This window comes from Littorina saxatilis, unplaced genomic scaffold (assembly GCF_037325665.1).
Source record: "Littorina saxatilis isolate snail1 unplaced genomic scaffold, US_GU_Lsax_2.0 scaffold_614, whole genome shotgun sequence".
NCBI classification, from domain to species: domain Eukaryota; kingdom Metazoa; phylum Mollusca; class Gastropoda; order Littorinimorpha; family Littorinidae; genus Littorina; species Littorina saxatilis.
Window position 1 is genome coordinate 4,368 of NW_027128196.1, and position 72,089 is coordinate 76,456.

General features: G+C 42.0%; 1 protein-coding gene and 1 long non-coding RNA gene across 3 annotated transcripts; one reads left to right on the forward strand and one right to left on the reverse strand.

Annotated features, from left to right (window-relative positions):
• Positions 1 to 24,037: 24,037 nt before the first annotated feature.
• Positions 24,038 to 26,589, reverse strand: LOC138956561 (uncharacterized). The gene is made up of 3 exons (XR_011452699.1): positions 25,557 to 26,589; positions 24,793 to 24,874; positions 24,038 to 24,450 (listed from the first exon to the last, which is right to left on the reverse strand). It is a non-coding gene; the product is annotated as an uncharacterized lncRNA (long non-coding RNA).
• Positions 26,590 to 30,093: 3,504 nt separating this feature from the next.
• Positions 30,094 to 54,495, forward strand: LOC138956560 (steroid 17-alpha-hydroxylase/17,20 lyase-like). Of its 2 annotated transcripts, XM_070327890.1 has the most exons (8): positions 30,094 to 30,797; positions 34,116 to 34,262; positions 34,560 to 34,769; positions 47,872 to 47,998; positions 51,723 to 51,985; positions 52,290 to 52,417; positions 52,810 to 53,028; positions 53,580 to 54,492. In XM_070327890.1, exons 1-8 carry the CDS (start codon positions 30,354 to 30,356, stop codon positions 53,587 to 53,589), a joined length of 1,548 nt encoding a protein of 515 aa, XP_070183991.1. In that variant the 5' UTR covers positions 30,094 to 30,353; the 3' UTR covers positions 53,590 to 54,492. The 2 variants fall into 2 exon arrangements, 1 of the variants encoding a protein (XP_070183991.1); XR_011452698.1 differs by lacking the exon at positions 52,290 to 52,417 and having other exon boundaries at positions 53,580 to 54,495.
• Positions 54,496 to 72,089: the final 17,594 nt, after the last annotated feature.

The window sequence follows — 72,089 nt, forward strand, 5'->3', positions numbered from 1 at the left end:
CACTGCGCTGAGCGTCTTCGGATATTCCCGGCGTTACTATTTTTAGAAGGTCAACGCAGTGTACAGAACGTAAATTGGACCCGTAAATTATCCTCACTGTAAAAGTGCAAAGGTCGAATCAATTTATAGCCACGCGAAAAATACACTGTCATCTATCTCTCTATAGATACGGCTTCTCTGTGTTTTTGTGTGTGTGTGTGCGAGTGTGTGTGTCTCTATGTAAGCAACACCTGTGCATTGTTCAGTTCTGTTTGTGATGTGGTCTGGCGGCTTTTGTGTAATTTTATGTTACCGCCCCATATCACTAACCCCCCACCTCAGCAAGATCTTTGAGCGTGTGGTGAACCAGAGGCTGGAGTTCCACCTCAATAAACACAATATCATTCCTACATGCCAGGCAGGTTTTAGGCAAGGTCGTTCGTGTGCGGACCACATTGTGCACGTCACTGAAAAAATCAAAAAGACCTTGGCACATAGTAATAATTCTCTTCTTGGAACCTTCTTTGATATTAAATCTGCGTACGACAGCGTCTGGCATGCTCGTCTACTCCTAAAACTCGGCAGAATCGGTGTCTCTGGCCACATGTACCAATTCATCAAAAACTTCATCAGCAATCGCAAGATGTCTGTCCGAGTGGGCTCTTCGGTGTCCGAAACCCATGCGCTGGACATGGGGGTTCCCCAGGGCAGTATCATCGCGCCAAACTTATTCAGCATCATGCTCTATGACATTACTTCTGTTAAGGTTGACGGTGCCAGTGTACTTCTGTATGCGGACGACCTCGCCTTAATAGACACTAATAGACCACGCCATAACAGAGTTACCAACACTGTTGACTTATCTTCTTACCAAACTAAAATCGACAACCTCTGTCAATATATGTACACCAACGGCTTCCAACTAGCCTCAAATAAAACAGTCTTTCTTGTTGTCTCCCGTAGACAACTGTACAGGAACTGCAGTATAAAGATAGGTTGTGATATTATCAAACCGAGCTCAGAAGTTAAGTTCCTCGGCGTTATCATCGATACCCGACTTAACTGGACCAGTCATATCGAACATCTGATCAATAAGGCCAACAAGGATCTTTATATCATACGCTACCTGGCGTCCCAATCCTGGGCCAGAGGACGTAAGTGTGTCACAGAGGTAGTGCGGGCATTAATTCGCTCCCGCCTCCTTTACGGGTGCGAAGCTTATTTCGCGACGCGCCCGGCGCTCATGAAAAAACTGGCTATTATAGAGTGCAGGGCGCTCAAAATAGCTCTGGGACTCTCCCAACAAGCGAGTAAGAGTCGAGTCTACAGCGAGTGTGGGTGGCTGCCCCTTGTGGATGAGATAAAACTCCGTTCAGCTCAGTATGCTGTCAGAGCCCACGCGGTAGAGAACTCTGCCTGCGAGGTCCTGACTGACTTTTTTCCTCAGCACCAAAATTATGAGGCCAACACCAAACATAGCACTCAACTCTTGGCCAAAACGCTACCCTTATCCGACACAGTAAACCGCATTCTAGCCGATAGCGGGGTGAAGGTCAGTGAGCTGGCCAGGGTCCCCCCGCCCTCCTACCCGCCTTGGCTTGAGGAAACCCCTACTATCATATACGACAGTGAAGATAATACTACCAAAAAAGATAACCCCGTCTACCTAGCTACTGTCACAAAAGAAACCCTAAACTACAAATTCTCGGAGCATTTAAAAGTCTTTACTGACGGATCCAAATTTGCAGACGGCAGCGTTGGCTGCGCCTTTGTAATCCCAGATCTCAAAATCTCAAGGAAATATACTCTTAATAAAGACATCTCCATATTCTCAGCCGAGCTATTTGCCTTGCTCATGGCATGCACTTTTATAAATGACCTCCCAGTCACACCGCGTGCGGTAGTTTTCTGCTCTGACTCGCGCTCTTCATTACAAGCTCTGCATCGAAACACATCAAATCGGGCAGAGCTACAAAGAGAAATCCTCTTTATATGTCACCAGTTAATCTCATCCGGCACATCCGTATCATTTCTCTGGGTCCCCTCTCACGTAGGGGTCCGGGGAAATGAACTGGCGGATGTCGCTGCCAAAGAAGCGGCAGAATCTAGCCCAGCTAACACTAACATCGGCTACTCAGTAACCGAGTTCTACAGTAAAATCCGTAAACTCATTCGAAGTCAGTACGTAACATCTCTGTCCTATCAACCCATTGATATGAACGATCTACACCCCGATCTCCCAACAAACCTCCTCACTATCTTCAGACGCCTCCGTGCCGGCGGCTGCCGCTTCCATATCTTTAACAAGTCCTGCCATTGTGGAGAACCCTATTCATTTCAACACATTTTCGCTCCATGCGCTACAAATAGAATTACCTTTAAAACCTTATATGACCATATGCAGCTCCATGGTCTGAGTCCCCAGGATTATCTGCGCAGTAGCAGTTCTCTAGGCTGGTCACACAGCTTGCTGCTGTGCCGACTGGTCAGGGACTCGGACATGGGGCTGTGGGTATAACTAAGCCCAGATTATCACATCAGCGTGTTTCAGTTTGAGGTCGAGTGGCTCCCGCCATCCCTCCTGATTCCAGCGACTACCTTCTAGACAACATATCCTCACCCAAGGCCCACTAGTCGCCAAACTGTACATATTGTTTTTATTACCACGGCCTTCGTGGCTTACATCTTAATCCTTTTATTTGTAAAAAGTTTTGAGATTTATTGTTCGTGTTCCTCTTACTTGCTCATCTATTTGGTTTTATTGGTGATCCTGAAAGGTTCCACTTTTTAACTCGATTTGAAATAAAATAAAAATAATATTACAAGCCCGTTATTCAAGATATAGAATACAGACTTATAATTCTTACCAAGAAACATCTTAACTACTTTTCATTTTAACAAATTCCACAGAGCATTATCAACTCAACCCCACCCCCTGCCCTCCTCTCCTTATTTTTTGTTTCTTTCTTTCCTCTTTTTGAAAGCGGACAAACACTCAAGTCCTTAATGGCTCAAAACCGTAGGACTTTTAATATTAATTTTAACGTAATTTTATGTACTGGCCTTCCTTTGAAAAGCCATAACTTGCTCAGTCCTGTTTGAGTGGAGTTCGCCTCCAAAGGTGATTAACACGGTTACATTCGTCGACAAGGATGGGACTCGATATGGTCAGGAATGGCATTATGGCCACTGAATCATTTTCGTGCTGTTCCCATTCCACGAGTCTGGGAGGGACCTAAGCTTGGCGGGTCCATTGTTCGGACCCGGCGAAGCCGGCGTACGGCTCTAAGTACTTCTTCCCGGTCCATTCCACGAGTCTGGGAGGGACCTAAGCTTGGCGGGTCCATTGTTCGGACCCGGCGAAGCCGGCGTACGGCTCTAAGTACTTCTTCCCGGCGAAGCCGGCTACCCGGCGAAGCGGGTATTCATTCTAGTATATATATATGGCCAAGAATCTGTCATGGCGTCGAAAGAAGGAAAGAGCCCGCTTGAATTATTTGGCAGGCTCCTGCTTCTAATAAACTTTTTTTGCAAAGAACATTTTTGTGTTGGATGAAAGAGGATGAATGGACGAACGTTTTGGTATAACATGGTATCAAATTTATGCCGTAAGCAATGAATAACGGACTTGTGATTCCAACCTTACCTAGTCATTCTGGAGAAAAAAGCGTTACGCGATTTTGGGTGCTTTCAGTTTTGTAAGAACTGTACTCCGAATACGTGCGCGACCGGTAAATCCTTCATACAAACCAGACAGGAAATGAATGCAGTGTTTAATGAGACCAAAAATGAGCTCGACGGAGCTGCCAACTTCGTTCATTTCGCTTGGAAAAGTGATGCGAGATGTACGTTATTATCCTTGTGTAAATTCGGTATCGGTCAGTCAAACGGTCGTGCAGTCAGCGGTAAATGTAAGATGGCCGCCAAAGATCGATTTTGAGGTTCACACAGTCTACTAAGTCTAAAATAATATTTAAAAAATTGCTTGCAATGCATGCTTTGTCTGTGATTCGTGAAAATCGACACGATTTGTTGATTTTGTGTAAAGAAAAATTACTTATAACCAAAATAAAACGTTCTCGTTTTGCCGAGATGTTGTGACAAGCGTGACCTAACTAGTCTCCCTTGGTCATTTGCATATGATCTATCAATGACACAGGACTTTCACACATACGTGCGAGATGGACGAGCCCAGCCCCACGGGTAAAGTGTGCATGGTCGTCATCCAAATAGTAACGTACATCACTTTTGAGAATGAAACTGCTATAAATCGAGTGATTTCTTACGAAACATGATAAAAACAATGTTTGAAAGGAAAAAGTATTCGTACCTGAATGATTCAGTCGAAAATCGAATGTTGTTGATTTTTGTTTTGTTGGGGGGTGGTGGTTTTGTGTAGGTGTTAGTGGTGCTTGGTTACCCATAGGTCTGTGACATTCTTAGTTTATATGATCAAAGCTCATTGGCAATTGCAAATATTCTTAGGGAGGTAGGTTAGTCATGCTATCTAATTTTTACATTTAGTCAAGTTTTGACTAAATGTTTTAACATAGAGGGGGAATCGAAAAGAGGGTCGTGGTGTATGTGTGTGTGTGTGTGTGTGTGTGTGTGTGTGTGTGTGTGTGTGTGTGTGTGCGTGCGTGCGTGTAGAGCGATTCAGACCAAACTACTGGACCGATCTTTATGACATTTTACATGAGAGTTCCTTGGATTGATATCCCCGATTTTTTTTCTCCGTTTTTTCGATAAATGTCTTTGATGACGTCATATCCGGCTTTTCGTGAAAGTTGAGGAGGCACTGTCACGCTCTCATTTTTCAACCAAATTGGTTGACATTTTGGTCAAGTAGTCTTCGACAAAGCCCAGACTTCGGTATTGCATTTGAGCATGGTGGCTTAAAAATTAATTGATGACTTTGGTCATTAAAAATCTGAAAATTGTAAAAAAAAAAATAAAAATTATAAAACGATCCAAATTTACGTTTATCTTATTTTCCATCATTTTCTGATTCCAAAAACATATAAATATGTTATATTTGGATTAAAAACAAGCTCTGAAAATTAAAAATATAAAAATTATTATCAAAATTAAAATTTCGAAATCAATTTAAAAACACTTTCATCTTATTCCTTGTCGGTTCCTGATTCCAAAAACATATAGATATGATATGTTTCGATTAAAACACGCTCAGAAAGTTAAAACGAAGAGAGGTATAGAAAAGCGTGCTATCTTTCTCAGCGCAACTACTAAACCGCTCTTCTTGTCAAATTCACTGCCTTTGCCACGAGCATGAGCGGTGGACTGACGATGCTACGAGTATACGGTCTTGCTGAAAAATTGCATTGCGTTCAGTTTCATTCTGTAAGTTCGACAGCTACTTGACTAAATGTTGTATTTTCGCCTTACGCGACTTGTTATTATTATTATTATTATCATGAGAGCTTATATAGCGCGAACCACAATTAACCGTTGCTCTCCGCGCTTTACATATTAATTTCTGCCGTTTGAAATTGAATTTTTTTACAGACAAACAGACATTTTTTACACACAATATATAACGCATTCACATCGGCCAGTAAACCTCAAGCCATTACGGCGAATATTTACTTTTCGCGGCCTATTATTCCAAGTCAAACGGGTATTTGGTGGACATTTTTTATCTATGCCTATACAATTTTGCCAGGAAAGACCCTTTTGTCAATCATGGGATCTTTAACGTGCACACCTCAATGTAGTGTACACGAAGGTACCTCGGTTTTTCGTCTCATCCGAAAGACTAGCACTTGAACCCACCACCTAGGTTAGGAAAGGGGGGGAGAAAATTGCTAACGCCCTGACCCAGGTTCGAACTCGCAACCTCTCGCTTCCGAGCGCAAGTGCGTTACCACTCGACCACCCAGTCCATTTCAGGCTGTTTTGTTTTCCTCAGGCAAAATATAATTAAAACTAATGAAAAAAATGTGTTTCAATTTGCATCCGGCAGTTAGGGTTAATTATCTTGCGTTTGGGGATGTGACTTTTTTTTTTAGATGGGATATTATATTTGGTTTGGGGTTGTGGCTCCATTTTATCTGTGGGCAGGTATTTAAGTGTATAAAAGACATTACAATTCCAGGCAAGTGTTTCGTTACAATGGAACTTGGAAGAAAAGTGTTGTTCGGCAGTTCAGTAAAACCTGTCTCTAAAGGACACCCTTGGGGTATGGTAATGGTGTCCCTATTAGACAGGTGTCCTTTCTTCACAGGTGGAGGGGCTGGGGCAATATTTTACAAAGAACACGTAAAATGTACAAGACACTTTTTGTCAATTCTGGAGTATGTATTTATTTTTCAACACAAAACACAAGGTAAAAACTTAAATAAAATTAATTAAATAAAATAAACTTAAATAAAATTACCAGATCATTGTACAAGGCACAGATTGAGGGCGGTGACAGGAAGAGAGAGAGAGAGAGAGAGAGAGAGAGAGAGAGAGAGAGAGAGAGAGAGAGAGAGAGAGACTGACTGACTATTAGGGTTTAACGTCCTCTTAGACCAACTGGTCTATATTGGGACAGGTATTGGTAATACGCTGAAGATATGGTGTGATACTTTGATTCGAACAAGCCCGCTGTGGCTGTCTCCTTCGACACACCAGCATTGGGTTTGTCTCGTTGAAATGTTGATGCTTGCATATGGTTTTTTTAGCGTGTGTGTGTGCGTGCGTGTGTGTGTGTGTGTGTGTGTGTGTGTGTGTGTGTGTGTGTGTGTGTGTGTGTGTGTGTGTGTGTGTGTGTGTGTGTGTGTGTGTGTAACTTAGAAAAGGGACAGGAATGACTGATGCACAGACACTTTGTTGGGATTTCCTGGTTTTGTCATTAACATCCTCGTCCTAAGCGCGTAAGCCACGATGCTAGCTCAAAAAGCCTAACGTCATGCTATTATCACTCACTGCTCTTACAAACGAACACACACAAACCTATGAATAAAGTAGATCTTACGGGATTTAACGTTTTTTTAACTGCCAAAATTTTACTTTTTATTCTTGTTGAAATTCACAACATTTCATAAAGATCGGTGAAAAATTAGAAAATAACGGTTTATAACTGACAAAAGCTTGTTTTTCTTCTGAAAAGTACGTATTGAAACTCAGTTATGGACAACGGACCTACTCACAAAATTTCATAAAGATTGGTGAAAAAACGGGATTTAACGGTTTTTTAACTGCCAAAAATCAACTTTTTATTCTTGTTGAAATTCAGTTAGGGACAACCAACCTAACCACAACATTTCATAAAGATCGGTGAAAAATTAGAAAATAACGGTTTATAACGGGTTTTTAACTGCCCCAGGTGGCCCATACCAATAAAAACAGTTTTATTCTGCTAAAAACCACATCTCCTTTCTTACCCACAACAACATTAATAAGATAAAGTAAGTCTAAAAAATGGTGTTTGTGTAACACTTTTTGGACACACTGACAGATTCCTGGCCATATATATATACGGCTTGTGTCTGTCTGTGTGTGTGTGTGTTCGCGATGCACGGCCAAAGTTGTCGATGGATCTGCTTCAAATTTGGTAGGCATATTCAGGTAGACCCCGGATACAACCTGGTCGATGAGAATTTTCAACACGTGCTCTCAGTGCGCAGCGCTGAACCGATTTTGGTTTTTCTGTTCATCTTCCCAGATCCATTCCCAGTAACTCTTCCTTATCTTCTCCAGTGTTTTGCGTTTATCTCCCTTCCTTCGTGTGGCGTCAATCCATATTCCCATTAGTAGTTTTAGAAGGTCACTGTTCACAACGCTCAATCCATATTCCGGTTACTATTTTTAGAAGTTTTCCTTCCTTCCTTCCATTCCCAGTAAATCTTCCTTATCTTCTCCAGTGTTTTGCGCGTTTATCTCCCTTCCTTCGTGTGGCTTTCTTTATTTGGTGTTTAACGTCGTTTTCAACCACGAAGGTTATATCGCGACGATCCTTCGTGTGGCGTCAATCCATATTCCCGTTACTATTTTTAGAAGGTCACTATCCGCAACGTTTTCATCCCGGCGAAGCCGGATATTCCCGTTACTATTTTTAGAGGGTCACTGTCCACAACGCTTTCATCCCGGCCGGGTATTCTTCTACTTCGCCGGGTACGGTGCGCCACTCGGGTACCCGGCGAAGCCGGCGTACGGTGCGCCACTCACCCGTTGAAGTCGGTATTCGGCTCTACTTCTTCCCGGCGAAGCCGGCTACCCGGCGAAGCGGGTATTCATCTAGTAGATATAGGTGCGAGCTTCATCGAGCTTTTTCATGACCGCGAACTGAGACCATTATTTTTGATAATCACGGAGACGTGGTATGTAACCTCTTTATTCCTCCTTTCTTCAGTTATTCAAAGAAAAGAGGAGTTTTTTGTGCGAAAGTTTGATCGAATCATATTCACTCAACCAGTCTACCTGCGCAGGCGATTGAATAATGCGCGGTTGTATGGTTCAGGGAAAATCATTCAATTCTGTCAACACTTCTTGTCAGTTTCCCTGTTTTGGACTAAAATCAAGTACACAGTTATGTTGTTATTCTGCTGTGGCGGTAAAGGCAGATTGTGTGTGTTCTGTTCATGTTTTGGTATCGCTTTCTTTATTTGCTGTTTAAAGGCACAGAAAGCCTCCCGTAAACCATCACAGAGCTCCCCGAGCGTCTACATACAGTACAAGCATACTTCCATTTAAACGCTCACCGAACGGGAACATCCTGGCTGCTTTCTGTCGAGCGTGAGAAATTTTCAAAGAATTTATTTTCGTGGACAATGGCGCCTCGTTTTGGTGCGGACGGCTGTTATGAAATCACGCCCGGACAGTAAGCCTCCCGTAAACCATCACAGATACTGTCAGGCTTTTACACACAGTACAAACACCCTTCCATTTGAACGCTCACCAAACGGGAACATCCTAGGTGCCCTTCGTAAAGAGCGAGCAATTTTTAAAGAATTAATTTTGCAGATTGTCTCGAACACTTTTTGGACCCATCCTGAACTCAAAAATGAGTTACTTCCCTTAAACTGGCGATAGCCGTGGATCGATGATTATCAGAATGTTTTTGGACCGTGGTGCGTTTTTTCGCGAGACCTAACTTTTAAAATCTAAATGATAAATTGACAGCTTGTTACACAAACATTCTTTAATCATAAAAGAATTCTTTTTTCATCAAGACAAGATCAGTGCAAATCGAAGTTGTGAAAGTTTGAAAAAAGAAAAGCCCGGAAGCAGGGTCACGCAAGGGTCGTAGCAGACGACGGTTTATGCGGCATATCGCCGTTCCTCTCAACAGTCAAAAGCCATCGCTCGAGTTCTTGTGAACCACAGCCGTTTGTTTCGTGCAAAAAAACGTGCTATTGTAGATAAGCTCACATCGAGTCGCATTCAAATGACTTATAACTGACGACTACATTGTGAAAAAGGGAAACTGGATCACACGGGTTCACGATGGCTCAGGGGTAAGATAAACCACGCAAAAATAAATTCTTTGAAAATTGTTCGCTCTTTACGGAGGGCACCTAGTATGTTCTCAATCGGTGAGTGTTTAAATGAAAGGGTGTTTGTACTGTGTGTAAAAGCCTGACCGTATCTGTGATGGTTTACGGGACTGTGCCTTTAACGTCGTTTTCAACCACGAAGGTTATATCGCGACGGGGAAAGGGGGGGGGGGGGGGGGGGCAGATGGGATAGAGCCACTTGTTAATTGTTTCTTGTTCACAAAAGCACTAATCAAACAAGAAGGGCAAAGCCCATACGACTCACATGCTTGACCTTGACCTTTACATGACCTTCAGGGTCAAGGTCAAATAACTAAACCTAGCAATGACATCATACACTAAGAACTGCTTTACACATTTTTCCTACCAAAATACATGTGACCTTGACCCAAGGTCAAGGTCATCCAAGGTCATGCAACACAAAGCTGTTAATTCAAGACATAGGAAGTACAATGGTGCTTATTGGCTCTTTCTACCATGAGATATGGTCACTTTTAGTGGTTCACTACCTTATTTTGGTCACATTTCATAAGGGTCAAAGTGACCTTGACCTTGATCATATGTGACCAAATGTGTCTCATGATGAAAGCATAACATGTGCCCCACATAATGTTTAAGTTTGAAACAGTTATCTTCCATAGTTCAGGGTCAAGGTCACTTCAAAATATGTATACAATCCAACTTTAAAGGACCCTTGCGACCTTGACCTTGAAGCAAGGTCAACCAAACTGGTGTCCAAAGATAGGGCTTACATTGCCCTGTATAGCATACATAGCTAAGGTTGCCATTCTCGATAACTTTAGAAAAAAATGCGAAAATGTGAAAAATGGTCGTTTTTAAGACAACAATTACGGCCCCTGTGACCTTGAACTTGAAGTGAGGTCAAGTTGCCGCACATGTTTTTTGAGATCTTGTAACCATACACCATCAGGCCACATCAGGTGTTGATAGACTTAATAGTGTCCAAGAAATATCCAACGTTAAAGTTTTCCGGACGGATGGACGCCGGGACGGACAAGATACAAGATTCAAGATACAAGAAGATACAAGAAATTTTATTGTCCTTATCAATACAAGGAAATTTGGCATGTGTGTGGCAAGACATAATACATTGATACATAGACATTTACAAAGCAACAACTGAAGTTCAATATCAGCACACCCTTACGCACACATACCCACTATACTTCAGACACACAGGCTACATGTGCCCCTCGGACGTATGCAACCCACAATTCACCCAGCCATACAACTCCACATGCACTTACTCATTCATGCAGTACTCTAGCGCCCGGCCATGCACAACTCACACACTGGAACCCTCGTCGTACGGCTACATATGACACCCGCACAAACATTACAGCCTCAAACATCGTACTAGATCTACAACTAACAAGCATACATCCACTATCAAACACCGAATACATCATCACACATTACATCATAACACATTGCATTATAACACACACACAAACATTACAACATCAAACATCGTACTATAATCTACAACTAACAAACAATCATACACTATCAAACACCAAATATATCATCGTACATTAAATTACATCATACCCCCCCCCCCCCCCACCATACATTCACAATCGACACAGAATACATCATCATACATATACATTACATCATAACCCCCATACATACGCAATCAACACATAGTACATCATCATACATTACATTACATCATAACCCCCCCCCCCCCCCATCATACAAAGTAAACAGACGTCAACATTTCACTCTTACTCCCCCCCCCCCCCCCAATCACACGTCCTCTACTCTACCATCGCTCACACCTACCACACATCACCCATAGTCCTCCAAGTCACAGTTCACAGCCCTCATTGTCCTTCCGCAGTCACAGTTCACATCACCCATAGTCCTCACATCACAGTTCACATCACCCATAGTCCGGACGGACGGACGGACGACTCGGGTGAGTACATAGACTCACTTTTGCTTCGCATGTGAGTCAAAAATTGCTCCAGGGGCTTGCAACGTAGTACAATATATTACCTTACTGGGAGAATGCAAGTTTCCAGTACAAAGGACTTGTTCTTTCTTCGAATGGGACTAGCAGACGAACGTTTGCACCCGTGCACTGTATGAAGTTCAGTTTTCTGGGGCAAAATAATGTATGAAACTGCTGTATGTTCTTTAAATTGATGAGATGTGTGCACTTGGTTGCGTGTGCTCTGTTTATAAAATGAAATATTATCGAAAAGTAACCGGAGTCGGATTGCAGTCTTTTGTCCAAGCAACTCAGTTCAGAAAATTTGGAAGGGGAACTACTCTTATCGTACGAGAGTTACTTGCCTTGGAAGTTTGCTTGCACTCATAAGAGATCTAAAGCGAGTTTCTCTGCACTGATGGTTAGATTTGGATTTAGAAAACAACCAAACTCATGGATTTTATATGATGATTAATATGTTCAAGTCCCGCAGTGGGGCACTGCGGTTATGAAATTAAAGGCCCCTCCTGTTTTTGGAACCGCAGGAGCTTTCTAGTTTGCTGTTAGGTAGATTTTTGGTTCCTCTTTCCTGTCATGCTCTCTTTTTCTTCATGAATTCTTTTCTTTTTTCTGCCTTCTTGCTCATTCACCTGTATTTTTTCCAAAAATCTCTTCTCTTGCCGCTTGTCTCGCGATTCATGTATAGTTTAATCTGTTAGTGTTCTGATGTAAGTCCAGCAGTAGATAGGTTAAGCCTATTTTAACATACTGGAAACTGGTAATCTTCCAGTGGGTATTAATTTAGTTTTACTAAAGCCTGCTGGGACACAAGTAATGGGTTAGTGCATTTGTAAACAGGAATCGCTTGACAAGTGGCCCCCTTCATCCCCCCCCTTCCTCGTCCTGATATGGCTCTGCGTAGTCGGCTGGACGTTAAGCAACAAATAAACAAACAAACAAACAATATGTTCAAGCCTGTAGTTGCTAGTTTAAATGCAGTATGTTTGTATTGTTTGGTCTAGAGATGTATATTTCGTACATTAGAGCGTTCGTAACTTTTCAATCGCTAAAGTAGTTCCCTCAAAGTCTAGCTCTGTGAGCTCATCCTGACCTCGGCTCATTCTCTCCCCGACAGGATGCCTTGAGTTTCTTTGTCTGGCAAGGAAACCGATTTTTTTTTTTAAATGTTTAGAGCTTATGTAATGTGTTATGGATATAAGCAGATTCGCGATCGTCGATAATGATTTTTCATGGTGTTGTGTAATTCTTAAATTACAAAGGAATTGATTTGTAAGACAGTTTCAAGGGACCCAGGGTCCCCACTGGTTTTTAGAAACAAAATTCCATGACTTTTCCATGACTTTCCATGAGCCTCAATAACATTTTCCATGACTAGATCCAAAGGTCGCCATTTCCGAACACGCAAACTTTTTACGTCTTGTCACTGCCAGTTTTGACACTGGCATGCTTTGCACTGAATTTGAGTCAGTTTCTACGCAGCTTGACTTCGACAAGCAAGTCAAGCATTTGCTACGCAGTCAGATTATCGGTAATGTTTGCTGGTCCTGTCATTTCACTAAACAGGACCAGCCACTGTTTGTATCCATCTGCACTTTCATAAATTCCGTTTCGTAACCGTCACTGTGACTTGACGAACTGTCATTTTTTTCACCGCGATACACAGTTCATTGCGAAGATCTTCCTCGGTAATTCGTTCCAATTCCCCATACTTTTTGTTGTCAAGAAACAACTTGAAAGAACGTTTCAAACTCATCATCCTCCATCTTGCTTGTCGAAGCGCTAAAGTACTTTATCGATGCAAAAACAAAAGTAGAAAACTTCAGTCGACGAAACCGACTCAAATGCAGCGCAGACGACACGACGAGATAACGGAAGGAAGTGAGCCTCGCTTTGGCTCAAGTGCCGTTAAAAATACCGTTATTCTCGTATGCAAATACGAACGAGAAGTTGGTCATACGAACAAGCCTTGTGCTGGCGACGCAAATCGGGGAATGGCTGGGCAACGAAAATCGCCGCTGGCGTGCTAAAGGTTAATTTTTTTTCTTTCTTATTTTTGTGAAATTCCATGACTTTCCATGACTTGAATTGAAATTCCATGACTTTCCAGGCCTGGAAAATTAAAAATCAAATTCCATGACTTTCCAGGTTTTCCATGACCTGTACGAACCCTGAAGGGAGCTATTTTTTTGCGGCTGTATTTACTGTGCAAACAACTCTAAATATGGCAAAAGTGTCACGTGATAATAAACCGTTTGGAATTTGGGTCGCTTGATTTCTTTATGCACTGACCACTAACCCTAAACCCTAACCCTAACCCTAAAGAAAGAGAGAGAGACTAAGAAAGAGAGAGAGAGAGACTAAGAAAGAGAGAGAGAGAGACTAAGAAAGAGAGAGAGACTAAGAAAGAGAGAGAGAGACTAAGAAAGAGAGAGAGAGAGACTAAGAAAGAGAGAGAGACTAAGAAAGAGAGAGAGAGAGACTAAGAAAGAGAGAGAGACTAAGAAAGAGAGAGAGAGAGAGAGAGACTAAGAAAGAGAGAGAGAGACTAAGAAAGAGAGAGAGAGAGACTAAAAAAGAGAGAGAGAGAGATACTAAGAAAGAGAGAGAGAGAGACTAAGAAAGAGAGAGAGAGAATAAGAAAGAGAGAGAGAGACTAAGAAAGAGAGAGAGAGAGAGACTAAGAAAGAGAGAGAGAGAGACTAAGAAAGAGAGAGAGAGACTAAGAAAGAGAGAGAGAGACTAAGAAAGAGAGAGAGACTAAGAAAGAGAGAGAGAGACTAAGAAAGAGAGAGAGACTAAGAAAGAGAAAGAGAGAGAGAGACTAAGAAAGAGAGAGAGAGAGAATAAGAAAGAGAGAGAGACTAAGAAAGAGAGAGAGAGAGAGACTAACAAAGAGAGAGAGAGAGACTAAGAAAGAGAGAGAGAGAGACTAAGAAAGAGAGAGAGAGAGAGACTAAGAAAGAGAGAGAGACTAAGAAAGAGAGAGAGACTAAGAAAGAGAGAGAGAGAGACTAAGAAAGAGAGAGAGAGAGACTAAGAAAGAGAGACAGAGAGAGAGACTAAGAGAGAGAGACAGAGAGAGAGACTAAGAGAGAGAGACAGAGAGAGAGAGAGAGAGACAGAGAGAGGGAGACAGAGAGAGAGAGACAGAGAGAGAGAGACAGAGAGAGGGAGACAGAGAGAGAGAGACAGAGAGAGAGAGACAGACAGTCAGATATACAGACAGTCAGATAGACGGATAGACAGATAGACGGATAGACAGATAGACAGACAGACCGACAGACAGAGCAACTGACAACAGACATACAGACAGAGAGATACAGACAGACAGACAGAGAGACAGACAGTCTCTTGGAGACAAACAGGCAGACAGACACTGTTCCGCCGCTTTGGTAATTATGGGTGTAGCAGAACCCGCGCCGTCGGCAGAGGGATAGTTACAATCACTACTACTCTTTAAAAGTATGGGTTTGTGTGAACCCGCGCAATCGGTAGTGTTTATGTCAATTAACATAATCAATTAATTTTAATGTTTTGTCATGTACACACTAAAAATTTGCAGACAGAGAGCAAATTAGGTGTGTGAGAGATACTTAAAATTTCAAAACGATACCTTTAATGGTTCCAGAGTTACAATGATTTTAGTGTGTCTCTGGGTACAGGTGAACCCAGGAAGCACGCACTAAGTCAATGCATCAGCTCTGGGAAAGGCAAAAGTCGTTTACGACCACGAACTCCGGCAGTTCGGCAGTACCCCCGTGACCTAGTTGTCCCGGTTGTTGACATCAAGCTTGCAGGCATTCGATCATTTCATTGTACACTTTATCGTACCCTTGCTGGGGAATTTGGGTCGCTTGATTTCTTTATGCACTGACCAAGTTTACTTTATTCAGTGGAACCCCTTTCATGTAAGGCCCCCCAATTTAAGACTTCCCGAGTTCTTTTTAAGACCCTCCTTTCTCAGATGTTCTGTTCATAGCCTCTGTAAATGTACCTCCATTTTGAAAATGCTGCTCCGCTCAAAAAACACCGATGAAGAACTGATTTGTCTTTTTGTCGCAGATAAGAATATAAACAGTCAAAACATTTGCACAACTATCCAACAGATGACTACACATAGGCCTACCTTTAATGTTGCCAGCCAAACCGTAACGAAACTTTATGCGGTCACAGTTTGTCAGTTCGCATCTCCCGCTAAAATGAAATCAACATTATGTTCCCGTGATCACGTTCTGGGGCTAAAGGCTGTGTGCGGTATGCCAACATTGACTCAAATGATATGTTTTACAATTTCCATGCGTAATCAAACTCAATGTCATGACGTAAACTACCCAAGATAAAAAGAATTCTCTCTGTCTGTCTCGTCGAGACTAATATACTTTCATATAGGCTTTTGGTGTAATTAGTTCACTTACGGGGTCTGATCGAGGCTTACGCTGCCCAGACAATGATGAAATAGAATAGATAATTATCCTACATACGTGAGAGAGACACCCGTGAGATAATAATCGTTCAAATCACACGTGTGTATATCATGTAAATGAGGTCATGTCAAGCAAGTCTAGCAGGGACCTGTTTATCCACTGCTTATGATGCCAAAGTCACCGAGACAAACGTCATTATAGAAACAAAAATTGCGCTCGCTAATTACCCTCGATGAATCTTTAGAACTAACACGTCACACCACACTTTCAGAGTGACGTTTCTTTGCTTTGACGTAATAGATTGCACGAGGCTTTAGAAGAGATCGAGGTTCCAAAACAAGCGTCTTCAATTTAGCTGCCTCGACTGCAAGACATTTTCAGTAAAATACACGTAAGTACAGTATGTAGGATAAACAGAATACTACATGGCTTGCTGTGTCGTACCAGATTTACACTCGTTGCTTTTTCAAATAGTGAACAGCTCGCTTTCGCTCGCAGTTCAATATTTTAAAAAAACAACTCGTGTAAATCTGGTACGACACAGCAAGCCATGTAGTTTTCTCTATCTACACAATGGGTTAGCTCTCCAGAGGGCAGGCTCAGAAAATTACAGCGTGGTTTCCCCGGGGTTTTAAAAGCTTTATAAAACCTTTAACCATATATGGAAAATTAAAATTGTTTTATAATTATGGGGAACATAAATTACAGTCAAAGAGTGTACTTAAATTAATTCGTAAAAACAAATCGCAGTTTTCGACTCGTTGCAAGAAGGTCAATGAAACTTTGTATAATTTCAAATGGATACATGCCCGAGGCATGACTAAAAGCCTTACAGGGCTCCGTGCACCTTGAAGTGTCAAGCACAGTAACTTAAAGACTCGCTCCCTATTAAGAGCTGATTTTCTGATTTGTTTTAAGGTCGTAAAAGGGGGGTTCCACTGTACGGATTTATGGTTAACCATAGACCATATATCCTGGACCGCCAACTGGCTCTCTACATAGACCATTTATAGCTTCAGATAGGTCCCATGTCCTTGCCCACCTCTATGAACTCCTTCCCTCTGGCCGTAGACTTCTCGCGCACAAAGCTAGGACACTCAGGCTGCAAAACAGCTTCATCCCCAAATCCATCACCCTTGGCAACATGTAAACACATCCACATACCCGACTGACTCAGCCCCTCTTCTGCCAGTGCAAGCAGTAGTAATGTACATGTATGTATTGGTTTTATGTACGTCCGTATTTTTTCTGTGATATATTGTATGCTATGATTGTTTGCAATTATGTTTAGCCATAGTCCGTTATACGCGTAGGTGTGCGAGAATATGTAAGCGCAGTGCTTTAAAGATGTCCATGTGGGAATGTGTAAGTGGGCGTAGTCGAATGTCCATGTGGGAATGTGTAAGTGGAGCATATAAGAATGCCCATGTGTGAATGTGTAAGTTCCTTTAAACAGTATTTTATTCGTAAACAGACACATGATAATATAACAACATCATTAAGAAGGAGCACAACAAGTTTAAAACTTATGGTAAGTGCTCACATAAACATTCCTGAAATTTCATGGCGGATTATGATCAATGCGACACATTTTTTTGAAAAAAGAGATGAGACAACAACAAAAAAATTATAAAAAAATAAAAATAAAAAAAATAAAAATAAAATAAAGGAGAAAAACAGCAAGGAAAACTTAGTTTGAATTATCGAACACAATCTGTGTCAATACCGAAAACGAAAACAAATACAAAACGAGAACGAAAGACACAACAAAATATCAAAAAAAAGATGGGCCCCAAGTAATATATTTAGAAAAACCCACACCAACATCGAACTAAGGTGTCCCAAAGCGGTTTGATTTCTCAATATAGCTTTGGACAACAACAAAAATAGCACTATTTTCAAATATGGAAATGTTTGAATCACCTGTCAGGAGTGTGTCAATATTAACAAATTCTGGAGCTAATGTACCGATTGTTGCGGTTCTTGCATCATTAAACAGTGGACATGATAGCAAATAGTGATGAACAGTTTCAGCAAAATAACCACAAGAAAATTCCGGGTTGTTTACTAGGTGGCGATTAAACATATCATATTGTAAATCACTCATTCCAAGTCTTAACCTGCAATGCAAAACTTCAGTTTTGCGATTTGGGGAATAGTAATATGGTGGAATTGAAATATCAAAAGCTGTGAAATGTCGCTTGAACAGACCAACAGAATCACATTGTTGTATATTTTCAGGCAACTTATTCCAGAGACTAGTTGCAGAAGGAATAAAAGATGACTTGTACAAATCTGATTTACACTGGGGAGTCTTACGCTCTAGTGGGTGTCTGTGGTGGTAGGGATTTAGGTCAGAAACAAGAGGTGGCAATAAAACGTTGAGGTAATTTGGTACATTGCCGTGGACCATTTTATAATATAACATTAATTTGTGACGGCGTCTTCGCTCTGTAAGTGGTATAAAGCCAGATTCTGTGAAAAAGTTTTCGTGTGAAGTGCCTTTAAAAACTTTTTCACGACATAGCACCTGTATACTGGCGGTAGGAAGAAAAATGTATTAAAAAAAATTCACAGACACCAGAGACAGGTAAAGGGAGGCAATCGTTTCCACTGCCAGTTTGCTAAATAGGCCAGAAAGGATGAGTTGTTTCCCATGAACCGTTTTCTACCTGGAAGTGTGTTTCCAACCCCACCCAAAAGTGTGTTGGTGTCTCAAAGAGCAAAACTTTTTCCGAAAACCAATAATATACCAATTTCTTTGAAAATATTTGGATTATGTGTTAAATTTACCCTCGTACATGTTATGTTAATTAGAAACATTTAAGAATCAAATATTTCACAAAAGCAAACCAATTTAATGTAAGTGCATCAGATATTTAATGATATTTTTTGGAAATGTGTCAACAATAATTCGAATGGATTCGAGTTGCAGCTTCTCCAGCTCATCTGAAAGCTTATTTGTACAATTATCCCACACAACATCACAATCATCAAAATGAGGTAAAATAAAAGATTTATACATTGCTTCTAGGGATCTTCGACTGAGCCTATATTTATAAGATTTTAAACAAGCCACAAGTACTCGACAAGTTGCCACAATAGACTGTATGTGTAAGGCCCATTTACAATTATCTTGAAAAATAACACCTAAATGTTTATGACTTTCTTTTTCTATGAGGGCTACATCGCCAAAAACAAGGGGAAATTTCTGTATACATCGTTGACCGGAAAAGGATATTAACTCTGTTTTCGACTGGTTAAATTTCACTTTCCATTTAATGGCCCAGTTTGCAATCTTACCTAAATCAGAATTGAGTATTTCAGTTCTACGGAAAGGGTCATCGAGGCTTAAATACATGCTGGTATCATCTGCAAATAGTTTAATCACTGATTCAATATTATCAACAATGTCGTTTATATAAACCAAAAAGAGGAGAGGTCCTAATACTGACCCTTGGGGAACACCCGCAGAAACCGGCAAAAACTGTGACTTACAACCTTTTACCACAACACATTGTTTTCTTTCCCTCAAATAATTATCAAACCAAAAATACAACTGTCCCCTTATGCCAATAGCGTATAACTTTTTCATCAAACCCTTGTGCCAAACTCTGTCGAAAGCTTTTGACACGTCAAAGAACATCGCCTGTGATGTTATCTTATCATCAAAAGCTTTGCATATATCATTATACAAACAAATGAGTTGGTATACAGTTGAATCACATGGAATAAAACCGGACTGAACTGGTGTTAACAGGTTATACTCCTTCAAATAAGCAAACACGTGACATTGTACACACCTTTCCATAGCTTTACCTACACAGCTAAGAAGTGATATTGGTCGGTAATTTGAACATAATTCCTTTTCACCTTTTTTATATATCGGAATTACATTAGCTATCTTCCATATTGCAGGAACTGTGGCTTCTTCGAGAGATCTGTTGAATAATGCAGTGAGTGGCATCGCAATAATATCTGCACATGCAGCCAGAACTCTATTTGAAACAGAATCAGGACCAGAGGCTTTGCGTACATCAAGATTCTTCAACATAGTAAGCACGTGTGCAGCATCAATAATCAAAGAATCAATGGTGGTATTCTGATCTCTAACTTCAGGAACTTCTTCATCATCATCATCCAATACTGATTGTTTTACAAAACATTCATTGAATACTGTTGCTTTTTCTACATTGGAATAATAAACACGGCCATTGTTTTCGATGGGAGGAAATTCATTTGAAGACATACCTTTGCGTGACATAAACGACTTTACTAATTTCCACCAATCTTTATTGCCAAAACAGTCTTGTGAACTAACACGATTATCCAATTCTTTTAAATATTCTGCTTTCCTCAATCGAATAACATCAGTTAATTTATTGCGAATTCTTCGGAAAAAATCCCAGATCCAAACAGAATTCAATAGTTTTGCTAATGTGTGTATCTTTTTCTTTTTATCAATCAGTCGTTTAATACTGTCAGTCATCCAGGGTGTATCCGCTTCTCTCACAGTTATTTCTTTAACTGGCATACACTGTGTAACCATATCCATTAGGGTATCCGAAAATGCCTCTGCTGCTTCGTCAATCGAACTGAGTGAGACCATACTCGTCCAATCCACGTGCACATTACATACTTTTTCCTTTAAACTGACAACGTCCAATTTGGAATAATTATAAATCAACCGTTTATAACTTGCTTTGCCTATACTATTTCCTTTAACAATTGCAAGCGGGACCGAATGGTCACTGCAGATTGGCGGTAAAACCTGAATTTCTTCAACAATATCAGGGCTTGGTGTCAAAATCAAATCTATGCACGTTGACGTTGTTTCTGTAATTCGTGTAGGTTGTTTGACTAACTGGAACAAACCATTTTTTATCATAATATCTTGCAAATTGAAACACGTACTATTAAGAACATCGGAATTAAAATCACCACAAACAATATACTTCATACCAGTCATACCGGCTGCATTAACTGATTGATCTATCAGGTCCCAATAACCAACATTTGCAGAAGGCGGTCTATAAAAAGTTCCAACTAATAAACTTTCCTGTTGTATCTTAGTTTCAATAAAAAAGGGCCTCTAGATCGGGATTGGAGAGATCATTTCTCGTTTTACAATACAAATTATCTTTTACATATTCTGCAACGCCTCCATGGGGGTTATTTGGTCTATCTTGCCTTATCGGTAAATTAAACCCTGACAAATACAAATCATCATTATTTACTATATTAGACAGCCATGTTTCCGATAATGTCACAATATCAAAATCTTGAACCTGAACTTCTAAAATGTCTAATTTATTTCTAAGGCTTCGTACGTTTAAGTGAATAATAGATAATTTCTTAAACTTTTCGTTGGCCGGCCCGGGGTTCACATGAACATCGCCTGCTAAGATCAACATAATTTCTATTATACACATTATTCCAAAACACATGAAAAATGAACAATCTCCAGAACGTTCTGATATACAAACGCGTTTACCTTTAAGATCTGCATTCACTTCTTTTAACAATACTCCACACCTTCGCATATTTGGAGAATAATCGTTTTTACATTTCATACACACATAAAGGAATAAGGCCAACTTTAAGTATTTATATCCACAAACAAACAACACAAAAAACGGAACAACTAAATCAGCAGCGAGGAAAAATAATTTTCTATTAGACAGTTGAACCGCCTTGGGCTGGAACATACCCACGCTGGCTCTATACTGTGTTACACTACTACCACTCATTCAGGTTACAGATCTCTGTAAAACTTCAAAAAGAAAAGAGACCAGCGCCGGCAGTTCCATGTTCGCATATATTACAGTTGGGGTGTCCCAGAACATTGTCACAAAAAATGAAGGAAAATGTTGATTCATTAAAAGTAATTTAACAAATAGAAGAAACTGACGAGAGGGAATAAAGAAAAAGCCAAAATATTATGGCTTGAATTCAAGGAAAACACTTGAAAATGTGTAGTGCTGTGCATATGTGAATAGACAACATGTTTTTCAAAAATTCATGACGTGACTCTTTATCTGATTAGAATATGTTGTGCTGGAGAACAAGGGGGAAAAAACCAAAGAAAAAGACACTACAAAACGCACTGAGACAGGGCCCAGGCTAGTTTGCTAGTACAACAGATAAGACTGCCTATTGTTGGTAACTTTACAATGAGTCAGCATAAACAAGCAGAACGAGAATCAGCGTATAAACGGCGATTGCTGAATCTCAATACAAACCGCACAAAACACAAGGAACTTAGTCGATAAATATCGACAGGGGGCGGACAAATGGTTTACATGTGAAATGTGTGTATATGGGTGTGGTTCTGAAACAAACAAACAAACAAACCATGTGAACCCCTCCACCCACCGCTCGCGGGCTGAACGACTGACGTCACATGTCGCTTCGGTCTTTTCCAGAAGAACACCGCGTGTACATAATACACAATTCGATCGCGTAGCACTGCCAATGCACATTTTCGCAACGAAAACCGTGCTACTGTTTCTTGTGTGTTAAATCTGAAAGCAATATAAGTGAACGAACAATTGAAAACTGATATCACGTTACTAAACTCCCAAAAGTAATAAATTACTTCTGACTGCGGTACACAATACATTTTCAAAGCAATTTTTTTATTATTTTCAAGACATAAAAAATACAACGGAAGAAAAATGCAAGCAATAACAATTTTTTTTAAAGTACAGACTAAATACTGAAGCTCTCTATTTCTCTTTAGTATGTTGGATTCAGGTGTACTTACTCACAGTTGCAGACAGATACAGATTCAAACACGTGTCGAGCGTAAAACAAAAAGTGAAACTAGAGAATAACATGAACCTGAAAACTTTTAAAATATTTGTACCCAGCACCAAGAGAGATTATTGTAAAAAAAAAATGTAATACAAAGTGTGTGAGTTCTACATAAGACAGGAGAATTTACATAGCAACAGAAAACATGCTTGTAAATCACTGAGCACCAACAGTTAAAAATCACTATCGCTCACCTCATGCAGACTGAAATGCAAACCTGCACACATACATACACACAAACAAGGGGGGAGCACCCGTGGACTGGCACTAATGATATGATCAACTGCATATGTAGCTAACTTTGCCCGTCTCACACCTTGTTAATGTTAGTGTCACTGGTACGCAACCCGCTGTTCTTCATGCTCTTTCCACCCGCGCTGCACTTTGTCCATCATTGACATTGTCCTCAGCTTGTGGTGGACTCGGATTTAAAAAAAAAAGCAGGACAGCATTTTCGAAAACATCTTCTTGCACTTTCAAAGAAATGTCAAATGCATAAACTGTGTCATAAAAAAGCACAGGCACTGTATCATTGATTTGGCACTGTTGCAGAAAGTCCTTGTCATCAGCTTTCATTTTGGCAGAGCAAGCGACACCCACAGTCCGACGAAAAATGTCCTGCATGTCAAGGAACATTTGCACAATGTTGTCTTTGACAAATGTCAGTCCTCCTCGGTTAAGCACCGTTGTCATGTCAGTTGAAGAATCACAATCACTTTCTGACAGCTCACTGAACCTCAGTGCTTCTAAACAGCGCAGTTTCTCGTATCTGTATGCACCTTTCTTGAGGCCCCAAACTTTCTTTTTTAGTTTCTTCACCACACTCCCAGCAACATACCTGATCACATCCTTCCTCACACACTGGCACCGGTCGGTCATTCGCGTTGTCTTCCTGTTTGCACCCATAGGTTGCTTCGACCAGCCTTTCAAACATCCTGAGGCAAATGGAAGCTGATGCATGAGTCGACTTGGTGACCTCTGTAATGCTTGCATGGCTTGCGTCGTACAATGAGTGAGCCTTTTCCTTGGCCGCGTTCCCTCGTAGACCAAGGCATGACTCAAACACCTGAAGTTTGTCCCGAAGAACAGCACCTGTCAAACAGACCACAAAGTCTTACACTTGAACACATACAATAGAACCACCTTTGTATTACCTCAAACAATCTGAGAAAGCGGGTCTTTAAAAGGAGGCAGTCTTAAAATGAAGGAAAATTTACAGAAGTTATGCACAGACAAACTGACAAAATAAGGTCTTAAAAGGGAGGGATTATCAAATTGGGGGGGGGGGTGGTCCACTGTATATATATATATACAATAATAGATTTGTATTCGTCTATATGTTGGGATAATTTCCTGCCTCGTATAACTTTAAAAGAAAGGCAAACACACACACCATTGTATCCAAAAAGAACACTTGCACATTGACAAGTCTGGAATGTGTACGCGAATGATCAACAATAATTACACGTATGCCATACAGGGAGCACTGCTTACTTGTCATGTATATATATGACAGCTTATTCTCAGCGTAACTGAATAACTTGAAATCTAAACTTGAAATTGTTTTACATTATAAGCAAAAGCGAAAACACTACTCCCAACAAAATTGTATTCATTCATACAGTGTTTCCCTAAACACTTAAACTCATAACTTAAAGTCCAAGGTTTTAACATGGCTTCACAGATCAGCTGACAGGCATTCATTTTCTGCAATCTCACTGCACACCTCTTCCAAAAGTGGAACTGTCACCTGTTGACATTTAAAAACACATGTAAATGTACACACAGTGACACAATAAAAAATCATGCGTAATGAGAATTATCCAAAAATATTATATGATGCACTGGTGTCAAATGTGTTATGGTATTTTATGTTATCACAGAATCTAAGTCTTGAAAAATACACATGTTCACACAAAAATATGGCAAATACCACATGAGACTGAAATATACACAAATCTGCAGTAACTTGACTGAGAAATCACAAGCGGGTGTAGTTGTAGGCATCACAATCACAAGACAAACAAATTCTGCCTTTATGTTTAATATTTTTCAACAATAAATGTTGCAAATGTAACGAATAACTTCTCACCTTTTGTGAAATAATACTTTGAGCTTGACACACTTCTGACTGTACAGGGGTTTTCATCAACAACAAAAGTGGTGCTTGCTTCCTGAAACAAAATTATTCAATGATGAAAAGAACTGAATGTGGCAGTGTTCAAAGTGATATTCAAACTTGTATACAACTATCAGTACATATACTGTAAAACGAGAAGGCTATTGGCATGCTCGTCAATCAGTATGTGTCATTCAGTGTTTTGTGCTGTAACAATGAAATGCAATCAATGCAAGTTCTTGTAGTCTAGAAATAAATACAACAATAATTTCAATTGAAACCACAAACTAGTCAAATAAATTGTGTAAATAGTTGGACAAAGAGATGCTTATTAACCCAGGGAAATAACAGGATTTCTTAGCAAAACTTTCCCAACCCAATTACCTGATTCAGTCCGGCTTTTCTGCTTTTAACACTTACTTTCAGTTTCACTAGAATATATCACAACTACAAGAATAACAATGGAACAGGAATGAGATTTTGTTTTGTTTTTGTAAACTACATCAGGATTTAACTAGTTTGGAAGCTCTGCTTACATACAAAATACAGACAGTGACGTTCAATCGTGGTGGCTGATCAGTGCACTGACTGAGACGGACGATTCGATTTGATCGCTTCACCACGCCTTTCCAACTATGTGCTCCCATACAGTTTTGGTAGATACATGCTTGTGCAAGTATGTTATTAGTATTACCAATATGAATCTTATTTTCCTTTCGATGGTCAGTTTTACTCACCTCTGTAACGGCAGTCACCTCTGCGAATGCTGTCGAAGAATCTAACCGAAAGTAAACATTCTGGGAATCTACGCGCATCGGCCTTGACGCAAGTTCAATACTGAGCCAATGAGCGCGGCGCGGCGAAGTTGGCGATCCAGTCTATCTCTGTTGAGGCCTTGCAAGGTTTTGACGGCAACAATAATTATTGTAGTTCTCTAAGACTTTATTTCTGTTTGATTTGTAATATGTTGGGAAGACATATTTATCAATTGATCAACAAAATAAAACATAATAAAAAACGACACAACGTACGTACATTGTTAAAATTATTATTGGCCAACGTTGAACATTTAACGAAGGCCTCAATCTTCCCGCACCGTAGACCAGATTAGTAGGTGCTTGATTTTGGTATTTTGATTTTACATAACATTAAACCTTTCTTGGGGTTCATGGTCATGGCAACAGCCATAATAATATTATATCATGTATAATATTACATTTCAGCATATTTGAATTACATGTCATCATACCAAACTGTCATACATTTTTATTCCCACATCATTCTGATTGATCACAACCAAACCTACTATCAGTGGACACATCCAAATGTAAGCGCCTGTTCTTGACAACTTTTAATCGATCTAAAAATAGCAACTTGCTGGGTCCTTTGCCGCCAACAGACACTGTTTGGCCTGTAGGTAAAATGTACAATGTATTTTCTGATTTGTGCACAAAAGCTTTTTTTCTTTTTTCTTTTTTTTAACATAACAATGTTTAATGTCACTGTATGTTTAAAAGACCATGGTCATATTTGTAAAAAAAAATGTTAAATTAGAAAATAAATAACATTTTGGTTCATGATTTTTCCTACACCTGTGCTGAAAATAAGAAATAAAAATGTCGGTATATAAGTCACTCAAATACAGCTAGGTATGAATGGCTCGGTTTGAGTTTGTTGCAGTTAACCCTGCACAATGCGACGTATCATGTTTTTGTTGAACAATTTTGACGTCACCCCTCCCCTAGGGTGACGTATTTCACAACTTCCTGTGTTACACAAACTCTGTGATGACCAATTTTGCCTTCACGGACGGATAGGGTGACGGATTTCACAACTTTCTACAGATGAACAATGTTGCCTTCACCCCTCCCATAGGGTGACGGATGTCACAACTTCCTGTGTACACAAACTGATGACGTATTTCACAACAAAATGGCGCTGCCCATGGTCAACCTCTAAACTATCCGTATAGAATGGGGGCGTCCTCGCCCCCATAACAAGCATAAACATGCAGTCCACACGCACGCATCGTCCTCACTCACAGTTCACCGAGCTTGTTTTGGCAGAGTACATGTTTTGATGCAGCCCGGTACAGCTGTACCCTTGTCCACTGACACAGCTGCAGACCAGCACACACCACTTTAGCTTGACAACGCATGCTTCGTAGCCAGAGTTCATATGCACGCAGTCCTATATTATATCAAGGCCACTTCACGTGCTATCCTAACCTCAAGGATGTGTACTGGCAATAACAGTTCGCATGTACCCGTAGCAAATATTGACACAGGGGTTAGAGGCAGTTGACATGTTTATAACAATGCATGTTTGCAAATTTTACGCGACGTGTAAGTGGAGCGTATAAGAATGTTAAGTGGAGCGTGGTCGAATGTCCATGTGTGAATGGGTAAGTTGAGCGTGTAAGAATGTCCATGTGTGCGATGTGTAAGTGAGACATGGATGTGTTCATGACTGAATGCGTAAGCACAATGCAAGGAATGGCCAGAGAGGTATGTGGGAGGTGTGTTTATAACCTGCCCTGTTATATAGTGATATATGTCTTATGTAAAAACAATGTCCTGTTTGTATTATTGTTATGTACCACGCCTGAATTTCTCTATGAGATAATAAAGTATTCTTATTCTTATTCTTATTCTTCTTATCCTGGACCGCCAACTAGCTCTCTCTCCGCTCTTTCTCTCTATTACGAGGTAGCGGCCTCTCGCATTTAGGAACCTACGCTTACATTGCCTTTCAGAAATCAGGGGGATGTCATATCCGGTGTCGATTGTAAACATGGACGAAATCCAGTTCATTGTCACCTCCCCTTGTCACAAATAACTGGAGCGTGCTTTCTTTTCACCGTCTTCGAATCGCTGGCCTTTCAAACCGGACGCTAAGCGCCCCTGAGAGTCGAGCGTCGTAACCTCGAAGGGTCACGTGACGAGTTGGCGGTCCAGGCTATTTGGAGCGAGTTTTCGCGAGGAACAGGGTTGAGCTACGGTAGGGTCACTGCGCATGTCTGGTTTTTTTCTTCGCGGAAACGCTGTTGGGTTGTGTCCAGTCGCGTCCCTTGCAACAAGATGGCGACAAGCGCGTTACGGATTTACTGTTGTGGAGAGTTGATGGACGACGATGATGAACAAGCAGTACTGTTTTATTGTTGATGTGAATGTAATGCCAAAACATCGAACTATCGATTCGAACGTCAATGAAGAAGTGAGCGTGAAAATCGAGCGCAAAACAGCCGGGTAAAAGTTCAGGGCGCTAAAGTACATTTGAGCCGAAATCGCACCCAAACTCCTGTTGACCTCATTTCTTCCCAAAATAAACATCACTGCTAAAATAAAATGCATTAAAACCAAGACAGTATCCAACCCAGTATCCTTAATTTTTGAAAGGCTAAGTGATTTACAACAAATGTCTTCTCACAATCCGTAACTTTGTCAAAAAATATTTGCAGAAGTTTCTCACCTCGCCTTGGCAGCCATCTTGGAACTGGAGAGACCCTACGCAAGAAGCAAGGTTGAAAGTTGGTTAACCGGTGACGTCACTCCAGTCGTACCGGACCGAGTTTTTGCGACCTCCGGTTCGACTCGAGTCACCTTAGTTGACGCTAAAACTCGCTCTTGGTCTATGGGTTAACCCGACATGCGACGCGTAAAGTGCGAGGTCACTGAGAGTGTGCCTGATACTATCCTTGGCGGATGATGACTTTATTCAGTTATTCTGCAGAAAAACAGAAATGCTGGAGAAAAACCGTTCTTTTCTGCAAAATTTCTGCATAATGTCATCTTTCGCGAGAGCAACGTTTTTTTCTGCAGTAAAACAGTTTTACTGCAGTAAAATTGAAATCAAGAATGCTGCAGTAAAACGGAGATGTTGTTTTACTGGAGAAAAACTGTTTACACTTTTTCTTCATCATTTTGGCATTATTCAGTTATTCTGCAGAAAAACGGAAATGTTGGAGAAAAACTGTCTTTTCTGCAGCATTTCTGCATAATGTCATCTTTCGCCGAAGCAACGGGTTTTTCTGGAGCAAAACATTTTACTGCAGTAAAATTGAAATCAAGAATGCTGCAGTAAAACGGTGCTGTTGTTTTACTGCAGAAAACCTGTTTACACTTTTTCTGCAGCATTTTGTACTGGCTCTTGGCGGATTATGACATTATTCAGTTATTCTGGAGAAAAACCGAAATGCTGGAGAAAAACTTTCTTTTCTGCAGCATTTCTGCATAATGTCATCTTTCGCGAGAGCAACGGTTTTTTTTCTGCAGTAAAACAGTTTTACTGCAGTAAAATTGAAATCAAGAATGCTGCAGTAAAACGGTGATGTTGTTTTACTGCAGAATAGTCTGTCACAGTTTTTCTGGAGAAAAACGAACGCCCTTGTAAAGTAGCGTTTGTATTCGTCGCCCCCTGGGATAGTATAATACATTCGTGTCAGTCACGCACAACTATTGGTAATTCTGGATGAGTCCATCTCTCGACAAAGGGGGGGCTCGCGTGCTCCAACATTATAATGAGCCAGTATAAAATTCTGCAGAAAAAGTGTAAACAGGTTTTCTGCAGTAAAACAACAGCACCGTTTTACTGCAGCATTCTTGATTTCAATTTTACTGCAGTAAAATGTTTTGCTCCAGAAAAACCCGTTGCTTCGGCGAAAGATGCCATTATGCAGAAATGCTGCAGAAAAGACAGTTTTTCTCCAGGATTTCTGTTTTTCTGCAGAATAACTGAATAATGCCAAAATGCTGAAGAAAAAGTGTAAACAGTTTTTCTCCAGTAAAACAACATCACCGTTTTACTGCAGCATTCTTGATTTCAATTTTACTGCAGTAAAACTGTTTTACTGCAGAAAATAAACGTTGCTCTCGCGAAAGATGACATTATGCAGAAATGCTGCAGAAAAGACAGTTTTTCTCCAGCATTTCGGTTTTTCTCCAGAATAACTGAATAATGTCATAATCCGCCAAAAGCCAGTACAAAATGCTGCAGAAAAAATAAAAAAAACAGGTTTTCTGCAGTAAAACAACAGCACCGTTTTACTGCAGCATTCTTGATTTCAATTTTACTGCAGTAAAATGTTTTGCTGCAGAAAAAAACCGCTGCTTCGGCGAAAGATGACATTATGCAGAAATGCTGCAGAAAATACAGTTTTTCTCCAGCATTTTGGTTTTTCTGCAGAATAACTGAATAATGTCATAATCCGCCAAGGATATGATACAGGACTAACACTCGCTTCTTTCCTCATCGTGCACACAAGAGAAAGTCGGCAGTGTTTTCACGCCCCTTGTGTGAGTGTGAAGTTTTCACTTCGACAGACAGACTGTGTCTCGCCCATTCATCAGTGGTCTTTGGCGTGTGATCGTTGATTGTCCGGCAGCAAACTTCGGACACACCTGCACGCCTTTACTTGGATTGGCACGAGGTCTTATACACGAGAAATTGACGAAAGAAGCTAAGACAAGGAATAGACAAAACAGAGTTCGAAACAAGAACGTTAGGACAGCCAAACCCACACTCTATCTTCCAAGATGGAGACGGTTTCTGACCCAGGTTACAGTGCGCATGTGGCCGTGTTGCTCGGAGTTATCGCTGTTACCCTGGCGTACCTCAGGTTCACTAAATCCACCAGCTCCAAAAAGCTGGCGCCGGGGCCGCGCGGTCTGGACGCGCTGCGTGGCATGGTGAGCGCACTGCGGGAAGGCAGTCTCAACAGACAGGCCGAGCAGTGGAGCCGCCAGTACGGACCGCTCGTGCTGTGTCGTAGCGCTGTCGGGGACCTGTGTGTGCTCAACTCGCCGCGCCTCGTCAGGGAGATGTACGCGGGCAAGGACTTGGAGCACCTCACCAACAACAGGCCCATGACCTTTACAGGGTGGTTTGCTTTGTTTGACTTCAAGGACGTCATTACCAGCAGTCCGCAGTACAGGCCGGAGTGGTCCAAGATGAGGAAGATGTTCCATCAGGCCATCAAGGTAGGTCACCAAGATGAGGAAGATGTTCCATCAGGCCATCAAGGTAGGTCACCAAGATGAGGAAGATGTTCCATCAGGCCATCAAGGTAGGTCACCAAGATGAGGACGATGTTCCATCAGGCCATCAAGGTAGGTCACCAAGATGAGAAAGATGTTCCATCAGGCCATCAAGGTAGGTCACCAAGATGAGAAAGATGTTCCATCAGGCCATCAAGGTAGGTCACCAAGATGAGAAAGATGTTCCATCAGGCCATCAAGGTAGGTCACCAAGATGGGCGGGGATATAGCTCAGTTGGTAGCGCGCTGGATTTGTATTCAGTTGGCCGCTGTCAGCGTGAGTTCGATCCCAGGTTCGGCGGAAATTTATTTCAGAGTCAACTTTGTGTGCAGACTCTCTTCGGTGTCCGAACCCTCCCCCCGTGTACACTACATTGGGTGTGCACGTTAAAGATCCCACGATTGACAAAAGGGTCTTTCCTGGCAAAATTGCTTAGGCACAGTTAATAATTGTCTACCTATACCCGTGTGACTTGGAATAATAGGCCGTGAAAGGTAAATATGCGTCGAAATGGCTGCAATCTACTGGCCGTATAAAATTTCATCTCACACGGCATCACTGCAGAGCGCCTAGAACTGTACCCACGGAATATGCGCGATATAAGCGTCATTGATTGATTGATTGATTGATGAGAAAGATGTTCCATCAGGCCATCAAGGTAGGTCACCAAGATGAGAAAGATGTTCCATCAGGCCATCAAGGTAGGTCACCAAGATGAGAAAGATTTTCCATCAGGCCATCAAGGTAGGTCACCAAGATGAGAAAGATTTTCCATCAGGCCATCAAGGTAGGTCACCAAGATGAGAAAGATTTTCCATCAGGCCATCAAGGTAGGTCACCAAGATGAGAAAGATGTTCCATCAGGCCATCAAGGTAGGTCACCAAGATGAGAAAAATGTTCCATCAGGCCATCAAGGTAGGTCACCAAGATGAGAAAGATGTTCCATCAGGCCATCAAGGTAGGTCACCAAGATGAGAAAGATTTTCCATCAGGCCATCAAGGTAGGTCACCAAGAGGAGAAAGATGTTCCATCAGGCCATCAAGGTAGGTCACCAAGATGAGAAAGATTTTCCATCAGGCCATCAAGGTAGGTCACCAAGATGAGAAAGATTTTCCATCAGGCCATCAAGGTAGGTCACCAAGATGAGGAAGATGTTCCATCAGGCCATCAAGGTAGGTCACCAAGATGAGGAAGATGTTCCATCAGGCCATCAAGGTAGGTCACCAAGATGAGGAAGATGTTCCATCAGGCCATCAAGGTAGGTCATCAGCCTTTGAAGGTCAGTTAGCAGACGAGCTTAACCCTGTCCAACCCCATTTAACCATGACTGACCCTATAACTGTCTTGCGTCTACTTGCACCAGGAACGCGTGCACTCTGACCAGTAGTGTTCCACTTTTGAACACATTTCTGCAATAAGTTTTGAACACCCTGTAATATAAACTTAGCAAATAAATTATTGCGACAAATCTCGCACCTCAATTAAAGCATTTATTACCGTGTCATTTCACTCAGACTTTCTATGCCGTTTAAGGCCGTCCACTTTACTATCTGGATCACCTTTTGGATACAAGATTTCTTTAACAGGGATTACGTGACCACCGCTCAAATAAGGGGACCCCTAAAATCGACGTGACGAAAACGTAAGGGACCAATTCAAAATCAACAAAAATCATAATAGGCCCAACTTGGCAATCAGAAATTTATACCAAGAGCATGTTGTTTTGTTTAGCTAGCTTGCGTATTTCGTGTGCTATGCGATTCCTAGTGATGCTGATGTCGTTTGCATGAGGGGTCAACAACGAGAGATTTTGCGTCAATTTTGAGGACCACCATTACAAAAAGCACTGTCATTTAGCAATAACGTTGTGGATTTCCTATACATACTATTACTAGACGTATATTAAAGATATTTTATCCTACATACGTTAGAGAGACACTCGTGAGATAATAATCGTTCAAATCACACGTGTGTATATCATGTAAATGAGGTCATGTCAAGCAAGTCTTGCAGGGGACCTGTTTTTCGACTGCTTATGATGCCAAAGTCACCGAGACAAACGTCATTATAGAAACAAAATTTGCGCTCGCTAATTACCCTCGATGAATTGTTAGAACTAACACGTCACGTCACACTTTCAGAGTGACGTTTCTTTGCTTTGGCGTAGTAGATTGCTCGAGGCTTTAGATGGGATCGAGGTTCCAAAACAAGCATCTTCAATTTAGCTGCCTCGACTGCAAGACATTTTCAGTAAAATACACGTAAGTACAGTATGTCGGAAAAACAGAATACTACATGGCTTACTGTATCGTACCAGATTTACGCTCGTTGCTTTTTCAAATCGCGAACAGCTCGCTTTCGCTCGCAGTTCAATATTTTAAAAAACAACTCGTGTAAATCTGGTACGACACAGCAAGCCATGTAGTATTCTCTATTGTTCAGATGTTATGCAATGTGCCCGAACTAGTTTTAAAACCCGTCATATGATTGTTCACCTATGGCCAAAAAGTGCATGACTTCGTATGTCTACAGACACATGATTGACGCAAGTACTTCCCGGCGCAGGAGAACAAGAGTATGACTGTGCACTGGATTTTTACTCCAAACCAAAGAAACTGCAGTGAATTTTTACCAGAATTGAATGATTTTCACGGAACTATATATATACAACCACGCATTATAATCACTTACCTGCGCAGGTAGACTGACAAAATGATTATGATTCGATAAAACTGTGGCACAAAAATACCTCTTTGTTTGAAAAACTAAAGAAAAGGAGGAAGAAATACGTTTGCGGTCATGAATAAGCTCTCTGAACATCGCATTTTTCTTGATCCGCCCAATATTTTTAATATCCACTGAGACTCGGTATGTAATCTCTACGGGTAAATATACCCCCCCCCCCCCCCCAAAAAAAAAAAAAGAAGAGAGAAAGAAAAGAAATCTGTTTCCGTTTGTTGTGTACAATGTTGCTGGACAGAAAGTGCACGTGTCACCGTCGACTACCCACGGCATTTTAATACGTCATTGTGTGTGACGTATCGTTCTACGGGGATAGGATGTAGAGCTGAGATCATGACGTCACATTAATACGTCATTGTGTGTGACGTACAGTTCTACGGGGATAGGATGTAGAGCTGAGATCATATCGTCACATTAATACGTCATTGTGTGTGACGTAAAGTTCTACGGGTATAGGATGTAAAGCCGGCTGAGATCATGACGTCACATTAATACGTCATTGTGTGTGACGTGCAGTTCTACGGGGACGGGGTGGAGAGGATGGAGAGCAGAGTGCAGGAAGAGTTACACCGCCTGGTGACAGAGCTAGAGGCAGACTGCGGGAAGGATGTAGACATCAATCACGTGATCTCCGCTTCCATCATGCGCATCGTCCTCACACTGGTAAGTTTCAGCTCACTCTCACCCCAACCCCCAACTATGTGTGTGTGTGTGCTCGCGCGTTTGCGTGTGTGCATGCGCGTGTGTGTTTGTGTGTGGGCGCGTTCGTGCGTGCGTGGGTGTGTTTATACATGTGAAAAAGCACATGTTTTGTACTTTGAAAAGACCCTGCTCAGTCCAAAAAGCTTAAAGTGTTAATATCATAAATGTTCATTCTCCGACAACGACAGCTTTCTTTGTGTTATTAATTCTATTTATGATTTCCCGAACGCTCTCACCAATTGTAATGCTTGACCTCAGATGACAGGCGAACATCCAGTCCCCAGCCTGGTGGCGGCGGCCAAACAGTTCGATGACACGATCAATGAAATCTTCAGCCCCATTACGGACACCCTGCTGACCGCCTGCCCCTGGCTGCGTCACCTCCCCCTCCTACCCTACCACAAGCTCTGTCGTGACGTCATCCAGGCCCGGGACGCATTGATGGAGAGGCTGTTCACCCAGTCCAAGGTGAGTCGTCTTGATGGTGTGAGTCGTCTTGATGGTGTGAGTCGTCTTGATGGTGTGAGTCGTCTTGATGGTGTGAGTCGTCTTGATGGTGATGGTGTGAGTCATCTTGATGGTGTGAGTCGTCTTGATGGTGTGAGTCGTCTTGATGGTGTGAGTCGTCTTGATGGTGTGAGTCGTCTTGATGGTGTGTGTCGTCTTGATGGTGTGAGTCGTCTTGATGGTGTGAGTCGTCTTGATGGTGTGAGTCGTCTTGATGGTGTGAGTCGTCTTGATGGTGTGAGTCGTCTTGATGGTGTGAGTCGTCTTGATGGTGTGAGTCGTCTTGATGGTGTGAGTCGTCTTGATGGTGTGAGTCGTCTTGATGGTGGGAGTCGTCTTGATGGTGGGAATCGTCTTGATGGTGGGAGTCGTCTTGATGGTGTGAGTCGTCTTGATGGTGTGAGTCGTCTTGATGGTGTGAGTCGTCTTGATGGTGTGTGTCGTCTTGATGGTGTGTGTCGTCTTGATGGTGTGAGTCGTCTTGATGGTGTGAGTCAGTTGTATGGGATGGGTATCAGTGTTGGTGTCAGTCAGTTGTATCAGATGGGTATCAGTATTGGTGTAAGTCAGTTGTATCGGATGGGTTTCAGTATTGGTGTAAGTCAGTTGTATCGGATGGGTATCAGTATTGGTGTGAGTCAGTTGTATGGGATGGGTATCAGTATTGGTGTCAGTCAGTTGTATCGGATGGGTATCAGCATTGGTGTAAGTCAGTTGTATCGGATGGGTATCAGTATTCATTGGTGTAAGTCAGTTGTATCGGATGGGTATCAGTATTGGTGTCAGTCAGTTGTATGGGATGGGTATCAGTATTGGTGTAAGTCAGTTGTGTCAGATGGGTATCAGTATTGGTGTGAGTCAGTTGTATGGGATGGGTATCAGTATTGGTGTAAGTCAGTTGTATCGGATGGGTATCAGTATTGGTGTGAGTCAGTTGTATGGGATGGGTATCAGTATTGGTGTAAGTCAGTTGTGTCAGATGGGTATCAGTATTGGTGTAAGTCAGTTGTATGGGATGGGTATCAGTATTGGTGTCAGTCAGTTGAATGGGATGGGTATCAGTATTGGTGTAAGTCAGTTGTGTCAGATGGGTATCAGTATTGGTGTAAGTCAGTTGTATGGGATGGGTATCAGTATTGGTGTAAGTCAGTTGTATGGGATGGGTATCAGTATTGGTGTCAGTCAGTTAAATGGGATGGGTATCAGTATTGGTGTAAGTCAGTTGTGTCAGATGGGTATCAGTATTGGTGTAAGTCAGTTGTATGGGATGGGTATCAGTATTGGTGTAAGTCAGCGGGAAGACATCGGGACGATGTCGGCCCGCAGGTCCAACAAGCCATCGGGCCGATTAACATCGGACCGGATGCGTGCCGCCATAGTACAGGTGTTCGGCCGCCTGTCGGCCGCTTCTTTGCCTCTTTGCAAAAGTTAGTCGGGCCAACACCCGCGTCGTATCTTTTGACATCACCGGCCCGACTTTTTGAAGGGTGTTCGGCCGATTATCGGCCGCTAATGTCTTGCTGGCTGGGTGCAGCTACAGCAGTATGTACCCCCCCCCCCCCCCGCCCCCCAAGTGTAACAGTGCAAAATTCACTTAAAGCTACAGCTACAGCAGTACAACCCCCCTCCCCCCAGTGTTACAGTGGAAAACAAACCTGCAGATACAGATACAGCAGTATGTAAAACCCCCTCCCCCCCCCCCCCAGTGTAACAGTGCAAAACACAACACCAGCTGCAGATACAGCAGTATGTAGACCCCCCCCCCCCGCCCTCACTGTAACAGTACAAAACACACCTACAGCTACAGATACAGCCGTATGTACAACCCCCCCCCCCCCTCAGTATTACAGTATAAAACACACCTACAGCAACAGATTCAGCAGTATGTACAACCCCCCCAAGTGTAATAGTGCAAAAATTACTTACAGCTACAGCCGTATGTACACCCCCCTCCCCCTTAGTAACAGTACAAAACACACCTACAGCTACAGATACAGCAGTATGTATACCCCCCCTCCCAATGTAACAGTGAAAAACACACTTACAGCTACAGATTCAGCAGTATGTACAACCCCCCCCCCCTCCCCCAACCCAAGTGTAACAGTGCAAAAAACACCTACAGCTACAGCAGTATGTACCCCCCCCCCCCCAACTGTAACAGCACACATCGCACCTACTGCTACAGATACAGCAGTGTGTACAACCCCCCCCCCCCCCCCCCCCAGTGTAACAGTGCAAAACACACCTACAGCCACAGCATTAATATGTACAACCCCCAACCCCCCCCCCCCCCCCCCGCCCCCACTGTAACAGTACAAAACTCATTTACAGCTACAGATTCAGAATTATGTACATCCCCCCTCCCCCCGCTGCCACCACTGTAACAGTACAAAACATACAACACTCCACCCCCTTCCTTCGTGTAGAGTGCAAAACACACCTAGAGCTACAGATACAGCAGTATATACAACCCCAACTCCCCCCCCCCCCCCCCCCCCTGAGTGCAAAACACACCTACAACTACAAAAACAGCAGTATGTTCAACCCCCCCCCCCCCTACTGTAACAGTACATAACACACCTACAGCTACAGCTACAGTTACATCTATGCTTGGCGCTGGTGGACAATATTCACTTTTTTGGCAAAAACCGCCAGTTTTGGCCAAAAAAGACAAAGATTTGGCCAAAAAACCCACACATTTGGCCAAATAAAATAGATTTGGCTATAACTTTTTTTGGCCAAAACTTTCTATGTAAAAGTTTTGGCCAAAACTGTTTATGTTAGCTAAAACGGGAGATTTGGCCAAACTTCTGCCACAAAAAGATTTGGCCAAAAAAAGATTTGGCCAAACAAAAAAGATTTGGACAAACAAAAAAGATTTGGCCAAATCTTTTTTGTTTGGCCAAATCTTTTTTTGGCCAAATCTTTTGTATTTGCTGGCGCTGGTGGACAATATTCACTTTTTTGGCCAAATCTCTTTTTGGCCAAAACTTTGCTTTTTTGGCCAAAACTTTGCTTTTTTGGCCAAAACTGGCGGTTTTGGCCAAAACTGGCGTTTTTGGCCAAAACTATACTTTTTTGGCCAAAACTTTGCTTTTTTGGCCGAAAAAGTGTGTTTTGGGCCAAAAAAAGTGAATATTGTCCACCAGCGCCAAGCAGCTTGGCGCTGGTGGACAATTTTCACTTTTTGGCCAAAACTATAATTTTTTGGCCAAAACTGGCGGTTTTGGCCAAAACTAGGGTTTTTGGCCAAAACTATACTTTTTTGGCCAAAACTTTGCTTTTTTGGCCAAAACTGGCGTTTTTGGCCCAAAAAAATGAATATTGTCCATCAGCGCCAAGGGGTACTCAAAGATTTGGCCAAAAAATGAAGTTTTGGCCAAAACTATTTTTTTGGCCAAAACTTTCAATGCAAAAGTTTTGGCCAAAAAAATATTTGGCCAAATCTAAAACATTTGGCCAAAAAAGTGAAGATTTGGCCAAATGTTTTAGATTTGGCCAAATATTTTTTTGGCCAAAACTTTGCACTTAAAAGTTTTGGCCAAAACATGTTTTTGGCCAAAAACACACTTTTTGGCCAATAATGTACGTTTTTGGCCAAAAAAGTGTGTTTTTGGCCAAAAAAGTGAATATCGTCCACCAGCGCCAAGAATATACATCAGTATGCACACCCCCCCTCCCCCAAGTGTTACAGTGGAAAACAAACCTACAGATACAGATACAGCAGTATGTAAAACCCCCTCCCCCCCCCCCCCCCCCCCAGTGTAACAGTGCAAAACACAACACCAGCTACAGATACAGCAGTATGTAGACCCCCCCCCCCCCCGCCCTCACTGTAACAGTACAAAACACACCTACAGCTACAGATACAGCCGTATGTACAACCCCCCCCCCCCCCCTCAGTATTACAGTATAAAACACACCTACAGCAACAGATTCAGCAGTATGTACAACCCCCCCAAGTGTAATAGTGCAAAAATTACTTACAGCTACAGCCGTATGTACACCCCCCTCCCCCTTAGTAACAGTACAAAACACACCTACAGCTACAGATACAGCAGTATGTATACCCCCCCCCCCCCCCAATGTAACAGTGAAAAACACACTTACAGCTACAGATTCAGCAGTATGTACAACCCCCCCCCCCCCCCTCCCCCAACCCAAGTGTAACAGTGCAAAAAACACCTACAGCTACAGCAGTATGTACACCCCCCCCCCCCCAACTGTAACAGCACACATCGCACCTACTGCTACAGATACAGCAGTGTGTACAACCCCCCCCCCCCCCCCCCAGTGTAACAGTGCAAAACACACCTACAGCCACAGCATTAATATGTACAACCCCCAACCCCCCCCCCCCCCCCCCGCCCCCACTGTAACAGTACAAAACTCATTTACAGCTACAGATTCAGAATTATGTACATCCCCCCTCCCCCCGCTGCCACCACTGTAACAGTACAAAACATACAACACTCCAGCCCCTTCCCTCGTGTAGAGTGCAAAACACACCTAGAGCTACAGATACAGCAGTATATACAACCCCAACCCCCCCCCCCCCCCCCCCCTGAGTGCAAAACACACCTACAACTACAAAAACAGCAGTATGTTCAACCCCCCCCCCTACTGTAGCAGTACATAACACACCTACAGCTACAGCTACAGTTACATCTATGCTTGGCGCTGGTGGACAATATTCACTTTTTTGGCAAAAACCGCCAGTTTTGGCCAAAAAAGACAAAGATTTGGCCAAAAAACCCACACATTTGGCCAAATAAAATAGATTTGGCTATAACTTTTTTTTGGCCAAAACTTTCTATGTAAAAGTTTTGGCCAAAACTGTTTATGTTAGCTAAAACGGGAGATTTGGCCAAACTTCTGCCACAAAAAGATTTGGCCAAAAAAAGATTTGGCCAAACAAAAAAGATTTGGCCAAATCTTCACTTTTTTGGCCAAATCTTTTTTGTTTGGCCAAATTTTTTTTGGCCAAATCTTTTGTATTTGCTGGCGCTGGTGGACAATATTCACTTTTTTGGCCAAATCTCTTTTTGGCCAAAACTTTGCTTTTTTGGCCAAAACTTTGCTTTTTTGGCCAATACCGCCAGTTTTGGCCAAAAAAGTGTGTTTTTGGCAAAATAAGTAAATATTGTCCATCAGCGCCAAGCAGCTTGGCGCTGGCGAACAATATTCATTTTTTGGGCCAAAAACGCACTTTTTTGGCCCAAACTGGCGGTTTGGGCCCAAACTGGCGTTTTTGGCCAAAACTATACTTTTTTGGCCAAAACTTTGCTTTTTGGCCAGTTTTGGCCAAAAAAGTGCGTTTTGGGCCAAAAAAGTGAATACTGTCCACCAGCGCCAAGCAGCTTGGCGCTGGTGGACAATTTTCACTTTTTGGGCCAAAACTATAATTTTTTGGCCAAAACTTGCGGTTTTGGCCAAAACTGGCGTTTTTGGCCAAAGCTATACTTTTTTGGCCAAAACTTTGCTTTTTTGGCCAATACCGCCAGTTTTGGCCAAAAAAGTGTGTTTTTGGCAAAATAAGTAAATATTGTCCATCAGCGCCAAGCAGCTTGGCGCTGGCGAACAATATTCATTTTTTGGGCCAAAAACGCACTTTTTTGGCCCAAACTGGCGGTTTGGGCCCAAACTGGCGTTTTTGGCCAAAACTATACTTTTTTGGCCAAAACTTTGCTTTTTGGCCAGTTTTGGCCAAAAAAGTGCGTTTTGGGCCAAAAAAGTGAATACTGTCCACCAGCGCCAAGCAGCTTGGCGCTGGTGGACAATTTTCACTTTTTGGGCCAAAACTATAATTTTTTAGCCAAAACTGGCGGTTTTGGCCAAAACTGGCGTTTTTGGCCAAAGCTATACTTTTTTTGGCCAAAACTTTGCTTTTTTGGCCAAAACTGGCGTTTTTGGCCAAAACAATGAATATTGTCCATCAACGCCAAGGGGTACTCAAAGATTTGGCCAAAAAATGAAGTTTTGGCCAAAACTATTTTTTTGGCCAAAACTTTCAATGCAAAAGTTTTGGCCAAAAAAATATTTGGCCAAATCTAAAACATTTGGCCAAAAAAGTGAAGATTTGGCCAAATGTTTTAGATTTGGCCAAATATTTTTTTGGCCAAAACTTTGCACTTAAAAGTTTTGGCCAAAACATGTTTTTGGCCAAAAACACACTTTTTGGCCAATAATGTACGTTTTTGGCCAAAAAGTGTGTTTTTGGCCAAAAAAGTGAATATTGTCCACCAGCGCCAAGCATATACATCAGTATGCACACCCCCCCTCCCCCAAGTGTAACAGTACAAAACACACCTACAGCTACAGATTCAGCAGTATGTACAACCCCCTCCCCCCCCCCCCCCCCCCAGTGTCACTGTGAAGAACACACATACAGCTACAGATTCAGCAGTTAGTATGTACACCCCCCCCCCCCCCAAGTGTGTAACAGTGCAAAACACACCACCAGCTACAGATAGATCAGTATGTACACCCCCCCCCCCCCAAGTGTTACAATGCAATACACGTCACACCTACAGCTACAGATACATCAGTATGTACACCCCCCCCCCCCCCCAAGTGTAACAGTGCAAACCACACTTACAGCTACAGATTCAGCAGTATGTACTCCACCCCCCCCCCCCCCCCAGTGTAACAGTGCAAAAATCACTAACAGCTACAGCAGTATGTACCCCCCCTCCCCCTACAGCTACAGAAGTATGTTACCCCCCCCCCCCCCCCCCTGTAACAGCTAGACAATACACACCTACATCTACAGCAGTATGCACACCCCCCCCCCCCCCCACTGTAACAAGACAAAACACACCTACATCTATATTTACAGCAGTATGTACAACACCCCCCTCCCCCACTGTAACAGGACAAAACACACCTACATACAGAATAAGATACAGCAGTATGTACTCCCCCCCCCCCCCCCCCTCACTGTAACTGCAAAACTAACATTGAGAGCCAAAAAAAACCGAAATCACTTACTCGCTCCATCCGTCGGTTGTCCTCGAGTTGACGTCTGAATCTGATTGTCATTGCCAAGAGCCTGACTCACTGGCTACACAACTATTCTCACCGCCACCACGTGGCACTGGGACCAGCACTCAGATTGAGATCCCGAGGCGACATTCGTCTCGGATAACATATCATCAATGTGCTGTCCAACATTCCCAAGAATGTCTCTTCTTTCGATATTAACTTGAACTAAGAAAACAAATAAAATTCGCTCACGCGGGAAAGCAGCAGCCATTTTCACACTCAATCTTGTTTACCGTAAGGAAAGCTATTTGAATATTTCAAGTAAATGATGGCGTATTTTTAAAATGTAAAACTCATGATTTGAGCTCATGCTGTATTTGATTGCAAATATGCAAATAAAACTTACAATTAATTATCCTACTCCTATGTGAAAAAGTCAACAAATATGAATAATTTAGTTTCGCATTTGCATGGTCAGTCTCATAATGTCACGCCGTTGCTGGACCGACGCTTGAACAGGGGACGTAACAAATGTTAAAATAATGATCATCAATTTGTTATCTCCCGTAACTCTGCATATTTTTATCGACAGCAACATTGCGTCGGGCCGATGTCGGGGTTTATTACGTACATTTGCCGAGTTTTACACACAGTCAAAACGGTATCGGCGCGACAACGGACGACGACACACGACATATGACGACGTCACCCGACTGAAATCGTCAGTCGGCCGACGAAAGCTTGCTAGCTGGGCAGTATTGGTGTAAGTCAGTTGTGTCAGATGGGTATCAGTATTGGTGTAAGTCAGTTGTATGGGATGGGTATCAGTATTGGTGTAAGTCAGTTGTGTCAGATGGGTATCAGTATTGGTGTAAGTCAGTTGTGTCAGATGGGTATCAGTATTGGTGTAAGTCAGTTGTATGGGATGGGTATCAGTATTGGTGTAAGTCAGTTGTGTCAGATGGGTATCAGTATTGGTGTAAGTCAGTTGTATGGGATGGGTATCAGTATTGGTGTAAGTCAGTTGTATGGGATGGGTATCAGTATTGGTGTAAGTCAGTTGTATCGGATGGGTATCAGTATTGGTGTAAGTCAGTTGTATCGGATGGGTATCAGTATTGGTGTAAGTCAGTTGTATGGGATGGGTATCAGTATTGGTGTAAGTCAGTTGTGTCAGATGGGTATCAGTATTGGTGTAAGTCAGTTGTATAGGATGGGTATCAGTATTGGTGTAAGTCAGTTGTATAGGATGGGTATCAGTATTGGTGTAAGTCAGTTGTGTCAGATGGGTATCAGTATTGGTGTAAGTCAGTTGTATAGGATGGGTATCAGTATTGGTGTAAGTCAGTTGTGTCAGATGGGTATCAGTATTGGTGTAAGTCAGTTGTATAGGATGGCTATCAGTATTGGTGTAAGTCAGTTGTGTCAGATGGGTATCAGTATTGGTGTAAGTCAGTTGTATGGGATGGGTATCAGTATTGGTGTAAGTCAGTTGTATGGGATGGGTATCAGTATTGGTGTAAGTCAGTTGTATCGGACGGGTATCAGTATTGGTGTAAGTCAGTTGTATCGGATGGGTATCAGTATTGGTGTAAGTCAGTTGTATGGGATGGGTATCAGTATTGGTGTAAGTCAGTTGTATCAGATGGGTATCAGTATTGGTGTAAGTCAGTTGTATGGGATGGGTATCAGTATTGGTGTCAGTCAGTTGTATGGGATGGGTATCAGTATTGGTGTCAGTCAGTTGTATCAGATGGGTATCAGTATTGGTGTCAGTCAGTTGTATGGGATGGGTATCAGTGTTGGTGTCAGTCAGTTGTATCGGATGGGTATCAGTATTGGTGTAAGTCAGTTGTATGTGATGGGTATCAGTATTGGTCTAAGTCAGTTGTATCGGATGGGTATCAGTATTGGTGTCAGTCAGTTGTATGGGATGGGTATCAGTATTGGTGTAAGTCAGTTGTATGTGATGGGTATCAGTATTGGTCTAAGTCAGTTGTATCGGATGGGTATCAGTATTGGTGTAAGTCAGTTGTATGGGATGGGTATCAGTATTCGTGTCAGTCAGTTGTATGGGATGGGTATCAGTATTGGTGTAAGTCAGTTGTATGGGATGGGTATCAGTATTGGTGTAAGTCAGTTGTATGGGATGGGTATCAGTATTGGTGAAAGTCAGTTGTATGGGATGGGTATGAGTATTCATTGGTGTAAGTCAGTTGTATCAAATGGGTATCAGTATTGGTGTAAGTCAGTTGTATGGGATGGGTATCAGTATTCATTGGTCTAAGTCAGTTGTATCGGATGGGTATCAGTATTGGTGTCAGTCAGTTGTATGGGATGGGTATCAGTATTCGTGTCAGTCAGTTGTATGGGATGGGTATCAGTATTGGTGTAAGTCAGTTGTATGGGATGGGTATCAGTATTGGTGTAAGTCAGTTGTATGGGATGGGTATCAGTATTGGTGTAGGTCAGTTGTGTCAGATGGGTATCAGTATTGGTGTCAGTCAGTTGTATGGGATGGGTATCAGTATTGGTGTAAGTCAGTTGTATGGGATGGGTATCAGTATTGGTGTAAGTCAGTTGTATCAGATGGATATCAGTATTGGTGTGAGTCAGTTGTATGGGATGGGTATCAGTATTGGTGTAAGTCAGTTGTATGGGATGGGTATCAGTATTGGTGTCAGTCAGTTGTGTCAGATGGGTATCAGTATTGGTGTAAGTCAGTTGTATGGGATGGGTATCAGTATTGGTGTAAGTCAGTTGTATGGGATGGGTATCAGCATTGGTGTGAGTCAGTTGTATGGGATGGGTATCAGTATTGGTGTAAGTCAGTTGTATCAGATGGGTATCAGTATTGGTGTAAGTCAGTTGTATGGGATGGGTATCAGTATTGGTTTAAGTCAGTTGTATGGGATGGGTATCAGTATTGGTGTAAGTCAGTTGTGTCAGATGGGTATCAGTATTGGTGTAAGTCAGTTGTGTCAGATGGGTATCAGTATTGGTGTAAGTCAGTTGTATGGGATGGGTATCAGTATTGGTGTCAGTCAGTTGTGTCAGATGGGTATCAGTATTGGTGTAAGTCAGTTGTATGGGATGGGTATCAGTATTGGTGTAAGTCAGTTGTATGGGATGGGTATTAGTATTGGTGTGAGTCAGTTGTATGGGATGGGTATCAGTATTGGTGTAAGTCAGTTGTGTCAGATGGGTATCAGTATTGGTGTAAGTCAGTTGTGTCAGATGGGTATCAGTATTGGTGTAAGTCAGTTGTATGGGATGTGTATCAGTATTGGTGTAAGTCAGTTGTATGGGATGGGTATCAGTATTGGTGTGAGTCAGTTGTATGGGATGGGTATCAGTATTGGTCTAAGTCAGTTGTGTCAGATGGGTATCAGTATTGGTTTAAGTCAGTTGAATGGGATGGGTATTAGTATTGGTGTAAGTCAGTTGTATGGGATGGGTATCAGTATTGGTGTAAGTCAGTTGTATGGGATGGGTATCAGTATTGGTGTCAGTCAGTTGAATGGGATGGGTATGCAGTATTGGTGTAAGTCAGTTGTGTCAGATGGGTATCAGTATTGGTGTAAGTCAGTTGTATGGGATGGGTATCAGTATTGGTGTAAGTCAGTTGTATGGGATGGGTATCAGTATTGGTGTAAGTCAGTTGTATGGGATAGGTATCAGTATTGGTGTAAGTCAGTTGTATGGGATGGGTATCAGTATTGGTGTAAGTCAGTTGTATGGGATGGGTATCATTATTGGTGTGAGTCAGTTGTATCGGATGGGTATCAGTATTGGTGTCAGTCAGTTGTATCGGATGGGTATCAGTATTGGTGTAAGTCAGTTGTGTCAGATGGGTATCAGTATTGGTTTAAGTCAGTTGAATGGGATGGGTATTAGTATTGGTGTAAGTCAGTTGTATGGGATGGGTATCAGTATTGGTGTAAGTCAGTTGTATGGGATGGGTATCAGTATTGGTGTAAGTCAGTTGTATGGGATGGGTATCAGTATTGGTGTCAGTCAGTTGTATGGAATGGGTATCAGTATTGGTGTAAGTCAGTTGTATGGGATGGGTATCAGTATTGGTGTGAGTCAGTTGTATGGGATGGGTATCAGTATTGGTGTAAGTCAGTTGTGTCAGATGGGTATCAGTATTGGTGTAAGTCAGTTGTGTCAGATGGGTATCAGTATTGGTGTAAGTCAGTTGTATGGGATGGGTATCAGTATTGGTGTAAGTCAGTTGTATGGGATGGGTATCAGTATTGGTGTAAGTCAGTTGTATGGGATGGGTATCAGTATTGGTCTAAGTCAGTTGTGTCAGATGGGTATCAGTATTGGTGTAAGTCAGTTGTGTCAGATGGGTATCAGTATTGGTTTAAGTCAGTTGAATGGGATGGGTATCAGTATTGGTGTAAGTCAGTTGTATGGGATGGGTATCAGTATTGGTGTAAGTCAGTTGTATGGGATGGGTATCAGTATTGGTGTCAGTCAGTTGTATGGGATGGGTATCAGTATTGGTGTAAGTCAGTTGTGTCAGATGGGTATCAGTATTGGTGTAAGTCAGTTGTATGGGATGGGTATCAGTATTGGTGTAAGTCAGTTGTATGGGATGGGTATCAGTATTGGTGTAAGTCAGTTGTATGGGATGGGTATCAGTATTGGTGTAAGTCAGTTGTATGGGATGGGTATCAGTATTGGTGTAAGTCAGTTGTATGGGATGGGTATCATTATTGGTGTGAGTCAGTTGTATCGGATGGGTATCAGTATTGGTGTCAGTCAGTTGTATCGGATGGGTATCAGTATTGGTGTAAGTCAGTTGTGTCAGATGGGTATCAGTATTGGTGTAAGTCAGTTGTATGGGATGGGTATCAGTATTGGTGTAAGTCAGTTGTATGGGATGGGTATCAGTATTGGTGTAAGTCAGTTGTATGGGATGGGTATCAGTATTGGTGTCAGTCAGTTGAATGGGATGGGTATCAGTATTGGTGTCAGTCAGTTGTATGGGATGGGTATCAGTATTGGTGTAAGTCAGTTGTATCGGATGGGTATCAGTATTGGTGTCAGTCAGTTGTATGGGATGGGTATCAGTATTGGTGTAAGTCAGTTTTATGGGATGGGTATCAGTATTGGTGTAAGTCAGTTGTATGGGATGGGTATCAGTATTGGTGTAAGTCAGTTGTATGGGATGGGTATCAGTATTGGTGTCAGTCAGTTGAATGGGATCAGTATCAGTATTGGTGTCAGTCAGTTGTATCCGATGGGTATCAGTATTGGTGTAAGTCAGTTGTATGGGATGGGTATCAGTATTGGTGTAAGTCAGTTGTATCAGATGGGTATCAGTATTGGTGTCAGTCAGTTGTATCAGATGGGTATCAGTATTGGTGTCAGTCAGTTGTATCGGATGGGTATCAGTATTGGTGTCAGTCAGTTGTATTAGATGGGTATCAGTAGTGAGGAAGTGCATGTGAACTGACTGACTGACTTTTTGAGGTTAACGTCCTCTCAGACCAGTTGCCTTAAATTGGGATAGGTATTGCTAATACGATGAGGATAATAATGGCGAGATATTGTGACTCGAATAAGCCCACTACCGGCTGTGTTTTTCGACATGCCAGCATTGGACTTGTCTCGTCCAAATATCGAGATACGATCATGAGGATATAGGCGAGAGATGTTGCATGCGTGTCTTCGTGTTGTGCGAAACCTGAGACTTTGGCTGTGAGCTTGGGATCTCTATCGTGCGCGTGTGTGCACACGGGGGTGTTCGGACACCATAGAGGGTCACAAAGCTGACTCCGAGAAATAAATCTGGCCTGTGAACTGTGTCAACTTATTAAAGTCGTCAGCCAGGGAGCATGAAGTCACTGGTGTCGTGAAGGTCAAGGTCAGCGTAAAGTTTGTTTGCTCAGTCACCAGGGCTCTGACCATTTTGCACTTGCTTTTGCACAAATAGAATGACACAAACTTTTGTTGATGTCTTTTTGACAGACTAGCTTTTTTGTCCGTAGCTTATTCCCTTCTGTTTCATTTGTTTCATCAAGCATCTTTTAGACTGAGATGACAACCTCTGACCCATTTTCAGGCTAGCCGAGTGAGAGGCGAACCGCGGGGCATTGCGGACATTCTGCTGGACGAGCAGGACAAGGGAGACAACCAGTGGATGACTGACGACCACGTCCGCGGTCTTCTCACAAACACCGTTGCAGCAGGTGTGTGTGTCATTTTCATAATCATCGGTCCACGCTATCGCTCATGTCTCTCTAACAGGATGGATGAATGCTACGCGGAGTACAGGGAAAGGAAGTGTCTAAAAGCCGAAATCTATCAAAACAGGAATACAGAGTTATCTCCCATAATTTATGTTTTTCGCTAATGTTTCTGATCAAAAGACGAAAGACGAACGTGATTGAAGAATGGCCGACTTCGACTGTGATCTCCGTTCTGTTCTTCACAGTTATGATAAAGACATTGTTCTAAGGTCAAAACAAGTCGAAATTTTGAGACTGCTATGGGAAGGAGACCGTGATATTGTTGCATCACTCCCAACTGGTTACAGAAAAAGTTCCGCCCGCTCCGTAGCCATTTTGTTATGATCACGTGACAAAGTTGATTATCACGTGACACTTTTGCTATATTTAGTTTGCACAGTAAATACATCCGTCGGAGATTACTTGACCAAAATTTCAACCAATTTGGTTGAAAAATGAGAGCGTGACAGTGCCGCCTCAACTTTCACGAAAAGCCGGATATGACGTCATCAAAGACATTTATCAAAAAAATGAAAAAAACCATCTAAGGATATCATACCCAGGAACTCTCATGTCAAATTTCATAAAGATCGGTCCAGTAGTTTAGTCTGAATCGCTCTACACACACACACAGACACACATACTTACACCACGACCCTCGTCTCGATTCCCCCCTCTATGTTAAAACATTTAGTCAAAACTTGACTAAATGTAAACAAGTCGCGTAAGGCGAAAATACAACATTTAGTCAAGTAGCTGTCGAACTCACAGAATGAAACTGAACGCAACGCAACGCAGCAAGACCGTATACTCGTAGTATCGTCACTCCACCGCCCGTGGCAAAGGCAGTGCCAGTGGAATTGACAAGAAGAGCGGGGTATTCGTTGCATTGAGAAGGATAGCACGCTTTTCTGTACCTCTCTTCGTTTTAACTTTGTGAGCGTGTTTTTAATCCAAACATATCATGTCTATATGTTTTTGGAATCAGGAACCGACAAGGAATAAGATGAAAGTGTTTTTAAAGTGATTTCAAAAATTTAATTTTGATCATAATTTTTATATATTTAATTTTCAGAGCTTGTTTTTAATCCAAATATAACATATTTATATGTTTTTGGAATCAGCAAATGATGGAGAATAAGATGAACGTCAATTTGGATCGTTTTAGAAAAAAATAATTTTTTTTACAATTTTCAGATTTTTAATGACCAAAGTCATTAATTAATTTTTAAGCCACCAAGCTGAAATGCAATACCGAAGTCCGGGCTTCGTCGAAGACTACTTGACCAAAATTTCAACCAATTTGGTTGAATAATGAGAGCGTGACAGTGCCGCCTCAACTTTCACGAAAAGCCGGATATGACGTCATCAAAGACATTTATCAAAAAAATGAAAAAAACCATCTAAGGATATCATACCCAGGAACTCTCATGTCAAATTTCATGAAGATCGATCCAGTAGTTTGGTCTGAATCGCTCTACACGCACGCACGCACACACGCACGCACACACGCACACACACACATACACCACGACCCTCGTTTCGATTCCCCCTGTTAGGAAACGCTACCGTTGCTGAGCTTTGGTTCAGTTTTGTGTGTTGCATGTAGTTGACTTATTTGTACTTTGTGGGAAAGTACCGATATTATATTTTGTAAACACAATATTTATGCTTGGACGAGAATGCAGGTGAACTTTCTAGTCCTGTCAAAACAAGTTGTTTACCATGCTGTTTTAGTCGTGAGTTCGTGGCGTTCGTTCGGATTAAGTGCGTCGGCGCTTTTGATGTACGTCATAGAGAATGTCGCTAGTTTAGTCCATGCACGGCTCGTATAATGTAGTTGTATCATGTTCGGTCTGGAATATTCTCGAGATTGAGTATTTACTATATATGCCAGCGCGATTTGTATGTAAAAGAGCTTCTATTTGAGTTCTGCTACGTTGTGCAGTTGTATGTATTGAATGCTGAATAAATCCTCGAACTCAATTTGACGAGTTGTTTTCTGCTGCTGCGAAGACGGGCGACGTAGAATAAAAGAACACAACTATACGACATTTGAGAACTTGTGGCAATCTCAAGTGTCGTGTAACACCCCCTCGATGTTAAAACATTTAGTCAAAACTTGACTAAATGTAAAAATGAAAGCTAAAGGCTGGGTTCATCTTTTTTTTTTAAAGCTTGCTGAAAATAACCTAAAAGTAGCCCTCGAGCTTTCAACAAAATATAAGAAATAGTTTTCATTTCGTGGAAGTTGATAATTTCATTTATTTTCTCTTATTTTTTAATAAGTTTTTACATTTAGTCAAGTTTTGACTAAATGTTTTAACATAGAGGGGGGAATCGAGACGAGGGTCGTATGTATGTGTGTCTGTCTGTGTGTGTGTGTGTGTGTGTAGAGCGATTCAGACTAAACTACTGGACCGATCTTTATGAAATTTGACCTGAGAGTTCCTGGGTATGATATCCTCAGACGTTTTCTTCATTTTTTTGATAAATGTCTTTGATGACGTCATATCCGGCTTTTCGTGAAAGTTGAGGCGGCACTGTAACGCTCTCATTTTTCAACCAAATTGGTTGAAATTTTGGTCAAGTAATCTCCGACGAAGCCCGGACTTCAGTATTGCATTTCAGCTTGGTGGCTTAAAAATTAATTAATGACTTTGGTCATTAAAAATCTGAAAATTGTAAAAAAAACAAAACATTTTATAAAACGATCCAAATTTACGTTCATCTTATTCTCCATCATTTTCTGATTCCAAAAACATATAAATATGTTATATTTGGATTAAAAACAAGCTCTGAAAATTAAAAATATAAAAATTATGATCAAAATTAAATTTTCGAAATCAATTTAAAAACACTTTCATCTTATTCCTTGTCGGTTCCTGATTCCAAAAACATATAGATATGATATGTTTGGATTGAAAACACGCTCAGAAAGTTAAAACGAAGAGAGGTACAGAAAAGCGTGCTATCCTTCTCAGCGCAACTACTACCCCGCTCTTCTTGTCAATTTCACTGTCTTTGCCATGAGCGGTGGACTGACGATGCTACGAATATACGGTCTTGCTGCGTTGCATTGCGTTCAGTTTCATTCTGTGAGTTCGACAGCTACTTGACTAAATGTTGTATTTTCGCCTTACGCGACTTGTTTTAGGTTCATGTTGTGCTTCAAATAATGTTTTCATCAAACTGTAACAGATAAATCTAAAGTATATTTGAATTTGTCTGACTTTCACACTAATTTGTATCATGTTATTTTAAAGTATAGGGGGCTTTTTACAGTGATATGTGAAGGCCTCTCCACTGGTCCATATTAGGCGCCCAGGCTCCTATTATGGACCATTTTTGGAAAAAATTTATTTAATTTTTGCTGAATGTCTATCAAAGGTTATTCGCTCTAATTATGCCTGACGGTTAACTAAAAAGAGATGGACGTGCCACAAAAAACACAAAATGAAACTTCTTCGCAGGAAAAACCACCTTGTTATCAGCAAGAAACAATGAAAACTTGACTAAATATAAAAAGTGGTCAATATTCTGCAACCTGCCCCTATGTCTTTACTTGACAGTTTAAGACACACACTCTTGGCCATCTTTAAACCAAGAAGAAAAGCTTCTGTCATTCCTGTTGTTTTTATAATCTTCGACTTTTCTAACTGTAAACTGGTGTGTCCTATTCCAGCCTCCGTCACCTCCACACAGACGCTGAAAGCGCTGTTCCTCTACCTGACCCATAACCCGGAAGTCGTCCGCAGGATCCAGAAGGACCTTGACACCAAACTCGGGGAGCGAACTCCACGGATACAAGACAGGGGTGATCTCCCTTACGTGGAGGCGGTTGTCCTGGAAACGCTGCGTCTTGCTTCCCCTGTGTCCATGGGACTGCCCCATCTGACCACTGATGACGTCACATTGGACGGCTACACCATACCCAAGGGAGCCACGGTACTAGCAACAGAGCATGCGAGAGACTCAAACTCAGACTCAGAGAGAGAGAGAGAGAGAGAGAGAGAGGGAGAGGGAGAGGGAGAGAGAGAGAGAGAGAGAGAGAGGGAGGGAGGGAGGGAGGGAGGGAGGGAGGGAGGGAGGGAGGGAGGGAGAGTGTGTGTGTGTGTGTGTGTGTGTGTGTGTGTGTGTGTGTGTGTGTGTGTGTGTGTGTGTGTGTGTGTGTGTGTGTGTGTGTGTGTGTGTGTGTGTGATACCTTACGCGCGACCTTTATCGATTTTATTTTTTGTTTGGTTGTTTTAGGTGTTTGCAAATACTCTAGTTTTCCATCGTGACCCTGAAATTTATCCTGACCCGGAAGCATTCAAACCCGAACGTTTCCTTGACGACGCAGGTCAACTACTGCCTGCCAATCATCCCTTGAGACAGAGGTCAGCCGTTATTTTTTTCTCTGTATCAATTGATAATTGCTAACAGCAGTGCAGTGGCAAAACTTTAACATGCTAACATTCCAACATAACCATAATTGACCATAATTGTTTTACGTATGGTCAGTTTCACATACACATTCTTGTTTACATCTATCTATCGGTGTAGTTTTGTGCACAAAAAGTGTAAGTCTTCGTGTGTTGGTGTGTGTGTGTGTGTGTGTGTGTGTGTGTGTGTGTGTGTGTGTGTGTGTGTGTGTGTGTGTGCGTGTGTGTATGTGTGGGTGTGTGGGTGGGTGGGTGGGTGATTTTGCAGTATTACTAAATTATGCCATATAAAATTGTGTGTGCGTCTGTCTGTCTGTCTGTCTGTCTGTCTGTCTGTCTGTCTGCAGTATGATCGCTTTCGGTGTGGGAAAGAGGAGCTGCGTCGGAGAGAGTTTCGCCAGGTCACGTGTCTTTCTCTACGTCACCACGCTCTTACAGCACTTTGACGTCCTCCCGCCGACACAGCACGAGCTACTTCCGGTCACGCGCAGCTCGTGGAAGAATGGGATCGTGCTGGAGTTGAAGCCTTACCACGTGGTCTTCAGGCTCCGGGCACACACACACAGGTACGTCTAACTATCATGTGGCAAGGGCAGTGCTTACAATGCTGAGGCCAGACCCATGCTTTTTTTCGTGTGATTTTAATATTGTAGGTATAGACAAAAAAGACAGTAGAATTTCAAAATATATTCCAAAATAGTCATGACGTGTATGTTTGGGCACTTATACGTCCCTTTGTGTGTGTTTATTTTTTATTTTTAAAGATTCTTTGATCAAAACAGAAATTCATAATGTCATCAATGTGTGTTTGTTTATTTGTTTATTTGATTAATAAGGCTGTTGTCGTTTACATTTTGCTGACGTACGTGTATTGTGTCGTGACGTCATACGTATGTTCCAACATTACTTGTGACCTCGTTCGCTCAGCCAGTACTGTTCACAGCGCTCATTCTGTGCGTGATCATTGTTCATGGACTGTTGGCTTCCATCCAGGTCTATGTTGACGCTTCCATTACGCAAGCTCCGGAGGTCAAGCGTTACTGTTTTAGGGGAATAGTTAGAAGAAGATGCGTCGTTCAAAGACCCCGTTATTACGAACTCTGTGGTCTTTGTGCAGGGATGGCTAGGACGAGGTTCAAGCCTTACGTGCTCGGCGGCCGCCATTGGATGAGACGCGTCAAGCCTGTAGAGAATCCCGTGTGAAACCAACACAGCTTTCTCTATGACCATTAAATTAGATGCTATTGCTCAATACTATATTTTACTCTCTAATTACATAATGTCTGGTAAATGGTTGTACTATTGTTTTTGAGTCACTTGAGAAAAAGTGACTATGTAATCGGTCAGTGTTAGTCTGTCCGGCCGGCCGTAGACACCACCTTAACGTTGGACTTTTCTCGGAAACTATCAAAGCGATCGGGCTCATATTTTGTTTAGTCGTGACCTCCAATGACCTCTACACTTTAACGATGGTTTCGTTGACCTTTGACCTTTTTCAAGGTCACAGGTCAGCGTCAAAGGAAAAATTAGACATTTTATATCTTTGACAAAGTTCATCGGATGTGATTGAAACTTTGTAGGATTATTCTTTACATCAAAGTATTTACATCTGTAGCCTTTTACGAACGTTATCAGAAAAACAAGGGAGATAACTAGCCTTTTCTGTTCGGCAACACACACTTAACGTTGGGCTTTTCTCGGAAACTATAAAAGTGACCGGGCTCAAATTTTATGTGAACGTGACTCATTGTGTTGTGAATAGCAATTTCTTCCTGTCCATCTGATGCCTCATATAATATTCAGAACTGCGAAAGTGACTCGATCGAGCGTTTGCTCTTCTTGTTTAATCTTATCTTGTGTCTAACTCTCTTTCTCTCTCACTTTTTTGTCTGTCTGTCTGTCTGTCTGTCTGTCTGTCTGTCTCTCTGTCTCTGTCTCTCTCTCTCTCTCTCTCTCTAAATATATATATCCTTGTTAAATAAAGTTCAATTCAATTCTGTGTGTGTGTGTGTGTGTCTCTCTCTCTCTCTCTCTCTCTCTCTCTCTCTCTCTCTCTCTCTCTCTATATATATATATATATATATATATATATATATATATATATATATATAGACATAATACATTGGATATGGGGACTCTGACACCAGCTGGTTATTTGGGAACTTGTTTTCAACTGCTTGCAGCAAGTTGAAATTTGGCATTGTGGTTTATATGTCGACTTAGTACCCAAATATAAAAAGACATTCTGGAAAATGTTATTATTAGGTATATGAAAACATAAGAAGGTCCCCATATCCACGTTCCCAAAAAGCTTGTCTGAATATATACTATATATAATAAAAGTTTCTGGGAACACTAACTTTTTTTTTAATATTCAGGTGAAACAACATTCTTTCACATGTATTGTTTGCAAAACTTGTTTTAACTTCAAACTTGTAAGATTAAGGCCACGGTCTTCAGTTTTCTCTTTTATTGGTCCTTGTTTGAGCAGTTCTTATGAAGCTAACTCGACACCAGCCGGTTATTTGGGAACTCGTTTTCAACTGCTTGCAGAAAGTTGAAATTTGGCATTGTGGTTTATATGTCGACTTAGTACCCAAATATAACAAGAAGGGCAAAGCCCATACGACTCACATGCTTGACCTTGACCTTTACATGACCTTGACCTTCAGGGTCAAGGTCAAATAACTAAACCTAGCAATGACATCATACACTAAGAACTGCTTTACACATTTTTCCTACCAAAATACATGTGAAGGTCAAGGTCATCCAAGGTCATGCAACACAAAGCTGTTAATTCAAGACATAGGAAGTACAATGGTGCTTATTGGCTCTTTCTACCATGAGATATGGTCACTTTTAGTGGTTCACTACCTTATTTTGGTCACATTTCATAAGGGTCAAAGTGACCTTGACCTTGATCATATGTGACCAAATGTGTCTCATGATGAAAGCATAACATGTGCCCCACATAATTTTTAAGTTTGAAACAGTTATCTTCCATAGTTCAGGGTCAAGGTCACTTCAAAATATGTATACAATCCAACTTTGAAGAGCTCCTGTGACCTTGACCTTGAAGCAAGGTAAACCAAACTGGTATCAAAAGATGGGGCTTACTTTGCCCTATATATCATATATAGGTGAGGTATTCAATCTCAAAAACTTCAGAGAAAATGGGAAAAATGGGAAAAATAGCTGTTTTTTAGACAACATTTATGGCCCCTGCGACCTTGACCTTGAAGCAAGGTCAAGATGCTATGTATGTTTTTTGGGGCCTTGTCATCATACACCATCTTGCCAAATTTGGTACTGATAGACTGAATAGTGTCCAAGAAATATCCAACGTTAAAGTTTTCCGGACGGACGGACGGACGTCCGGACGGGGGGGGGGGGGGGGGGGGGGGGGGGGGGGGGGGGACGGACGACTCGGGTGAGTACATAGACTCACTTTTGCTTCGCATGTGAGTCAAAAAGACATTCTGGAAAATGTTATTTGTAGGATTTAAATATATATATGAAAACATAATAAGGTCCCCATATCCACGTTCCCAAAAACCTTGTCTGAATATATAATATATATAATAAAAGTTTCTGGGAACACTAACTTTTTTTTTAATATTCAGGCATAACAGCATTCTTTCACATGTATTGTTTGCAAAACTTTTTTTAACTTCAAACTTGTAAGATTAAGGCCACAGTCTTCAGTTTTCTCTTTTATTGGTCCTTGTTTGAGCAGTTCTTATGAAGCTGTGTTGTATTCAAATTGATAGTCGGTTGTGCAAATAGTATTTAACCATGTTTCTTATGCTGTGACAATTTGGGTGTGAATGTGAGTGTGGACGTGGATATATGATTTACTGCAACATTTAAAACAAAATCATGTGCTTTTGCATTTTGGAAATAAATTCTATTGATTGATTGATTGATTGATAGTTTGTCATTTGGTTTCGTACTAGTAAGGAAGTGTTCTTTTCAGCTGTGAGCTTATAAAGTTTATATTGATGCTTCAGACACTGCAGAATCTTTTGAAGAACATATTTGCGGAAAAAAATAACACACACACACACACACACACAGAGCGAGAGAGAGAATGAGCGGGGGAGAGAGAGAGAGAGAGAGAGAGAGAGAGAGAGAGAGAGAGAGAGAGAGAGAGAGAGAGAGAGAGAGAGAGAGAGAGAGAGAGAGAGAGAGAGAGAGAGAGAGAGAGAGAGAGAGAGAGAGAGAGAGAGAGAGAGAGAGAGAGAGAGAGAGAGAGAGAGAGAGAGAGAGAGAGAGAGAGAGAGAGAGAGAGAGAGAGAGAGAGAGAGAGAGAGAGAGAGAGAGAGAGAGAGAGAGAGAGAGAGAGAGAGAGAGAGAGAGAGAGAGAGAGAGAGAGAGAGAGAGAGAGAGAGAGAGAGAGAGAGAGAGAGAGAGAACATATTTGCGGAAAAAAATAGCACACACACACACACAGAGAGCGAGAGCGAGAGCGAGAGAGAGAGCGAGAGAGAGAGAGAGAGAGAGAGAGCACAATACTCGCTTGCAGTCACTCCCTGTTTACACAATACACACTGTTCATGAAGGTTTTAAACAGATACTGTTGTTTATTAGTCCAGCATCAACAACACAAACAATAACATAAGCAACTATTGTTTTAAAGAAAAAGACATACCTCGTCTTGCAAAAAGGTGGATTGTTACCGAAAATAAAATACAGTCATTTAAATCTACTGATAACTAAAAAGAACATTAAAGATAATACAGTCTTATGTATAGTCATTGAACCGAAAATTATTAACTTGTAATATGTTTGCAAAAAAATAATCGCACCCAAAAAACATGATTTTGAAGAAATATGATGTCACTAAGCATGATTAACCTTCGCCGAAAGTCGCTAAAAACATTCTTCGCCGACCGTCGTCGAAGGACACATACTTTTAACACAGACAGCCATGCGTAGTCGGAGGACACATACTTCTCAAAGAAAAAAAAATGTGCTCAAGTAGAGAAAACAAGAACAAGAAAAAAAAGTACAGAAATCAGGCTTTTCATTGAATTAGATTATCAAACTAAATATATTTCCAATTGTGTACTTGCATTTATCTTTTTTCGTGTTGTGTAATTACGCACCAAGTTAATTCTTACCTGAAATAAACATTAATCACAACTCAGCTTTTATTTTGACATCGAAAATCGTTATTTCTTAAACACCATGAATCAAAGTCCATGGTAAAAGTGAAACAGGTGACTGAACAATGGGGAGGCAGAAAAAAAGAAATAAACAAGAAAAGGACCACGGGTCCTAAAATCACCCAACCGTATGTGTAGACGGATAGACACAGGCAGGGACGCTGACAAAAGTAACAGTCACCCCCCTTTCCTTTGGGTGGGTGACTAAAAATGACAATAAAGGCTCACCTAAATATATGTTCTTATCCCATTGGGGCGCATGAGGTGACTAAGAACCCAAAATAAGAGATCCCCCCCCCCCACCTCCCAGGGCGGACCCTGGGAACAAAATTCAAAATCAAAAAAGCATTTCAATGGAAAAAAAATAATCAAAATCAAATCTGATGATACATTTCATTACGCTAATAGGATAATTGCCTAACTCAGAGTTAGATAGTTTTGAGACAACGGTTCCATAATAACGCCAACAATTGTGTCAATCATCTGTAAAAATTCCGAAAAGAAATTGCAAAGAGAAACGGTTGCTGATGCCATGTCAGCAAAATTGCCTAACTCATAAGTCAGTTATCTTAACAGCATACCCATGCTTTTCTGTCTATGCATGTGCATCCCATGGTAAACAAGATCAATAGAAATTTGGATTAAAGTTCATTCTACTGAAGTACAGAACCCAAAGTTCAATGCAGAGGCTGCTGAACAAATCCCTTTTTCTCAAAACTTGCAAAAGTGAGTTAGGCAATTATCCCATTAGCGTGACGATTTGCAACATATTATATATTATTAAACATTGCTTAACGTCCAGCTGACTACACCGAGCCGTCTCAAAACGCCCCACGCTGCCAACTAAAAAACCCTAAAAATTACCAATGAAGGTATGTCACCAGTCCTTCTGATAACCATGTTTACAAGGACATATAATTGTGAGGCTCTGGAAACGATGAGGTACTTTCCCCTGTTTGTAAAAACCAGGTTTTAAAAAGAAAAGAGGATAAAATAATGTCCACGAAGAACTGTGATCCTTGTATCTCTATCTACTCTGCTTCTTTGCAAGACAAGTTTATACACGATTAGCTAGGAACCTGCGTAAACACCGAGGTTTACTACGAGTTTAAGCAGAGCTTTAAGACATGTCATTTAAGCTATTTTTACACAGCAAAAGGCGGTAAAAATGTCACGTGGGATCATAATCACCACGTTTTCTGCATGCAATCATTTCTCCAATTAGCAATCTTCCCACTGTGACACCAGCGACTAAAGGCACTTCACATCGCCTCCTTCCCTAGTTTTCAAACCAACATCACAGGGTACCAGACCGCAATTCCGAGAATATACCAGTACTGATTTATGACGTCTCAACATAATTGTCTTAGCAAGATTAAAGCAGAGTAGATAGAAATACAAGGATCCCAGTACTTCGTGGAAAATATTAAGTAAAAATGCAGATCCTTGTTCATCAAGACCTAGGGTCATACAGCAAGACCGAGGGTCATACAGCAAGACCGAAGGTCATAAGCAAGATCCAGGGTCATACAGCAAGATCCAGGGTCATACAGCAAGACCCAGGATCATACAGCAAGACCCAGGGTCATACAGCAAGACCCAGGATCATACAGCAAAACCCAGGGTCGTACAGCAAGACCCAGGGTCGTACAGCAAGACCCAGGGTCGTACAGCAAGACCCAGGGTCATACAGCAAGACACAGGGTCGTACAGCAAGACCGAGGGTCATACAGCAAGATCCAGGGTCATACAGCAAGACCCAGGGTCGTACAGCAAGACCCAGGGTCGTACAGCAAGACACAGGGTCATACAGCAAGACCCAGGGTCATACAGCAAGACACAGGGTCCTACAGCAAGACACAGGGTCGTACAGCAAGACACAGGGTCGTACAGCAAGACACAGGGTCGTACAGCAAGACACAGGGTCGTACAGCAAGACACAGGGTCATACAGCAAGACACAGGGTCCTACAGGAAGACACAGGGTCCTACAGCAAGACACAGGGTCGTACAGCAAGACATAGGGTCGTACAGCAAGACACAGGGTCCTACAGCAAGACACAGGGTCATACAGCAAGACACAGGGTCGTACAGCAAGAGCCAGGGTCCTACAGCAAGACACAGGGTCCTACAGCAAGACACAGGGTCGTACAGCAAGACACAGGGTCGTACAGCAAGACACAGGGTCGTACAGCAAGACACAGGGTCCTACAGCAAGACACAGGGTCATACAGCAAGACACAGGGTCATACAGCCAGACACAGGGTCCTACAGCAAGACACAGGGTCCTACAGCAAGACACAGGGTCGTACAGCAAAACACAGGGTCGTACAGCAAGACACAGGGTCGTACAGCAAGACACAGGGTCGTACAGCAAGACACAGGGTCGTACAGCAAGACACAGGGTCGTACAGCAAGACACAGGGTCGTACAGCAAGACACAGGGTCCTACAGCAAGACATAGGGTCCTACAGCAAGACACAGGGTCCTACAGCAAAACACAGGGTCATACAGCAAGACACAGTGTCATACAGCAAGACACAGGGTCATACAGCAAGACACAGGGTCATACAGCAAGACACAGGGTCCTACAGAAAGACACAGGGTCCTACAGCAAGACACAGGGTTATACAGCAAGACACAGGGTCCTACAGCAGACCGCAAAGAGCCTATTAAGGGCCCACACAAACTTTAACTTGTCACAACAAGTTATAAATCACAAGTTGAAAAGGAACTATGTACACATTAAAAATCTTGGCATTATTAATTGTTTTGTCGTTTAAGCTATTTTTACACAATGAAAGGCGGTAAAAATGTCACGTGGGATCATAATCACCACGTTTTCTGCATGCAATCATTTCTCCAATTAGCAATCTCCCCACTGTGACAGCAGCGACTAAAGGCACTTCACATCGCCTCCTTCCCTAGTTTTCAAACCGATATCACAGGGTACCAGACCGCAATTCCGAGAATATACCAGTACTGATTTATGACGTCTCAACATAATTGTCTTAGCAAGATTAAAGCAGAGTAGATAGAAATACAAGGATCCCAGTACTTCATGGAAAATATTGAGTAAAAATGCAGATCATTGTTGATCAAAACCGAGGGTCATACAGCAAGACCGAGGGTCATACAGCAAGATTGAGGGTCATACAGCAAGATCCAGGGTCATACAGCAATCCCCAGAGTCATGCATACATACATAATGCGTATAGCCCAGCGGACTGCAAAGAGTCTATTAAGGGCTTACACAAACTTTAACTTGTCACAATGAGTTATAAATCACAAGCTGAAAAGGAACTATGTACACATTAAAAATCTTGGCATTATTAATTGTTTTGTCATTAAACAAAGATCGACCAATCAAACACAGCAATAACACCTTCCTATTTCAAGTTTTATGAATCGTAGTCACACTCAATTCGTCAAAACTTTGAACATCGTGATTTGTATGTCGTACGTGACATGAAAACCCATGGTCATACAGCAAGACCCAGGGTCGTACAGCAAGATCCAGGGTCGTACAGCAAGACCCAGGGTCGTACAGCAAGACCCAGGGCCGTACAGCAAGACCCAGGGCCGTACAGCAAGACCCAGGGTCGTACAGCAAGACCCAGGGCCGTACAGCAAGACCCAGGGTCGTACAGCAAGACCCAGGGCCGTACAGCAAGACCCAGGGTCGTACAGCAAGACCCAGGGTCGTACAGCAAGACCCAGGGTCGTACAGCAAGACCCAGGGCCATGCATACATACATAACATATCGCGTATAGCCCAGCAGACTGCAAAGAGCCAATTTTTGTCTTGCTGTATGACTGGGAATTGCAGATATGTTCTTCAAAAGATTATGCCGTGTCTGAAGCATCAATATAAACGCTTATAGCTCACAGCTGAAAAGAACACTTCCTTACTAGTACGAAACCAAATGACAAACTATCAATTTGAATACAAAACAGCTTCATAAGAACTGCTCAAACAAGGACCAATAAAAGAGAAAACTTGAAGACCGTGGCCTTAATCTTACAGGTTTGAAGTTAAAACAAGTTTTGCAAACAAAACATGTGAAAGAATGTTGTTATGCCTGAATATTAAAAAAAAAGTTAGTGTTCCCAGAAACATTTATTATATATATTATTATATTCAGACAAGCTTTTTGGGAACGTGGATATGGGGACCTTATTATGTTTTCATATATATATATATTTAAATCCTACAAATAACATTTTCCAGAATGTCTTTTTATATTTGGGTACAAAGTCGACATATAAACCACAATGACAAATTTCAACTTTCTGCAAGCAGTTGAAAACGAGTTCCCAAATAACCGGCTGGTGTCAGAGTTAGCTTCATAAGAACTGCTCAAACAAGGACCAATAAAAGAGAAAACTGAAGACCGTGGCCTTAATCTTACAAGTTTGAAGTTAAAACAAGTTTTGCAAGCAATACATGTGACAGAATGTTGTTATGCCTGAATATTAAAAAAATTAGTTAGTGTTCCCAGAAACTTTTATTATATATATATAATACAAGTTTCTGGGAACACTAACTTTAAAAAAAAATTAAATCGATCAACACACACACAAACAAACAAACATAACAACAATAAAAAAAAAAATTAAAAAAAAGGACATACATGTTCATGTCTTGTCGTTTTAAAAGTATAACTAAAAAAGAACTTATAACTAGATATTTAACAATGGTACATAGAACATCCAGAAAGTTGAAATTTCGCACTGTGGTTTATATGTCGACCTAGTACCCAAATATATATAGACATTCTGGAAAACGTTATTTGTTTAGGATTTAAATATATATGTGAAAACATAATATTAATAAGGTCCCCATATCCACGTTCCCCATATTCCTAAACAAATAACGTTTTCCAGAATGTCTATATATATTTGGGTACTAGGTCGACATATAAACAACAATGCCAAATTTCAAGTTTCTGGGAACACTAACTAATTTTTTTTAATATTCAGGCATAACAACATTCTTTCACATGTATTGTTTGCAAAACTTGTTTTAACTTCAAACTTGTAAGATTAAGGCCACGGTCTTCAGTTTTCTCTTTTATTGGTCCTTGTTTGAGCAGTTCTTATGAAGCTGTGTTGTATTCAAATTGATAGTTTGTCATTTGGTTTCGTACTAGTAAGGAAGTGTTCTTTTCAGCTGTGAGCTATAAGCGTTTATATTGATGCTTCAGACACGGCATAATCTTTTGAAGAACATATCTGCAATTCCCAGTCATACAGCAAGACCCAGGGTCATGCATGCATACCTACATAACTTGTATAGCCCAGCAAATAATAGTATTACATCAGGGTCTCATTTCGGGGTCGGACTTATCGCTATTTTGTTACTCAATTTCCTTGTCAGCTATTAAACTCTAAGACACCGGTACAAAATGTTTTCTTATTACGGAAGCCGAAGCGGGGTTTCGCGGGGTACCCCCGGGGTTCCGCAGGGTTTCGCGGAAAATAGCTACCGCACGCATACTGCATGCGTCAGACGTTCTCAACATCAACATTCCGCGATCGTCACCTGTGTTTCTGTTGAAGCTCCTGGAGTGACTCAGAATGTGTGTTGCCGTGTTCCACTCCCTTTTCGTTTTTTTCTTTTCTTCAAGCAAGACAGATAGTCATTGTAAATTTATCTGTGAGATTTCATTCAATTTTATTTGGGTTTAAACCGTTTTAATGACATTAAAATCATTTAAAGCTGTCGGTGTTGCTGTGTGTAGATTTCATTTATTTGTGCGAGTGCGTGCAGTTTGCATCGATGGTGCAATTAGTTTGAAAAATGTTCGATTACATTCCTCTTGACAACCTCAATTTCAAAATGAGCCCCTGTTATATTGTGGTTTTTTTTTGCTTAACGCCCAGCCGACCACGAAGGGCCATATCAGGGCGGTGCTGGTTTGACATATAACGTGCGCCACACACAAGACAGAAGTCGCAGCACACAAGACAGAAGTCGCAGCACAGGCTTCATGTCTCACCCAGTCACATTCTTCTGACACCGGACCAACCAGTCCTAGCACTAACCCCATAATGCCTGACGCCAGGCGGAGCAGCCACTAGATTGCCAATTTTAAAGTCTTAGGTATGACCTGGCCGGGGTTCGAACCCACGACCTCCCGATCACGGGGCGGACGCCTTACCACTAGGCCAACCGTGCCTGTGCCACTGTTATATGGTAAGATGTAATGAATAGGTTTGCTCTACATATTGCACCAACAGACCAGCAAGTTGTCTCAATCTCTGTGCTATGTCATTTTTTCTAGCTGGTCCATATTTCTTCAGTAAGCTTTCGCCAAAAAGCAACAACATGCTGTCTTTGCCCACAACTTCAGCTAGTCCATCTTAAAACCGTGTCTTCATTTAGTGCTGAAGCTTTGCTCGCACATTCATACATGTTCTATTGTTGAGACAAGTATTTTGGTTAATTGCGGCTTGAATTATCTTCCCTGACGGATACATGCCTTTTTGAAGGAGATGCCCAAAACCATTTATTAAAGTTTGTATTTCAGCATGAGACCAGCTTGAATTTACGCTTGTCTTCATGAGCTTTGTCGACCTCTGCCTTTAATTATTTTTTTTTGTTTGTTTATTTTTTGCTTAACGTCCAGCCGACTACGCAGAGCCATATCAGGACGAGGAAGGGGGGGATGAAGGGGGCCACTTGTCAAGCGATTCCTGTTTACAAATGCACTAACCTATTACTTGTGTCCCAGCAGGCTTTAGTAAAACTAAATTAATACCTACTGGAAGATTACCAGTTTCCAGTATGTTAAAATAGGCTTAACCTATCTACTGCTGGACTTACATCAGAACACTAACAGATTAAACTATACATGAATCGCGAAACAAGCGGCAAGAGAAGAGATTTTTGGAAAAAATACAGGTGAATGAGCAAGAAGGCAGAAAAAAGAAAAGAATTCATGAAGAAAAAGAGAGCATGACAGGAAAGAGGAACCAAAAATCTACCTAACAGCAAACTAGAAAGCTCCTGCGGTTCCAAAAACAGGAGGGGCCTTTAATTTCTTAACCGCAGTGCCCCACTGCGGGAGCCTTTAATTAGGTAATAAACAATGCATGTTATTAGTAGTAGCAAAAGTATTTAGATATTATAAGAGTATGTCCACTAGAACCCGACATGTAGCATCTATATATAAATAAAATTGAAATAATATTGTGGCGGTTTCTGCGACTTCCATTACTCGCGCAGAAGCGTCTGATTGGAGAAACTAGAGGTCAAAGTATGTACCAAAATGTTGCTAACTTGACGTTGAGCAATGTAAAATAACATTTTTTTTAAACAAACTTTGAACTCGAATTTCTCCAATCAGAAGATTCTGCACGAGTAATGGAAGTCGCAGAAACCGTCACATATGATGGTGGCGGTATAAACATACCAAGCGGTTCTGCATGTGTGCGACATGTGTAGTCGCAATCCTTGACGGAGGAGTCATCGCTCCCCAAATCACCCACGATGCCGGTGTTGTCATTGCCCAAATCACCCACGATGCCGGTGTCGTCATTGCCCAAATCAGCCACGATGCCGGTGTCGTCATTGCCCAAATCAGCTACGAATTTCCCAAATCACCCACGATGCCGGTGTCGTCATTGCCCAAATCACCCACGATGCCAGTGTCGTCATTGCCCAAATCACCCACGATGCCAGTGTCTTCATTGCCCAAATCACCCACGATGCCAGTGTCGTCATTGCCCAAATCACCCACGATGCCGGTGTTGTCATTGCCCAAATCACCATGACCAACTGAAACAAAGATTAGTTTAAAATTATAGAATCTTTGCTTATTGTTGATTTATAACACCGACACAAGACAGACGATGGACCTTCTTGACTGTCACGACCTCAAACAGCATGTAGACGCTCCCACACGCAAAACACACATCATTGACTGGATTGTCACCCACGAGTCCACTGACCTGGTGTACGACATCCTGCTGAATGACTACCTCAGATCCGATCATTCTGCAGTTTTGTTCTCTCTTAAGATGGCCAAACCATCCAAACAGAAAAAGCGCGTAGTCCGCCGTAACCTCAAAGAAGTTAACACTGACACATTTCGCGCAGAAGCAGCCCGCCGACTGCTTGATCCTCCGGTATCCTCAGACCCTGTACGTCATTACGACTCCACTCTCAGCACACTTCTTGACGAACATGCACCCGCAAAAACCAAACTCATCGTAGATTGGCCTTCTGCACCCTCGATCACAGCTGAAGTTAAGTATACAAAACAGTTGCGTCGCCGAGCAGAGAGGAAGTTGCGAACCTCAAAGCTGGTAGTTGACAGACAGATTTACAACAAGCAAATGGAACATGCTCAGACACTCATCGCAGACGCCAAACAATCGCACTACAGCACCAAAATCTGTGAAACAACCTCTGCCAAAACACTCTTCTCCACAGTGAATGACCTTCTTGGCTGCTCTTCTGCTTCTCCCTTGCCCAACAACATCGACCCCTCCAAACTGTCGCAAGCTTTCTCTGATTACTTCCATAACAAGATCCAAACCATCCGTGACAAACTAGACAAAATCCCACACCAAAACTCTGAAACTCCTCCTGCATTTACAGGCACTCCCTTCACACACTTTCAGCCTCTCACTCTCACTGACCTGGAGAAAGTCCTCAAAGAAATGACCTTGAAAACCTGTGACCTTGACCCTCTTCCCACACAACTCTACTCTGACTGTCTTCCTGAACTCCTCCCTTCTATTCTCAAAATCATCAACACTTCTCTGCAAACAGGCACTGTCCTCAACTCCTTTAAGACTGCTATTGTCAAACATCTACTGAAGAAACCATCGCTCGACCCAAACACTCTCAGCAACTACCGCCCTGTCTCAAACCTTTCCTTCATCTCCAAACTCCTTGAAAGAGTCGTCCTAAAACAACTCAACTCTCACCTTCTTTGCAACAATCTTCTCTCTCCGCTTCAATCTGCCTATCGTCCTCACCACTCCACCGAAACTGCCCTTCTCAAAATCACTACTGATCTCCTCCTTGCCACTGACCAAGCTGAAATCTCTGCCGTCGCTCTACTTGATCTATCAGCGGCCTTTGACACAGTCGACCACAACATCCTCCTTCAACGCCTTCAGCACACCTTTGGTATCCATAGCACAGCTCTTTCTTGGTTCTCTTCTTATTTCACCGACCGCTACCAGACTGTTTCGATTGACAAACTGAACTCTGACCCCATCAGGCTTGAGTGCGGAGTCCCTCAGGGCTCAGTCCTTGGGCCTGTACTAATTACTCTCTACACTCAACCTCTTGACCACATCCTTGACCGACACAACGTTCTCCACCACTCTTTTGCCGACGACTCTCAACTTCACAACAGCTCTTCCCCTGACCAGTCTGAATCTCTTCTTTCCTCTATCTCTGACACTATCACTGACGTGCAGAATTGGATGACAGAAATCAAACTTCAGCTCAATAGCAACAAAACTGAAGCTATCCTAATAGGCACTACATCCAAACTCTCCAAAGCCACTTCCGACTCTCATCAACTCTCTGACTCTTCTGTCCCTCTGTCTTCTGCTGTCAAAAACCTCAGAGTCACTCTAGACAACACCCTTTCCATGAAACAACACATCTCTTCTGTCTCTCGCACCTGCTACTTCCAACTCCGCCGCATCGCCACTATCCGCAAGTACCTCACCACAGATGCTACCGCCAAACTGGTCACGTCCACCATTCTCTCACGTCTTGACTATTGTAACTCTCTCTTGGCGGGTCTTCCCTCTTCTTCTATCTCTCGTCTCCAACGCATTCAAAATAGCTCTGCCCGTCTTGCCTTACGAAAGAAAAAGGGAGATCATATCACCCCCCTCCTAAATCAGCTCCACTGGTTGCCCGTTCCTGCTCGTATCACATACAAAAGCCTCCATGGTCTCGCCCCTGCCTATCTCTCCGACTCTCTCTCTCTCTATGTCCCTTCACGAGCACTCAGATCATCTGCCGGCTCCCTCAAGCTCAACATCCCCCACACCAAACTCAAAACAGCAGGTCAACGCTCATTTTCTTTCCAAGCACCTAGCCAATGGAACACACTACCTCTCCCCCTCCGTCAACAACAGTCCCTCGAATCATTCAAATCTGCACTCAAGACATTCCTTTTTTCCACATAATCCATGCATTCTACACTGCCCACCCCAATACAATACAATACAATACAATAACTTTATTAATCTCTAAAAGAGAAATTACATTGCTGAGCGTTTGTGTCCGTAATAATAACATACATAAAACATTCAAAATAAACATTTGTTCATTGTCCTGAGAAAATATAGCACATTGGTTATCACATAAGAAAGTATATTAAAATAAATTAACATGCATTCACCATCAACAATGCACAAAAGAAAGTCAGCACCTTGCCGGTTATCACATATTGTCTAAGAGAGTAGAATAAGAGTATATAATCATGCAAAACAAAATCAACAATACTGAAACAATACAGAACACTGACCCCGTGCATCAGAGCGACAACACAGCATCTACCGCCCCACCTGAGAATTGAAGATGTGAATTGCAGATGGAATGAACGAATTTCTGTAAGCGTGTGGATCTTGCGGTTGGTTGTCTGAATTTGTTGCTCCTGTCTGTCCGTCTACTGTCAAATTCCGGTCTGAGTGGGTGCGAGTCGTCAGCCAAAATCTTCTGTACCTTGTCAGTCAGTCGTCGTTCATGTGTTGATGTGAAATTGTCCTGCTTCCTCCCAACCACCCCACTTGCTTTCCTGATGAATTTATCTAATCTATCCCTGTCTTTGCTTGTTGATGTTGCCACCCCAACACACGGAGCCAAAGTACAACACACTATTGCACGTTGAAGTGTAAAACATCTGAAGGATTTCTTGTCTGCAGATGTTAAAAGACCTGAGTTTTCTCAAAAAAGTACAGGCGAGAGTGGAGTTTCTTCACAAGGGCATCAGAGTTTGGTTTCCATGTCAACTTATTGTCTATAATCACCCCCAAATACCTATACTGCTCTACCTTCTCTAACGACCTCCCCCTTGATCACTATCTCCCTGTGTACATGTTCCCCCCTCCTGTTGTCCATTATCATTGTCCATCCACACCTTGAATAACTGTACATATTTTAATGGTTGCTGGTGTGTGTGTGTGTTGGTGACTTTAAGTCTCCGTGTGTGTGAATGAGTGTATGTGCGCCTTGAGTCGCCTGTTGGGGAGATATGTGCGCGTTATAAATATTCGTATTATTATTATTATTTATGTCAAACACTCTACCGTACCTCGAAATGTTTTAGCTCTTTGCTCAAGTGCTATTATTATTATTATTAGCATTGCTTAACGTCTAGCCGACTACGGAGAGCCTTCTCAAGATATCCCCATGCTGCCAACTAAAAAACAACAAAAAACATCATTGGCGGTCTGTCACTAGCCCCGTAGATGAACCCGACATGTAGCATCTATATATAAATAAAATTTTAAATAAATTGTGGCGGTTTCTGCGACTTCCATTACTCGTGCAGAAGCTTCTGATTGGAGAAACTACAGGTCAAAGTTTGTCCCAAAATGTGTTATTATTATTTCACGTTGCTTAACATCTAGCCTGTGTTGCTAACTGGATGTTGAGCAATGTGAAATAATAATAAGAACATTTGGGAACAAGCTTTGACCTCGAGTTTCTCCAATCAGAAGTTCTGCACGAGTAGTGGAAGTCTCAGAAACCGTCACTTATGATGGTGGCGGTATAAACATACCAAGCGGTTCTGCATGTGTGCTCGTCACGTCGCAATCCTTGACGGAGGGGTCATCGCTGCCCAAATCACCCACGATGCCGGTTTGTCATTGCCCAAATCACCATGACCAACTGAAACAAAGATTAGTTTAAAATTATAGAATCTTTGCTAATTATTGATTTATGTCACTCTATCGTAAATAAGAACAAAAAGTCCCAGTCTCTAGGCTGGGGGAGGATGGAATCTGTGGCATCCCGGAGGCCGTCATTGCCCCCACGACTTCAAAGAGAGAGAGAGAGAGAGAGAGAAGAGAGAGAGAGAGAGAGAGAGAGAGAGAGAGATTCAAAGAGAGAGAGAGAGACTTCAAAGAGAGAGAGAGAGAGAGACTTCAAAGAGAGAGAGAGAAGAGAGAGAGAGAGAGAGAGAGAGAGAGAGAGAGAAAGAGAGAGAGAGAGAGAGAGAGAACCAACGTATGGTTCTGATGGCTTTCTTGCCTGAAGAGTGAAGTCAGGGTATGTAATTTCATCGTTGCATGCACAACAGAAACTTCTTAATCATAAACTCCATTATCTTTTTTGAGAATCTAACTCCTTCATCCACTTCCAAGACCATTTATTTGGATGTTTTGCCTCACTTGGCAACTTGTCGTCAAGCTGATTTGCACATGGGTCTCCATTCTTGAAAAAATCCACGCTTTCACTTATCGTGGTGGCCATTTTGAATGTAAAACAGGAAGTGACCACAAAGGGAAGCAAAGACTTGTGGGAGAAAAAGTGAATCTTTTTGAGACAAGTGAGGCCCTGATAAGGATGTTTAGGGAAAATGTAACTTTGAAAACATAGGTAATGTAAACATCCTTGTCAGGGCCTCACTTGTCTCAAAAAGATTGCAAGCGCTTACGCTCTGCAACGCTGGCTGTTTGACGAAATTATATTTATTATATCGCGCATGCACAAGATGTTTGAAAATGCGGGAATTGGTATTTCTTTGCGTGAAAAGGCGCGCATCCAAATTTATTTTTGCGGGATTTCTTTCATATTTGCGGGAATGCGCGGTCTAGAATCGACACTGCGACAGATCAAAACGTGTCAGAAGGTTTTGCCAGAATGGAAGGACGAATTTCCTTGGTTAGATTTCGACAGTGGAGTGTGCGTGAGCGCAACTCCATGACTGTGTGTAGGGGTGGGGACGAGTTTTTGCATTCAGATTGTGGGTAACCTGATTTTTGTGCGGGTAAGTTAAAAATGACATGTTACATACCCGGGGAAAGCTGAATTGACAAAAATGTGGCCACCCCTGCGTCCCGTGACAGTAAGGTGGGTTCGTATCATGAAGGAGTTAACAAAAGTGACATTTAGCCCTAATGACAGTGAGGGGCGACATTTGTATTATAGCCACCAAAATAAAAATGTCGCCCCTCACTGTCATCAAAGGGTACGAGTCGTGCATCCCTCTCATTACTAGTACTATTGATTGCCAGCACTAAGAAAAACTATTAGGAAAGGGTGTATTTTTCAAATAAGTCCAGAGGCTATTTAATTTAGTAGCAATGGACTTCAGACTTTTTATGGAAGAGAACAAATTCCAAAATGATAGGTTTTAAATCGTTTAAGTAGGGCTAGGCGAGGCGCTCTCTTGCCAACATTGCGTCATAATCTGAAAGGTTCCGCGACGCAATATTCCTGATCCTGATACTTAGCTGCGTCGATATCATCGGAAAATGCACTTTCCAAACCTACTTGTGATATAGACTGCGCACATTTCTTTGCAACCAAACAGCGCCGAAACTCAATTATGTAAGACAGATCTCTTACTTTATCAACATCAGTGGTTGTCTATTGACAATTTGATGCGGCATGCGTGTTCAGATTGTTACGCGAAGCTGTGGTTCACTCTCCCATCTCTGTCAAAATGGCGGAAGGCCGAATCAAGCCACCAGCCCACGTCACTTCGGAGAGGGACATTATTCTTTCGTTTTCTCCCGAGCTTTTGAGAATACGGGTTAAAAAGTGAGTCATTATCTTCACTGGAACATATTGAATACGAACACTCTAGCGCATAGAGAATATTCTGGCCCAGAAAGATCTCTAACAACGACACCTTCTCCAACGATGCAACATGGAAGAAATGGAGACACTCATAACAGAGAAGATGGAGATGGATTGGCCATGTACTACGAATGGAAAACGACTCCATTCCCAAGGTGGCACTTCGATGGACCCCAGAAGGAAAGAGGAAGCGGGGAAGACCCAAGCAGACTTGGAGACGTACAGTGAGGGGGAATCAAAGGACCTCAACCACTCCTGGGCGACCCTGAAAGGCTTGCAAGAGACAGACAAAAGTGGAGGTCCTTTGTCGCTGCCCTACACGCCACCAGGCGTGAAAGGCAGTAAGTAAGTAAGTAAGTCTAGCGCATAAGTCATTAAATTGAAAGAAGAAAGAGAAACAAATGGTTATTTCAGTATTTTTTTTTTACCATGGAGACAGCCTTTAAACTTACCACAGATATGTCGTCAGGACATGAATCCAGCCAATGTGTGACTTTCGTGGTCTCGTATACACATGGAATTGCGAAGTTCTGAAGACATGGGCTTGTGAAGTTGTGTTGAAGTGGACTTGGACGGGATTTGTCGTGTTCTGTAGACCAAAACACTGATTTGTACATTCATGTGTGGAAAACACAGGATTTCCATTTCGTAAAGTTTCAATCAAGCCG

Bases quoted from the DNA above. Each gene is read 5' to 3' on its own strand.
- LOC138956560 (XM_070327890.1), top strand. From the start codon at position 30,354: ATGGAGACGGTTTCTGACCCAGGTTACAGTGCGCATGTGGCCGTGTTG. The intron at 34,263-34,559 runs GTAAGTTTCAGC...GCTTGACCTCAG, and splicing joins TGCGCATCGTCCTCACACTG to ATGACAGGCGAACATCCAGT. The intron at 51,986-52,289 runs GTACTAGCAACA...TGGTTGTTTTAG, and splicing joins CCATACCCAAGGGAGCCACG to GTGTTTGCAAATACTCTAGT.